We start from the raw sequence: 61,428 nt of genomic DNA, 5'->3' as shown, positions 1-61,428 counted from the left end.
GACCGTCTTTTTTCCCTGTTAGGTTGTCCGTCTATAAATCCTTTAACGCCACAATGCATTTTATACGGGAATACTAACATATGTGATAATCAGCAAAAGGGCCCACGAGTTACCGCATGTCTCACAAGACGTCTAGGATATTGGTTTTCCCTGGACAAGTCAATTAGGTATTAGGGTACCTTTAAATTGTATCTTAATCCGTGTCTCACCACATGTAATTAAAGACATTTAGGATATTTGATAATTGGGGCAAGGCATAAACATTTCAATAAAATTCCGCCCTCTTGGATTGGTGTATCTTTGGGTTGTTTTTTCGGGGAAATCGCTGAATCTTTGATAAACCATTATTGTTAAGTGTGCAATTACCACCAAATGTGATAATTTCAAAAGCTATTCAATCATTTTAAAAAGGATGAAAACTAGGTTCTTGCGATGGCAGAGCAAAATTTTTATAACAAAAGGTGTAGAAGTGCATATCATTTGATACCATCTTATAAATCTGTAGCCTGTGGACCGACTGACATCACTACCGCCTTTTATTGTCGGCGAATTGGCTGTTAATTGGAAACGCAGCCGAAAAACGTACAAGTGCCATTTCGTACTTAAGATCTAATTAATCTATTTATTAGAGAGTTTCAGCTACCCATTTCCGTTAAATTTATTTGACATTGGGAACGTCGGGAACACAGGAATCCGGCATTTGAAAAAGTAGACGAGTGATACTAACAACAAATGCCCTTTTCTAACTAGTTAGGTCGTACAGCAAACAAAATTTTGTTTGTAACTTTTTTTTCTAAATGAAGTTTTATTGGGTACAATCTTAATTAAACTACATCTGATTTCATTAAAAAAATCAAGAAAAATATTTAAGTCAAACGTTTATAATTTTATTAAACTCATCATTTATTTATTGTTTTGAACTTTCCGTATTTTGCAGACAAATCCGAATCTATCGCTGCACGGCATAGCTTCCCATTTGACATTGGTGGACAAGGCTCCGCACTGAGGATTGTTGAAAATTCCCGGCTCACCGTCGTCCCAGATTTCAAAATCCATCGCTGTTCCGTCTTGCCACTCAAACGCACCTTTTGTTGAAAAAACATTGTATGAAAGCTACCATGAAAAAAATTTATTTTATAAATTTTGTTAAGAGCGTTGATGTTGCTTAGAAACTGTGATAAATTTTAGATTTGAAATAAATACTTTTTGCAATAAGGGAAAAATGTGTTTCCGCTGTTTTTGATAGTTTTCTTATAACAATCAAATTTTATTTACCAGAAAATGTATTTGTTAGCATTTTTACAGCTTCTGGAGATACCTTTTAAAAAATGTATATGTTTTGATGAGATTACCGGGGTATTGAAGTCCAAAAACATATTTCATTATTGCAACAGCATTATCAACTGATTTTTTAAACTTAACAAATCCTACGTATTTTTAAAGGTTTGTCGATACTCCATAAAAAATGCAAATTAATTATTTTCACATAAGTTTCACAGAACAACATGGAGGCTAGACTGATCAACGACCAAAGGACCACCTCACAAACTGAATATTTAACAACAAATCTACCATTATTTCGACAATGCCATGGTTTTCAGCAGATCTCATTACATGTCGTCCGATAAAATCTGTGATTTCTTTTAAAAATGTTAAAAGTTATGAAATTTTCAGTTAAAGGGTACGAAAATGTCAAATCTTAAATGAATAAAACAGGATAGTTACATTTTGGACCTCTATTTAAAAATGGCCGAAGCAACATTTACATATTTTTCTTGGTGACATGACTCGTCGTGTTCATATGGAATGAGCCAAAAACCCTTAACTTAAACTGTATACATTTTATATATTTAACAATAAGGTAATTTTAAGAATGTATTTCTAATAACACCATAACCAGCAATATCTTACCGTGATGTTTTTTAATGAGGCCAGTCCACAGAGGAATCCCCGTGAGCTGCATGTATGGAACTAGTATATCGACATCGTGTTGAGAATGGAAGCTAACCAAGGAAGCATCTGAAAACAATGCACTCTTTCATTTTCTCTCACTTTCTACTCATTTGTAAAACTTAAGGAGGTATATTTAAGAATTTCAAAATATAGCCCATTTGGCTGGTTTCGGTTCATTGGGATTTTATATTGTAAATACATTTTTTAATAGTTTTTCTGTATAGAGACAATATTTAGTTAGGTTAGGTTAGGTTGGGTTAATATTAGGTTGGACCATACTCGGTACGATATGGCTAGATACTGTCCTCTAGGTCGCGTTGTAGACCGTCTAATACGAGAGCGCAGTGAATGTGCGGCGCCGTCAGTCGCCAATTCCTAACGTACAATATCTTTTTGATATGGTAACTTATTCGATGTATTATAAAAAAAGAAAAATCATTATGAATTTAAACCACACAATTGGGCTATTTTCGGTCGAAAGGGACCAAACCCTTAAGAATACTTCATTTTCATTATTGGTTTTTAAAAATATATATAAAAATTGCTTTAAAAATTTCCTCTCTAACTATCTTTCAAACATTCAAATTTGTACTGAGAGCCATTTGCAGAATGAACACTTGACTTCAAACTGAGGCACTTCGTCTAATATGTGATCCATGACTCACAGTGGCGGATACAGAAAAAAAATTAAAGGGGGGGGTTAAAAGACATTTTGAGCTATGGGTGTAATAAGAAATCATCAAGTCACATGCAAAGCTTAAGCGAAACTGATGACTCTTTGTCTTAGTGAGCGCGCTCAGGAAACCGTATCGAAGCGTGATATCTTATTTTTGAGCCACGTATTTTCCTCCCTAGAGGCGCTTATCTTCTCAGATATGACGTCAATTCTACGTCATTTAGAATAAATGACGTAGTAAAAGTAAATAAATAATAGTGAGTTTACCATTCTGAAAGCAGAAAGTCAGGGCTTCTGGCCAAGATTTCTTTTTGTAAAAGTCTTCTCCATTTTCAATGTAGTAACAATATGGGGTTCCCAGGTTCGTCCAATTCCTGGCGTGCGGTGGGCAGACCTTTTCAGATGGCTCAGGGATCTCCGGCGGGAAATCTACAAATTGAGCAGAATTTTAATTTTTTTATTATAGAAATATTTCCATGATACAGAAAAAATTATTTAAAGGACTATTTCGCTATCTGGGAGGAAACGTCATGCAACCCCAAAAATTACTATTTGGGCTAAACAAGTTTGTAATTTTTATGGAGAGTAATAACAGAAATAATTTAATAATCGAAATGCACTATAAAAACATTTTCAAATAAATTAAATGGAGTATTAAATCAGCCTTATGCGAAAACACTCGTTGAAATTCTTTCAAAAAACACTTTTGCCCTCTGGTAGCGTTTTGATGATGTAGTTATCGGTTGCATTTCGTGGGAGCTGACAATTCTGCCCCACCCAGAATCAGGATTGGCAAGAGCCAGCCACACTGTGTTAAACCACCCTAGCTAAAGCCGGATTTAACCACCGTATAAAATCCATGGTTAAAACCACCTTTTTTATTATTAAAAAAAATTGATAAATTAATTAGAAATATTGAAAAAACTAAAACCCAACCTTCACTCTTTGTCGCAAGTAATGAGAGCAATTAGGGTATCTTCAAATTAATTTTGCGCGTGAAAATACGCCGCCATGTTAGGGTATACACTATAAAAGCAGGTAAATAAGTCTGCTATACCTCACAATGTAAAGGTACTATCACGCGCAAAAAGTAATTTTTAAATCGGTAGCAATGAGAGCTAGATATTTGAGCATTTTTTATTAATACGTTTAACCGGTTTAAGCCAACAGTTACAACCGGTTTTAACCATACTGGCTTTTTAAATAAAAAAAAATGTTTTTTTGTCAACACTGCAGAATGGATACTAATCTGGTCCGATCTGAATAGGACTAAGGTCAGTAATTATAAATATTAGCTTGAAAGGGCAGTAGCTTTCTGTAAACAGGCACGACAAGAGAGGGGGGAAGCCGTTACAAAATACCGGGGCCCGTGCAGCCTAGGGGCCCAGGTTTGAACAATCTATGTATAACTTTCTCCTGGGTTTCTCTCTCCGAAACATTACAGCTATCTCTAGTAGTTCGGCTCTTTTTGGGGCCTTTAAAATATATTTTACTGGGCCCGTCTGTAAAGGGCCAAAATATTTTTTCTTCATGTCGGAATTCGGAAATTCCCTACCAACCTTGGCTACCAGCCTTCAAGGCTTATTTATTCCATGGCTGCAGTTGCTTCGTTTTACACTAACACAATTTTTGTCAAAGAGCTGAACAGAGTTGAAACAAAAAAATTAAAAGGATAACTATTTTGTAAACTAATATGACTATTAGACAAAATACGCGAAAAAGTAGATTAGTCCATAATTAAAAGGGATAATATAGCTAAATCCTAAACAAATTTGAAGAAATTAAAAAACTTACTAATAACTCGTACCAATAGGTCTTCGAGCAAAAAACGCGAAACTCGGGTCAAATAGATCTTCGAGTAATAAACTAAATTAAAATTAAATAAAATAGCCAGAAATTCCAACGGTAGACCGGTTTCGTTCTATTTGGAACTCATCAGTACCGTGCGGGAAATCTGGCTGGCGACTGTCAAATCTGAAGGAGAAACTAAGCCTAAACATTAAAAATTTCAAAACGCGTTGCATATAGCAACGGAAAGCCGAAAAGGGGGGGAGTGTGGTGGAGAATAGAATATACGATAAGTTAAGTTAGAAGAAACCACCATAAGTAGATTTATCCATTATGAAAAGGGATAATAAAGCTAAACCCCAAAGAAATTTGAAGAAAATTAAAAACTTACTAACGGAAAGCCGAACTATGCAACTATCCTTTAGATTTGACAGTCGCCAGCCAGATTTCCCGCACGGTACTGATGAGTTCCAAATAGAACGAAACCGGTCTACCGTTGGAATTTCTGGCTATTTTATTTAATTTTAATTTAGTTTATTACTCGAAGATCTATTTGACCCGAGTTTCGCGTTTTTTGCTCGAAGACCTATTGGTACGAGTTATTAGTAAGTTTTTTAATTTCTTCAAATTTGTTTAGGATTTAGCTATATTATCCCTTTTAATTATGGACTAATCTACTTTTTCACGTATTTTATCATCCTTCTCACAGCCCATAGGTGGTTTCTTCTAACTTGACTATTAGACACCCTAGCAAGTTTTGAACGAATAATTAATAATTTATCATTAAAGAAACTAAAACTGTGACAATCAGAGGTACAGACACGAATGTAGACTGCGTATTTAAGCGTTTTCACATTTTTGATATATTTTGGAAATGTCTTGAAATTGAAATATATCCTCCATGGATATTTGAAATATCAACATAGACACTTATATTATATCCTCCATGGATATTTGAAATATCAACATAGACACTTATATTATATTCTCCGTGAATATTTGAAATAACAAACATAGCCACTTATTAATAATTATTAAAAACAAAAGATCTGCTACTTCATGGTTTATTTTAATTAAAATCACTCGGAGCTTTCGGACCGAGGTCCTTCTTCAGCCGCGTCTTACAATTGATTTTAATTAAAATAAACCATGAAGTAGCAGATCTTTTGTTTTTAATAATTATTAATTTAGTCAACCATGGTAATAAAAGAAAATATTTATAAATAGACACTTATAATATATCCTTCATGGATATTTGAAATATATCAACATAGACACTTTTATTATATCCTCCATGGATATTTGAAATATATCAACATAGACACTTTTATTATATCCTCCATGAATGTTTGAAATATCAACATAGACACTTATATTATATCCTCCATCGATATTTGAAATATCAACATAGACACTTATAATACATATACATGTAGACATAGTGATTTATAGTTTGTCGATGTACATGTACATTGGAAAATACCCATGAAACAATTACAATACTAACCGGTGGTAACTTTGCAGAGAAAAGCTCGTTTTCCCGAACAGGAAGTGGTGTTCCAATACTGAGAATTGGTGTCCATAAAGGCGCATCTATTTTGGTCTGACTTCTGCGGTTGATCCTTACCCCAGTTTGTGAAATACACCGGCCAATTATTAGACCACCGGAATACCCTTTCCTTAAATCACAAAAACATTCAAATGTTTCAACAATTGTTAGAAATAGCTGAAGCTGGGTTGTTCTATAATGTAAACGACTTAAGTATTTAATGTCTGGTTGAAACTAATACTGGTTTACTTTTCGTTTAAAGTGTATAGTGGGTGTAGAAATCAGTTGGCTCGCGTGGCATGAAGGCTTTCCACCACCCACCAACGCAGTATAAAAGGCCTGGTCACCTTAATTAATTGAGTTAAACCTTGCTAGCTGACTTATATTAATTAATATTAAGATTTTAATTTTTATGTTAAAGAGGGGTAGTATGGTCGAAAATGATTACTTTTAAGTGGCTAGCTGCGAAATAAATGATTCTTCAAGAGGGTGCTTCTATGCAACCCTCCTAACCTCATAAATAGACCGTTGAGCTATTGAAAAGTTTAAAGTTATCTTTTGAACAATGGAGACTACACCACCACTTTAAAAAGTGTAGGAGAAACTGGTCGGGGTGTGGACGTAGCTTTAAAGTGTACAATCTTTACTTTCTCATACACTTTTTGAAGGGGTGGATAACCCAGTGGCGTAGCTAAGGTCTCCTAGGGCCCCCAGTTCGAATGAAAACATGCTTTTGATAAGTTAAGATAGCAAGGTAAAACGAAATCAAGGTCCACGAGTACCATAAAGGCGACGGGTCGGAATCAAAAAAATCAACGCTTGTTAAGAAATTGTTAAAACTATGTGGAATGTTAAAAATAAGAATTAAAAGTTTCAAAACTAAATGTTATAAAGATAAAAATAAATGGTTTTCTTTAAAAGTATTTTGTATTTTTAAACTTGTTTTTCTGTCGTCAATGATGTATTCGTACACGTTTTCGAGTTCGACAAGCCCTTGTAATGGCTGCCAGATGAGACCGGGGACCCCCGCATTGTTCGCGGATGCTCCTTTTCTATAAGACCCAAGACACGTGTTAGGTGTCATCACTTGGGGGCAGCGGAAAGCAAACGAGCGGGGTTTAAACGGTATCTTCTGGCATTCAATGAAAAAGAACCACTGTAAATCGGAGAAAAATAAAGCATTGGTTTTTCGGACGCCAAAGCGTTCACCTTTTAAAAATAAAGGTCCTCAAAAATAAAGCTATTTTTCTCGGTTTTAAATAGACTCTGTTTCACTAGTTATTTCACCAATTCGATCAAACGATAGTTTAGTGGATTGTTTCAGTCCGATTCGCTAAAATCAAACGCTCTCCTAAAATTAAAATTGTTACGGGAAGAAATAAACCGAAATTCTTCATCGCTCACGGTAAAAATACAATAGAAATGAAAAATGTACATATATTTTTTAAAAATTCTGGGTTTTTAACTAATCCACAATATCTGTGTTAAGAAATACACAATCTTATAGAATTAAAAAAAAATTGCAAATCAATAAATTTTTATAAAATATAGGAGAAGATTTGAAAAATTCATAAATATCACCAAATCCCAAATAAGCGTTTACACTTTCACAAAAAAAATTACAAAACCGTTTATATTTTAAAAATGCAATTGAGTTTTTGAAAACTCGAAAAATCCTCAAAATCCAACAAAAAATACAAGTGGATGGATTTTTAAAAAATTGCATTTTGTTATTAAAAATTCCGCAAATTCACAAGATTTATAAATTTTGTAGATTGTTATCAGAATTTACGACTCCGCGCATGTATGATTAGAAGGGTAATTACTCCCTTTATCATATAAAGTAGCAACTTAAAATATATATAAAGATTAAATTACCGGTAGCTATATTGTTAACCTTCTTTTAATTAGGATGATAAAATTAGCGAATAAGTAGATTAGTCCATTATGAAAAGGGATAAAAAAGCTAAACCCTAAACAAATTTGAAGAAATTTAAAAACTTACTAATAGCTCGTACCGATAGGTCTTCGAGCAAACAAAAACGCGAAACTCGGACCAAATAGGTCTTCGAGTGAAAAATTAAATTAAATAAAATAGCCAGAAATTCCAACGGTAGACCGGTTTCGTCCTATTTGGGAAATCTGGCTCGCGACTATAACACCGAATAAAGAAACTAAGCCTAAATATTAAAAATTTCAAAACGAGTTGCATAGTTCGGCTTTCCGTTAGTTAGTTTTTAAATTTCTTCAAATTTGTTTAGGGTTTAGCTTTATTATCCCTTTTCATAATGGACTAATCCACTTATTCACTAATTTTATCATCCTTTACTATGCAGTCCATAGGGGGTTCGTTTTAGCTTAACTTCTTTTAATTAAGTGATTTAAGAAGTATCCTTCTTTAACTACTGCTAAAAATATACGCTGAAACATGTATCTTTGCAGGCTCTCTGATTTTCGAACATAAATTCACAAGTAAAAATTGTTGTGGTTAAATAATCATATTTATCGAGTTTCTATAGCTATTGAATAAGGTTTATAAATCAGTACATATCTTTACGCAGCAGTGGCGTAGCCAGAAATACTTTAAGGGGAGGGTCGAAGTATGTGAATGTTAAGAGGGGGGTCGAGAAGGGGTGGAAATTTAGTGCAGTCAAAGGTAGGCCCAAGGGGGGGGTTTGGACACGGAAACCCCCCTTGCCTACGCCACTGTTACGCAGTGCAATTTATTCATGTTCAATCATAAGTAATGAACGATGTATATTTTAGCCTGCGATGGTACATGTTTAATTTTACAGTCCGCAAGAGATTTATTATTAACGTTTGATTAGGTTATTACAATTTTACTTATTGTAATAAGTTAATTTGACTACTTGCTTATTAAATCACTGAAGAAAGTTCCTTTAAAATCAACGATGTTTATTGCACAATGTTTAAAAACCAATAGAACCGATTATAATTTCGGCTTCTTTAGACCATTTTCGGTTTAATAACATCATTGATTTTAAAGTAACTTTATTTACTGATTTCGCTTATTTCTCGGTTGAACTTACCGAGAAGTTGTCGTGAAGACCCAACCACAAACTGTCACTGCTGGAGGCGTTTTTAAGCAGAAGTGACTTAATATAATTTTGTTCGAGACCATTGTTGATGGAAGCTAAGTGTCCGCCTTCCATTTGACAGGAGATCTCGGCGTCGTCCCAAGAACGCTTGCTGTCGCCGTCGTAGATTTTGAAACAGGAGTTGCCGAACTTCAGATATCCCGATTGAGTGGTGGGACAAGTGGGAGGCATTGGCGTGGTCGTCCCAATCTCGGTGTCTGAGAAAATATAAATTAAATCGGAAAATTATAGAACTAAATATTGAACTTAATGAGTGTGTATCGTAAAGATCGATAAAATTGAATGAGTGCTGATGCGAAAAATGATTTGTAGGGACTACAGCGCAGGGCCGTAACCAGGGGGGGGGGGCGGTCGGGCCGTGCCCACCCTGGACCGTATGGTTGTACGTACAATTTTTTTTTATTTGTTTCCATTGCGTGCCCACCCTGAAATCAAATCCTGGTTACGGTGCTGCTACAGCGCTTTCCTAAACAGCATTTGTTTAATCAGCATTTTCCAAAACAGCGTTTTTCAAATCAGCGTTTTGTCAAAATAGCGCTTTGTCATAACAGCGTTTCCCAAAACAACAAATTGTTCAAACGGCGCTCTGTCATAACAGCGTTTCTTTATACAGCGTTTCCCAAAACAACAAATTGTTCAAACGGCGCTTTGTCATAACAGCGTTTCCCAAAACAACAAATTGTTCAAACGGCGCTCTGTCATAACAGCGTTTCTTTATACAGCGTTTCCGAAAACAACAAATTGTTCAAACGGCGCTTTGTCATAACAGCGTTTCCCAAAACAACAAATTGTTCAAACGGCGCTCTGTCATAACAGCGTTTCTTTATACAGCGTTTCCGAAAACAACAAATTGTTCAAACGGCGCTTTGTCATAACAGCGTTTCCCAAAACAACAAATTGTTCAAACGGCGCTCTGTCATAACAGCGTTTCTTTATACAGCGTTTCCGAAAACAACAAATTGTTCAAACGGCGCTTTGTCATAACAGCGTTTCCCAAAACAACAAATTGTTCAAACGGCGCTCTGTCATAACAGCGTTTCTTTATACAGCGTTTCCGAAAACAACAAATTGTTCAAACGGCGCTTTGTCATAACAGCGTTTCCCAAAACAACAAATTGTTCAAACGGCGCTCTGTCATAACAGCGTTTCTTTATACAGCGTTTCCCAAAACAACAAATTGTTCAAACGGCGCTTTGTCATAACAGCGTTTCCCAAAACAACAAATTGTTCAAACGGCGCTCTGTCATAACAGCGTTTCTTTATACAGCGTTTCCGAAAACAACAAATTGTTCAAACGGCGCTTTGTCATAACAGCGTTTCCCAAAACAACAAATTGTTCAAACGGCGCTTTGTCATAACAGCGTTTCCCAAAACAACAAATTGTTCAAACGGCGCTTTGTCATAACAGCGTTTCCCAAAACAACAAATTGTTCAAACGGCGCTCTGTCATAACAGCGTTTCTTTATACAGCGTTTCCGAAAACAACAAATTGTTCAAACGGCGCTTTGTCATAACAGCGTTTCCCAAAACAACAAATTGTTCAAACGGCGCTTTGTCATAACAGCGTTTCCGAAAACAACAAATTGTTCAAACGGCGCTTTGTCATAACAGCGTTTCCGAAAACAACAAATTGTTCAAACGGCGCTTTGTCATAACAGCGTTTCCGAAAACAACAAATTGTTCAAACGGCGCTTTGTCATAACAGCGTTTCTTTATACAGCGTTTCCCAAAACAACAAATTGTTCAAACGGCGCTCTGTCATAACAGCGTTTCTTTATACAGCGTTTCCGAAAACAACAAATTGTTCAAACGGCGCTTTGTCATAACAGCGTTTCCCAAAACAACAAATTGTTCAAACGGCGCTTTGTCATAACAGCGTTTCCGAAAACAACAAATTGTTCAAACGGCGCTTTGTCATAACAGCGTTTCCGAAAACAACAAATTGTTCAAACGGCGCTTTGTCATAACAGCGTTTCCGAAAACAACAAATTGTTCAAACGGCGCTTTGTCATAACAGCGTTTCTTTATACAGCGTTTCCCAAAACAACAAATTGTTCAAACGGCGCTTTGTCATAACAGCGTTTCTTTATACAGCGTTTCCCAAAACAACAAATTGTTCAAACGGCGCTTTGTCATAACAGCGTTTCTTTATACAGTGTACGCGTTTGCAGCCCAGATTGTATAACCCATTCTAGGGAGAGGTAAAAAGAAAGTCACCTATTTTGTTGACCCTAATATATACTACACTTCAATCCTAATTAATTAATTGGTAATTTAATTTGTAATTAATTTTAAAATATGTTTTAGGTACGAAGTAATCATTTTGCTACAAAACAAATTATTTTTGAGGTGCCTTTCGAATAACTGCAAAACAAAGATAGTTATATCACTTCATAAATAGCTGAATATTCAACCATTTGGAGAAATTTAGCGTTAGAAACAAAAATCGCTACAACAAACCAAATATTTTGAGTCTGCCCTCGATTAGCCAATAAAGCCTTTGATAAGTAATAATAGATTACAAAAAAAATTACTAGCTAAAGTATTTTCTATACTCAAGAGGCTATTAAAAGTAGCTATACCTGGTTTAATTTGGCACACGTATCCCAGTTGTTCTTTGCATCTGCTTGTTTTCCATTTTCCAGGTAACACTTTGCTAACTTGCAACATGCCGCAGGTATCCTTAAATGAAGAAATCACGAAGGCAAAATGTGTAGTTGAAACTTGAAGGAGTGTAAACGTAGCTATATCGTATACAATCTACACGCCTAGAAGTTTATTATGTTGATTAAATCACGTTTAATCACGATTAGAATGTTTAGATCTGATTTAATCATTATCAAATAATTAAATCTGATTAAAATGATTATATCCTGATTGAAACGATTAAATCGTGAGTATGATTAAATCTCGGTTAGAAATTAGAACGAGAATCAAACACAATTGCGATAGAACCATCAATATTAATAATTAATATTAAATTATCGTACTTTAGTTTTGATTTTAATTATAAAATCTCGATTCGACCGATTATATTGATTAAATCGTGATTAAAATGATTAAATCTGATTAAATCTGATTAAAATGATTAAATCTTATAAAAATGATTAAATCTGATTAAAATTATTAAATCTGATTAAAATGATTAAATCTGATTAAAATGATTAAATCTGATTAAAATGATTAAATCTGATTAATATGATTAAATCTTGATAAAAAAGATTAAATCATGATTAGAATGATTAAATCTCGTTTAAATCTCGGTGAATTTTTTTAATCTGAATTACCCTGATTTAACCACGAATACCCTGATTTACCCATTTTACTATGATTAAGACGCACCCAAAATGGAAGTGACCTGCCCCTCGGCTTAACCTGTCTAATGCGTTCGATCAACTTACGAAGAAATGTTGATTCGTGGGTTCACCCGGTCCCCAGTTGGTGAAGTCGAATCTGGAGGTGTCAGTCCATCGGTAGTCGGTGTATGGTTGCTTATTTACCCCGATCCACAGGTGACCCGAGACACCCAGAAGCATCGAAGTTAATTGCACTGAAAACACATGAAATAAAAGTATTTTATTTACACATATCTGGGGTTCAGTTAATAAATATCGACCTTTAATGTGACCGAGAGTTAACATATTTAATAAAATTTTACACTGCTAGATATCCACGATTTTATCATGAAATATTGGGAAAACGTTACTTAATTATCCACGTTTAACAGCGACTCCCATTTTCCAGTACATAGAGCATAGTTTTATTTGAGTGCCACTTCACTTAACGTATAATTAAATGTTTCTTGTGTATTTTACTTTTACGAAATTTGTCATTCTTGCATATTTCAGTAAGGGCAACTCGATTTCGTTGTAAAATAATGTAACATCACATTTTGACACTAATTAACTTTGGGTATCTTATACGAGATTCTCATGTCTGCTACTGAAATAACGCAATAGAAAGATACAATGTTATACTGCTCGAAGTTATTTTTACAATAATCGAAAAAAATGCTAGTTTTGACTTAGCAGACACTTTAATACGTATTTCTTAAATTTTAATATTTTTCAAAGTTAAAAAAGATAAGTTCAACGTTATATTATAGTAAAGCCTATCATAAAAATCATTTAAAACTATAATCCAAATATTGCTCATTTAATGTTTGAGAAAGTTGAACCTTTTGAAAAATTTTCACTTAGGAAAAATGATAGAAAATCTATTTTCGTCAATAAACTAAATCGTTGATTAAAATGTAGAGCATTAATTATATTTAAGAAAATTTTCTTTCACATCATTTTATAGAAGTAACATTTGAATTGAATTGAATTTAGTTTTCTGTAAAATAAAACAGAATACATATTCCAGCAAGTGATAACACAGTTACATAGTAATAATAAGAATCAGCTATAGGCTAATACCCAAGGCACCACCCTAGACCCAAGTCATCCAGCGACTTCTACTGCCTTTAATTCATGTGGCTCTAAGTTTGGAAACCCATAATATATTTGGGTAAAATCAAGAAGGTATATATGTATCAGAACGTCGAACGATCAAATTGGCGCCTAGTGAAATGATTCAATCGGTTACAGAATAACTCCACCCAAAAAACCGCGTGCGGCGCGCGCTAAAGGTTTAAACCGTTTCTAGTTCAAGCGCGCGCTGCACGCGGATTTTAGGGCGGAGTTATTCTGAAACCGATTGCATCATGGCCAAACGATGCCTCTGGTTCAACGTTCTTATACATATATACGTTCTTGGATCGACTGACACACGGTTGCCTTTGTGGACGTTTCTGTGTTTCAAAATTGAAAACAATACTGTGGTTTTGTTAATACCTTGTTCCTCTACGCTGTGGATGGTTACTAAGTGTCCTTCCTGTCCTTTGGTTTGACACGAACGCAACGCTTCAGACCAGTTTTTTTTCTCCACTGATTCATCGGAAAATATTTTCACGCACTTGCTTCCTAAAGTAAAAAACCTCAATTTTAATAACTCTGTAAGTTGGAACTGAAATGGACCAAAATGGTTGAACCGAATAATCGATCGGTATCGATATATTTCACAATGTTATTAATAATCTTCGAATAACAAAACCATTTTCGTTACCAATTTTAACCCATCCTGACTGGCAGTTTCCAGGTGTAATGGTGGTTGGTGGTGGTGTAATGGTTGAGGGCGTAATTCCATGAGGCCGCTTGCATATGTAAGATTGCTTGTTATTGCACAAATGAAGTTTCCATTCCACTGTAAAAACAGTATTTTTAATATTGATACACATTTAATAATAACCTGAAAAATTTACACCCCATCTTTAAATTTAAACTTTTTAAAGTGTCACAGCAGTTATTGATTATCACTAGTTTCTAGACCAAGCTCAAGAAATCAGTAGCGTAGACAAGAGAGGGGTTTCTGGGTCCAGACCCCCTTGGGCCTACCTTTAACTGTACTAAATTTCCACCCCCTCTCGACCCCCCACTTAACATTCACATAGTTTGACCCCCCCTCGATGAATTTATGGCTACGCCACTGCAAGAAATGAAGTTGGGGAAACCCAATAATATAACTAACGGAACTGATTTCACGAGGTACCTAGGAAGTAAGTCACTATTATTTTGGAATACAAATATGAATAAAAAATATAAAGCCATTCGCGACTTAGTATATAACTAAGGAGACGTGTCAATTTCCAATAAGTGACTTTGTTTAAGATATGCCAAGTAAGGTAAGCTTAGATGTCAAAATAAATGCACAATAAATGTAGGCATCGTGTGATGATTTTGCTACTTCACCAAGTTTAAAGGCCCAACACTGACAATGGTAGTTATCAATTGCGGTAAAGCTAAGTGTACGTGTGTTTAGCTGGAAAAGCAAAGCCAGCTTTAACTGTTTCGTGAAAACCATTCTTAAAAATTCAAAAATTTGGTAATACGGTATTTGCAAGTGCAGTTTTTGACGCACCATTTACTTTCAGAAAGAGAAATGATTAGTATGTAATTACACTTTCTACAAAACTTCAATTTTATATCGGCTTTTGAAATACGGCCGAGAATGGTTCAAATGTATAAATACGGAAGTGGCGTATTATGAAATACAATTCATCAAATTGGTACAAAAGCATTTTTGAAATATAGACTTCGGTGCGTGCCAAAATGTGGGCGCTACCGTTTTGGAACAAGCCAAGACCGCGGACACACTTATTTCGGTTTGTAATAAGTAGGTGGTATGAGTGGTACAGTAAGAAAAGTACCATTTAATACGTTAATCATAATGTCGATTTTTTGTCTGAAATTCAAGTGACCTACGTAATTTGATTATTTTTCAACATTGAGGTATCGTTATTTCAGTATATACGATGGTTTTTTTAGAAAGCCTAGCAGATAAATAAGTATACCTATTTGAAAACTGGAATAAATTTTCGTCTCCTTATACTCAAAGGGAGAAAGCACTCAACCTACAATCACTGCTAAGTGAGTGAGAATGGCGGACGTAGTGAGGTGCACAGAGTAACCCACTCACATCGAGTGGAAGGCCCTATGGAAGCGCATGAACCATTCATCCTAAATTGTTTTTGAGAACAAACTTATGGTGTCGGCCTTAGGGACCAAATTTTTATTTATTAATCCTAACTGGCCAACTTGTGTTCGAGGTAGAGGTCGGCGTTTGGATAAGAATTAATCACTTTATCTTTTTTTTATCCACAACCGACGTTTATCCGAAAATAAAATTAGTTTTTGCATGTTAAATCCGTTTCTATCCGTGGATAAAATCTATAAATAAACAGTTAACCGCAATTTTTATGGTAAATCGATATTATGGCTGTTCATTTATCTGTTTTGTCCACCTCTTGTTCGAGGCGTGAATAAATATAGTTCGAAGAGCCATGGTGTTGTTTTTACATTTTTTGGAGTATAAACTTACTTTTTATCCAGATATTCTGCATTAACTTTAGGCCAACTCAGTACCGGATTTACTGAAGGTGTGGCACTAGGCAGAGTTTGGTGGGTGCCAAAGTGGGGGGGGGGGGGGGGCTTCTGTTGCTATAGTAGGCCTAGACAAACAATACTTTGCGTACGAAAGGTGTTCACAAGTTTCGCTGATTGCATTCCACTCTACGTGAGTGGGTTACTCTACGGTGAGGTGCAATGGCGGCAATGGCAACACCGACATTTTGGCGTGTAACTGAATCAAAAAAATGCTTTCAAAGATGTTCAAAGGATAAAATGGAGTAATGGTGACGTACTTGGTTTGGCTAAACGATCGATGGCTACACATCGCCTTTGTTTCAAAAGCAAAGATTCTGTGTCTCCTTGGACGTCGAAGTAGTCGAGCACAGTGTCGTCGGACCATTGGAAAGCGGCGTCGCTCCCGATCGCGCTTAAGCCAATCCAGAGATAGTTGAAGAAACCTCCGAAAATATCACTCAACTGGTAATAAAATACAACTGTGTGAATGCATTGGTAGAAAATTAACAATCAATCACATAAAATAGAGTAATAATAAGAATCAGATTGGCTAATTACTAACCCGTCAAACAAATTAAATTTTCAAAAACGTGAAACATTTTCCAATTTTGCTGAAAATTTGGATTTTAAGCGTTCCCATACTAGACGTAATACCCTGAAAATGTCGTAACTCTAACTCTGGTAGTTTTTGATAAAAATGCCAACTAAGAGCAAAAAAAAGACACTCTGTATACTTAGAGCACATTATAACTTTCAAATAAATACAAAAGTATTTTCAAATTTATTAAACTTTACTTTAATTTAGTGGAACTTGATAACCTTAAATCCGGCAAAAGCCAGTTTTGCACTTTTGAAAATCATAATTGTTACGTCAATGTTAATTTATGCTTGTGTGTGTTTTGCACCACTTTTTATGTTTTTTATTTCGAAATTCATTGCATTTGACTGCAAACTCTACGCAGAAGGAGCGGTTACGAGTTTTCACTATTTCAGTACTATAAGCTGGAATCGAACACGGCTCCTCTCACTGCCAGGTGACAGTGCCAACCACTTCGCCACCCCACCTGGGACGTCACAACATATCACCTAGGCTTTTCCTATAGAGAAACTTTTTCATTCAAAATTGCGGCTATAGCCAAAGCTACGTATTGCTACTACCCGATTGCTAAACAACTCTTTTTATATTTGTAATAATTTTAATATATTTTCTTTAATATTTTTATGTTATTCACTAAATAGTTTTATGATATTTTCATACTTCGTTTTAAATAATTTAATATATTTCATTTTAAATCCCTTTTTTCGAAAAGTACCAACAATTTCATTTTAAATACTTGTTTTGATATATTTTCATTAAAATTCTAAATACTTTTAAATTCGAAATATTGATATTAATATAAATTTTTTTATTTTATTTATAAGCTATAGACATCTTCAGCATATTGTTTCAGGCAATAAAAAAAAGACAGTTCATTATCATATATTTTGCACGAACATATAGTTAAATGTTGATAATATTAAATTAAAAGAATGCGTTAAATGCCATATTAAAAACGTACAAAGGAGAAACTCAAGAAAATATTTAATTCCTTGTAAACGCTATAGATAATCTAAGCCGTTTGGTGGTAAGTAGGTGGTCGAGTTCGGTTGTACAAGCGAATAGCTTTGACTGAGTTTAAGTGATTATGTAACTGATTACAGATTTATCGCTACCAAAGGCTGAGCTGCGTTTCAAATGCTTTCATAATTGATTTTTAAGCCAACAGCTTTGATTGTACTAACACGATGTTGTAACTCATTGCTGATTTATCGTTACCAAAGACTGAACTAAGTTTCAAATGCTCATAATCGGTGTACAAGCCAATGGCTTTGATTGTACTAACTCCATGTTGTAACTCATTGCTGTATTATCGTTACCAAAGACTGAACTAAGTTTCAAATGCTCATAATCGGTGTACAAGCCAATGGCTTTGATTGTACTAACTCCATGTTGTAACTAAGTGCTGATTTATCGTAACCAAAGACTGAACTAAGTTTCAAATGCTCATAATCGGTGTACAAGCCAATGGCTTTGATTGTACTAACTCCATGGTGTAACTAAGTGCTGATTTATCGTAACCAAAGACTGAACTAAGTTTCAAATGCTCAAAATCGGTGTACAAGCCAATGGCTTTGATTATACTAACTCCATGTTGTAACTCATTGCTGATTTATCGTTTCCAAAGACTGAACTAAGTTTCAAATGCTCATAATCGGTGTACAAGTCAGCCGCGTTTATTGTACTAACTCCATGATGTAACTCATTGCTGATTCATCGTTACCAAAGGCTGTACTCAGTTGAATGTATCGATAACCGGTTTACAGCTAAATGTTTAACGTACCATTTTAAAGATTCTAAGGCACCAAAGGCTGTAATCAGTTTCGTATAAATCTTGTATCTTTGCGTGTACTAAAGACTTAAGGTTTCTCAGTTCGAACTTCATATGTCTGTAATCAATGTAGAAGTCCGTGGCTTTGACTCTACTCACGTCATCACGAAACTGATTATATATTTAGTGTTTCCAAATGCTCTACTTAGTTCCATATACATTCAACAGGTGTACACATTTTCTTTAAAATATGAGCTCATCCAATATAAAATATAATATAATATAAAAAATGGTGAATTACCACTCCTTTGACAAAATTGTCTTCTTCCGGAGAATGGATAGAGACGAGATGAGCGCCTTGTTCATTGCAGTGGTCCCTGGCCTGATACCACGAATGAGTGGCGATACTCGACAGCGGAAATAAATAACAGGATCCGTTGAAATATTTCCAATTACTGTAGCGTCCGCATGTTTCCTCCACAGATTTACCTATTTCAGTTTGGAATATTTGGTCTTCATTTATATCAGATTTCGTTGAATCTGCTTTGTAACTCTAAGGCTGAGGAAATATTTTTCCAATTTTGGCTGTGCAGTTGTTTCTAAATATTACGTGATTTTGCAGGTTTTTTTTAAATATTGGACGGGTTTCCGGCTATTTGACTATTACCTCTATAATAAACAAATACTAGACATTTACATTTTATTCTATTTTGTACTGGCCATTTATTGAAGTTCATCCCTAAAAATTAACCACAATATGCACCGATTGGTACCAAAATCTAATCATGCTATTACTTACGCTATTAATTAATTTGATATTTAATTTATAATGAAATCATAATAAATTTTTGCATTTTTATACCAAAATTAGAACGTTACTCTTAGTTTTAATGTAAAATTATGGGGAAGGCTACAATCAGTTAGGTGAGGGACCTATGGAAATTTTGAGCAGGAGGCTAATTTTTGAATTTGGAGTGTTTAGCAACGTCACTGATGTGCACAAGCGCGATTGCATTAAATTACATTTTTTTTAAAGTTATAACTGGTAAGTCTCTATAAATATAAATAATTAGAAGTTAAATTTTGGCTTACTTTGAGCTGCGACGACCAAAATGGACAGAACAACGATATAAACCGAAACCTGCATCTTCTGCTGCCGTTTCTAGGCAATTACAGGGAACAAAGAGATTGCAATGCTTACTCTCATCGGATGATATAATAAATTTACGAGCCCCAATTTAGGATAAGATAATCGAAAACACCCATTTCAAAATCAAGCATCTGTTAGTTTTCTCGAGACGGTTAATCTCTTTATAATTATTTTTACTTTATCATATCACAGCACTTTAACATTGGCGAGACTAACATAATTTCCTCAAACATTTACGAGTAATTTTCGCTTATACTTTAATTATGTTGACAAATACGACTCTTGTAAATACAAGTAATATTTATGGACCGGGATTCATCAGTGAAAGAGTCAAAGGTGTATTGTGATGCTTTTTGATGATAAAGAGCAGAAAAAATGTATGCAAAATATTTTAAATTGTTAATTATCTACGTTTATAAATTCTGCTTCTGGCGTTAGTTAGTTCCATGTGCGCTCCCTCCTAGTGATTTTGATATTTTTACCTCTCCGAGGGGACTAAGGAGGGGTTTTACAGTCACCGTGTATGTCTGTCTGTGTGTCTGTGTGTCTGTCCTGCGAACGCGTTCGCATTTTCGGTGCAAAGCGTAATCACTGCGTACACAGTTTCCCGAATTCACCGCGCTCGCAGTGGCTTGGAATGAGGGAAAAGTCATTGGTTGTCGTATAATAGTTTCTTCGGCTGCGTATTGTAATTTTTCGTGTTTGTGACGGTCCGAGCGCTAAGGGTTACGTTAAACGTCTTAGCATCCAGATGGCAGGGTTCCCACCAAATGTTCACGGAGTAGGCCTTGTTATTTATTGGCGCCGGCCGGGAATCGAACCCGGGTCTGCCGCGTACAAAAGATTTACTCTAACCACTTAGACCCCGACGCTTGTTAAGCTGCGGTGTTTTTTTCTAAAACAGCTTTGGCGAAAGTGTTTTAAGCAGTTTCAAAGTTATTAACGTCAATTTTTCCTGTACCATTTTATTTTTTTTATCTGTATAAAATTTTCAAATGTGGAAATCTATCAAATTGTAGTTAAATACGATCGTCGTCAGGACTCGAACCCGGGGCACATTTTTATGACGCGGACGTTCTACCAATGAGCCATAGACGTCTACCTCTCTGAGGTTTAAATACCAGTAAAACCGGGATAAAAATAAATGTAATATTTGTTTGGGTGGAAAATTGTAAACACCTTACGTAGATGTTTATATTGTTTTTAAAGTCTAAATTTTTACGTATGAAAATTTAAACGTCAAATCTTGTTTTAGCGCAGTCAGCAGATAAGATGGTTAAAGGGTAGAACCCGTTAGTTTTTTGTAATTTATTTCGTTTTTTTCAGTCGTATATTTTTATCTATTGTGTGTTTAGCGTAATGGTTCATTTATGAAGAAAATATCGAGTTGTATACATCGTGCGCTTACACTTATGTTGGTCTGGTTTTTAACTGGGTCGTCATTACTTCGTTATTTATTTTAAACGTTTTCTCGACTGATTAAGATGTTTAATGCAGTTTATCAATTGGGTTCGTTTGTTTTTATTTATAAAGAGCCATAACTATTCCGTCTACGGTCATTTATTGATATACGAGCTGTCGTTTAGTCAAGTGGCTTCCGGTGCTTTGTGAGTGGTAAGTTTTTCGCTTCTTGTTAATACATTTTTTATTGGTGTAGATATTTGGGCATCTACGATTCCTAATGCAGTCATTGATTTCCTGGGTTTGCGAGTCATTATATGATATTGGAAATTGAATGGTATTGGTCCTTTTCATACGGTATGTGTCACAAAGTCAACTGGAAGTCTACGAGTCGTCCATTACCAGATGTCGAATATAGCTATTCTACGGTATCTTCATCAAGGGCGAGTGTTGAAATAAAATGAGCGTTAAAGATGCGGCAAGTATTTCGTAAGCGAGAAAAATACAAATACCCTCTGTAGATTTTTCTTTCATTAAAATTTGCTTCGTATTATATTTAACTGATAAACTTGTTCTGTAAATAGGGTTAAATTCAATTGTGCATTGTTTTAGTACGTCTAACTCGCTGTAGTAACTACTTAATTTATATTATTCTGAATAAATTAAACTCGGTTGTTTTTATACCGGGCGGGATTGAACCGGGATTAAGTTTTTAGTAAATAACTCTGAATTGCGGAAATATCTTTAGGGGTTGTCTCGAGAAATTAATACCACTAGGGACAATTCTTCCGAGGAGAGGTATATTTTGGCTTGCCAACTTGTTGCGGCTATTTCCACTTCAAGTCCGAGATATAAAATTTTTAAATTTCATCATAAATAAATATTACGTTCAAATAAGTATTATTAAGAATGAACTAACAATTTGTGAAAATATGAAGGCAGCAATATATTCACATCGCGTTACCTTTCCCCAGCTAATGAGGAGAGAAAATTAAGGGGTAAGCAGACTCTCTCTCTCCTTGTAGACGGAGACTATCTTCCGTTCATCACGATTGGCTATAGTGGCCTGCATATTATCAGTTCTCGTGAATTCATACTAGGCGTTTTACAAAGAATGATCATGATATTGTTACCCCTGGCACGAATAGGTGAAAGGGAAAACGTCACAGGTGGGTGCTTCAAGGAAAAGGTATTTTTTAGGTAACCAATGAGATACCGGGCTGTTTTGACTTTTTTTGGTAAGAAGCAGCTTACTTCCAGAGTATAATGTAGGTTTTTGTGGGAACCAGCTTACTTCCAGAGCATAATGAAGGTTTTTGTGGGAAGCAGCTTACTTCCAGAGCATAATGAAGGTTTTTGTGGGAAGCACCTTACTTCCAGAGCATAATGAAGGTTTTTGTGGGAAGCAGCTTACTTCCAGAGCATAATGAAGGTTTTTGTGGGAAGCAGCTTACTTCCAGAGCATAATGAAGGTTTTTGTGGGAAGCAGCTTACTTCCAGAGCATAATGAAGGTTTTTGTGGGAAGCAGCTTACTTCCAGAGCATTATGAAGGTTTTTGTGGGGAGCAGCTTACTTCCAGAGCATAATGAAGGTTTTTGTGGGAAGCAGCTTACTTCCAGAGCATAAAGAAGGTTGGGAGCCACGGAAAAATCAATTTCAATATATTCAATGATAGGAGGTATTCACGAGAAATTTAGACAAGATGGACGCCATAGCTTTAAGACAGCATCTATTGGAACAAAGGGGAAGAAACTATCCTTCCACAACAGCAATGATGACGTCACGAGAATTCTGGCTATATTCTAGGTTGTAAGACGAAATAAATTAAATAAAATTATTCGTATAGTGAAATCAATAGCGTTTTATTGCACGAAGCTTAATTTTCCTAGTAAAGCTTTTTTTGAGGTGTGGTATTTAAAAGCACTGTTAATAAATATGTTGATAACAAGTCAAAATTTGTCATACTGGACATTTACCCGCTCTTCAAAGTTGGTTTTTTTTCGCTGTTAGAACATTACTACGATGAATGGTAATTGAAGTTCAATTTTCGTCTTGGTAATCGACCGAACAAAAGAAGCTTATGTTAACTGTCTGTTTCGTGCCGATGCAACAACTAGTTAGTTTTCTCCTAATAAATCTATCGTTATACCTTTGGTTTTGATGTCATTCTGTAGCAGTCGTGTATTAAATGTATTTCATTACTTTGAAATACTCAAAATAGTGAAATTAAACCAACAACTTTGTAGTTGAACTTTATTTGGGATTATAGGCGACAATTCAACCAATAAAAACGATTTCTGAACATTGAGCCAAATGTCTATGAGCAAACTGTTTGGTACACGCTCTACGTGAATATAAGTTCCAAATGAAATAAGTTACGCAGCGCTAGTGGTTACTGAGACAAGTCTACGTGGAGACTTCCGATTCTGTGGAATAACTGCTGTTGATGGGAACGCTGGCTTTCGAGTTGTCATCGACTTCCTTGTGGTCGCTGTCCTTCGGTTTCCTACTTCCGGTGCAAATATTGAGCAGTTCCGAGAGTGGGAGCTCAAATAACAAGTACAAAACGGCAGAGATGAAACAGCTGAGAAACAAGGCTTGCACGAAAAATAATATCTGCAACAAAATAAGACAGTCGTGAGATTCATTTTAGGGAAAACTTGGGCACAGAGTCATTGCAGCCGTTTATTTAAGTGGGGTGGCGAAGTGGTTAGAACTTTCATCTAGCAGTAATAGGAGCTGGGTTTGATCCCAGCTTGTTGCACTGGGGTAAAGCTAGAAACAACTCCATATGTGTTGAGTTTTCAAGTTATCTCCCCACTAGAGAATTTGGTTTTCCCGTGCGTTTTTTGGTTTCCCTTTTCCATTAAAACGTTTTGAGGTTAACGGTATATTTAGTAAGTGTAGGGAGCTGTTGGCTAGAGTGGCATCAAAGGCTTGTCACCACCCTACTACGCATTGTAACCCGTCCATATGTTTAAAGGCATTAAAAGTCGCTAAATGATTTGGTGCTTTGGTAATTAGCCAACTGGTATGTCATGTCCGGTAGAGGCTTAGCATTTTCAAGAATTTTTAATAAAATTAAGTTTTTTATGGATTTTAAAACAGTTGATGGATAGTTTTCTTCAAATGATTTTATAATCTTAACTTGAATTTAAGCTTTATTAAATATAATTGATAAATTATAATTTTGATTGTTCCAATTTGCTCTGTATTGGAATGCTTTTCAAATATATATATATATATATGTGTATCTTTGTAATTTCTTATTCTCTAATGAAATACGGTATGTGAATTTAATATTTTTTAACGAATTGTTTATTTTAAGTCCTTGGTGTAAAGCAGCCGAATCTGGTTTGATATTGGTAATATATAGCTAGAAAACAAGATTAATTGCCTTAAATTAACTAAATAACATCTAACTGTATGTTTAGTATCACCTATATCGTTACTTAAAGCAAGTGTCAGCTCAAATTGATTTAACTCTAATTTCGACAGATGTCGCTAGCGATGAAATCCATACAAGATACTGAAGCTACATTTTGACCCAAAAGGTGGGACATAAAGGTATCCCCCGCGTCTAATGGATCGTTTGTAAATTTTTCAATAACTGAAATTATAATAATTTTTAACAGTATATTTTATATGGGATATATAATTAAGGTTAGAGTCCACTAAGTAGAGTATACGTTGTCTAATTATAAGAATTATATATCTTTCTCTGACGACGTTATTGTTTCCATAAATTCGTGTTTTTCAAAGAATCGGATACATTTCCAACTATTTTCGCCACTATTTGCCTCACTACATTTCACCAGACTATCTTTAGTCGAAAGTACTAGGAATTCGAAGACATTAGCTTCGCCAATGAAGCAGCCTACTGTTGTAATAACTTTATCGTTTAACTAACAAAATCAAGGAAGTATTGAAAACCCTATTATTTTATACCTAGAATAATAAAACACGAAGTAGGAAGTATTAGAAATGCATTATAAACTGCTGGATTTTTGTAATAGACGCTTTAAAAACGGATTATCAGATTAGAATCCAGCAGCTAGTGAAATCCTTGAGTTGGCCGATCATTGACTCATTGTTAAGTAAAAAGGCCAAATTGCGAAAAATAAAGCTCGAAAGTACACTTACACAATAGAGTTTTTTGGAAGGAACTGACGAATCAATTCCTCCGATGAGGAAGGCGATTGTCGACAAATTAGTCAGAAAGAGAATCAGAATCAACTTTCCCAGCATGGCGAATACCTTCGATGACAAGACAGAGTTCAAACGCCCTGAAATAAATTGGGTAAAAAGTTTAAATTCAAATAATTCAAAAATAACTATAAAAAAATCCTAGTTAGCCAATCACAGTAGTGATAGTTAAATTTACTGGCTTTTGTTAAGCCGGCTTCACACATGAGACGCGAAGCAAGCGACGCGACGCGAAATTAAAACAAATCCTAGTTTCGCACACGCTTCGTTTGCTCGTGCGCGAACTTGGTTTTTGAAACGACGCATTCGTGTACGCTCAAAATTCGCTTGCGACCTTTATGTGTGCAGCCGGTTTAAATCCTTTGCTGGGCCACTATCTAGCAGAAGACAGTTTCTAAAACCACTTTTTAGCAGACGACACTTTTTAAAACCACTGTTTAGCTGAAAATAGATTCTAGAGCCCCTATTTAGCAGACGATATATTCTAGAACCACTATTTAGCGGGCGACAGTTTCTAGAACCACTATTTAGCAGACGGCAGTTTCTAAAACCACTTTTTAGCAGAAGATAGATTCTGGAGCCACTATATAGCGGAAGACAGGTTCCAGAACCACTAGTAAGCAGACGACACTTTCTAGAACCGCTTTTTAGCCGACCGCTGTTTCTAAAACTAGGTTTTAGCAGAAGATATATTCTAGAACCACTATTTAGCAGACGACAGATTCTAGAACCACTATTTAGCAGGTGACAGTTTCTACAGCCCCTACTTAGCAGACGGCAGTATCTAGAACCACTACTTAACTGAAGAAAGTTTTTAGAATTAAGCGAGCTTTGATAATTGAAGGTTTGGCTTTGAATCTCGGAGATAGCGCCAAGTTTGCAGCCTGCCACGAGCTAGCCATCATGACAGGATGGAATTGGCTTATGGAAAATAAATTTGTCAGACTGAGCGTGAGCGAAGAGATGGTAAGAACTAACTATCTAACTAACCCGTGTTATATTTTTGGAGAAATTAAATTCGAATGTAAATAGGTGTTTTACCAGCGTTTCCAGTGGCGCATACAAAAGAGAGCCAGCTGAGACTGAGTGACATCAAAGGTTTTTGCAAAACGATGTAAATCAAACTTTCGATGTGAGAGAATCTGAGTCCGCTGCTCCAGGGTAAGGTGGCGAACAGAACGTAGAAACTAAGAGCCAGAGAAATCATCCAGCCAAGCACATTCACCAACTAAAAAGGGTAATTTCAGAACAATAGTTTTATTTTGTCGGGCTATTAAAAAACATTTCTATCTCCTTTAATATTTCACTTTCGAAAATGTTAGATCAAATTTGATTCCAAAATTATATACAATATTGGAGATTCACCTATTCGTCTTTAATAGATATTTGAATCAAAACATTTACAATATTGGATCCATTTACAATGAATAAAATTCAACCTTCTTTCAAATGATAAAAATTATTTGATTCAACCGAATTGAATGTTTTGATTCTAATGTTGGAAATTGCGTTAAGCCATTTCTTAACTTAAGTGGTTGACACTGAAGCGAACGTGAATCAGCCGTATCTTTTAAGAAATCTATTTTTCAAGTCATTTCACTAATACCCAAAATTATGTACATTAATTAATGGATTCATTTTACATAACTTTTTAGAAATTCATGGACATATTGCACGTGAGCTGACTGAGCACTTAGTCTTTTCAAATGATCCTAAGATTAAAAAGACTTGCGCAAATATAAACTTTAAAATCTATGTCAAAAAATTAATATTGACCTACGACGATGTCAAACATTTCACAGTGCCTTAATTAATTTAGAGAAGCAAACTGTCTTACCCTGGATAATCTGAATTGTTGTCTACGAGCGAGCAGCGTTCCTAAAGCCAGTCCACAACCATACGGAAAAAGGTGATCTTGTGGATAGTGGCCGTCTGTGAAATACGAATGCCAGCTTCTAAATTGAGATATTGAATTCAACATTTAAGTTAATAGTAAAAAATGCTTCTGTACTTAAGCTAATAGCAAAAATTCTTTCTGTACTTAATCTAATAGCAAAAATTATTTATGTAGTTAATCTAATAACAAAAATTATTTCTGTACTTAATCTAATGACCAAAATTATTTTTGTAATTTATATAATTGCAAAAACATCTTTTTATAATTAATCTAATTGCTAAAACATCTTTCGGTAAAAAATTTAATAGCCAAAAAACTTTTTATAAATAATTTAATTGCAAAAACCTCTTTCTAAAATTAACCTAATAGTAAAAACATCTTTCGGTAATTAATCTAATAGTAAAAACATTTTTCTGTGATTAATCTAATAGCCATAACATCTTTCTGAAATTTATTTAATAGCAAACATCTTTCTAAAATTAATCTAGTCGCTAAAACATTTTTCGGTAATTAATCTAATAGCAAAAATCTTTTTGTAATTAATCTAAGATAACTAATTTGGATGAAAAGAAGTGAGTTATTTATATAGAGTATTAGTTAATATTAATTACGTACGGAACATCGACTCCCTGGAGAAGCATGGTCGGAGGATGTCGTTTATGATGTTGGATCAAGGTTGTGCTCACAATGGATACCACCATCGATGAGACTAGCAAAATGTAGGCAACAATCCTTTTTCTGAAACAACACATGGCTTTAATCTACTGGTCAAAACTTAAATGTTACTTCCCAATTGTTGCTTCTGTAGCCATGCCCCGTTTAGTTTATTTATTAATCAACTTGTTCATTTTATTTTATCTACTCGTGTGTGGACGAAGACGGTATAAAATTTAAAGTAGATATTTAATTTATTATATGTGAGCCGAAAAATTGGAAATGGCTAGTAGGAACATTTTGCTGGTTCAAAATGCCAAGGCGATGAAGGGAAATTGGCGAATCAGGACTAGGCAATGTGTTCGCGTTGGATTTGGTATTGACTAGAAACGCATAGCGCTTTAATAGGACAAATGATTGGGTTATTCCGTACTTTATTCTCAGATATCTGAAGATAACCAATTAGTCAGATCAGGTCATTTTTTTATATTTACCTAAACTAACCGATCGAAACTGCTCTGTAATATTTCATCTGACCAGATTCAGTTGCCTAGTCAGTTATCAGTCTCATATGTTTAGTATCTTGTGGAAAGCAAATCAAAATAATCTGATTTTAAGTGTCAGTAGGAATTTAATCCTAGCAAAAGAATGGGGTCTTGCTTTCTCATTTGGTTCCAAAATTTGTGGTTAATTAAGTAAAATTTAGAGGTTGCTCAATGACCTTTATATTAGCTTATTAAAAAACGTGAGTTTTTCATTATTATCGATATTTTGCTTATTACGAATGGGATTTATCAAAAAATCAAATATTCAAAATAATTAAACATGTCGCTAAATTATCTGGTTTTAAACTGCTTTCTTTGATGATATTAGAGCCCATAGACTTTATTTAAATGCAAAATGATAGACGAGAAAGTGTTCAAAACCCATTTGCAATTATCAAAATACCGATAAAAATTAAAAATATTCTAATTTTATTGTGCTAATATAAAATAATTTTTAAACTTATTGCGTTACCTCTATTACTCCCCTTATCCCTTATTTATCCTGAATTATTTTTCATATACTGGAACAAAATTACATGGTGACGCCTCAACATTCTATAAATAATAAAATAAAACCACCAAATAGCTGTATGACATTTCAAATCTGCTCTCATTAAAAATTGATTCATATTACTATCGGGTTTAAACTAAAATATTGGCATTTTGACGTATTGACCCATATAAACTAATCTGATAATATCTTAGAGTAAATCCAGATAATTTCACGTCTGATCTACCATAGTTATTTCCTCGGGTCACAGGAAACGCAACTGTTGTTTGGGAAGCGGCGGGGAACACTTTTATATCGTAATTCAATCAAACATTTACTACAGCAGTACCTACAAGTGGAAAGTGACCAACTAATAAAAAATACACACCTTTTGTAGCAGTAGATATACAACATGCAAAATACGAAGAGTTGAATATCCGCGCTGACGTACCACGAAGCAGCCACGCACTATCAAATAGCAAGATAAATAAAACATGTCACTAGATTATCACAGCTACGGAAATTAACATTGAATAACCAAAAGGCAAATCTGAAATAATTCATTGCGAATTATTCCTATCAGAAATGCCTTTAAAAACATTTGATGTTTGTAATAAACACTGGGTATAGTTTTCGTTAACAAGTTCGTATATTTTACAGTAATAGATTCTTGAAAATTACACTTTCGTGCAATTAAATACACCCCTTCATTATATAAGGCTATGCTAACGTTGAAACGCGTTGGTAAGAACTATTTGATAGTGACAGAATCCAATCTAATAAAAAATCCATAAAATTATAACAATAATTTTGAAAATATTGGAATTTAATTTTAAGAAGTATTAAAGATAAATTCAGAGATAAACGAACACACATTAAAAATAAGCGAATGGCTAAATAAATCACATTTTGTTTAACTATCTGTTGCTCAGAAATCTATTTTAACTTACGGTTTTATCGGTGTCCACGAAATTGGTTCCGAAGAGAAAGATATGCCACCAGCTTTTGAGACAAACTTGTTCGTAATGTCCAGCCGTAAAATGGAACACTGGTCCGTTGCCAGCATCGGCCAAAATAAATATGTACACTGTTGCCAGCAACGTTATCAATAACAGTCTAAAATAAAATGTACATACAAATATATTTATTTAATGACTATGTTGAGCGTTGCTGGCAATCCCGCTCACGCTCGAAGAGAAAGCTCTTCCCCCTAAAAAACAAGCCCAGGATCTTATTAGTTCCCTAAATATGAAGCTTCCAACGCCTTTGAAGCATCGCCCAACATGGAGAAATTTGACCATGGTGTCCGCGGATATATATGATACAGCAGAAGGCAAGTACGGCACACCAAGACGTTGTGATGGACTTTGTGCTTCTCACATCGATATGTTAGTTGTTACTTTGTCTGATAACATCAAAGCTTATCAGAATAATTCAAATCAGATTAATCCCTTTTTCCAACCATCTGCATATAGCAGTTGACTCGATTACAGTAAACTGAACTATCGTTTTATAATAATTTTCAAATCTGTAGTGGACAGCTATTTAATTATCAATTTTTCATTTTAAGTTTAAAAGCAGATCCGTTAAGAAAAACAGATAAGGCAAACTGATTTTATCTAATCCGATAGCCTAAGTGGAGGTGAACGTTATCTCTTCTACGATATCAGTAAAGACAACAGTATGTGAATCAGATAAGGATATTCCTTAACAGGTGGAAATTTTAAGCACTAGATTTGTCCTTTATAATTAGAAACGGCTGCGTGTGTTTTCGATTACCACTGCTTGGTAACGCATTGACTCTCTCACGAAGGGAATAAACAACAAGTATTTCCAATATTGTCCGATCCCACCCAGGACTTTTGCATTTTTGGTGCTGCTTAGTGATATTATTGCAAAGGTATTTCGTAAAAAGAATCTGGCCAACAACCTTAATTCGAAATGTCCTCCGCGTTAGAACAAAAATGTGTCATCCACCATGTGTTAATGTTTCAGCCCAGGAACTCCGTGGAATTAAATTATGGGCAAGGCCCTAATTTTTCCGCCCGCATACGTTGTGAAATCAGAAATATGGACAAGTTCTATATCTGTCTGTCAATAAACGTTGATAAAAAAGCCCACATACCACGCCACTTGACATCCAATATGCTAGACATTGCGCGGCCTGATTTTTAATGAGTTGTAAGTTCTATTTGAGCTTAGTTCTTAAACGTGCGGTCTTTTCAATGGTAAACCACTCGTCTCGCTACAGTGAGTGGTTGAGGATTTACAATGGGGTGAAATCAAGCCCTTATCTGCTTCAGGATATTATAGCGTGGTGTCGGGAAGCTAGCTACCTCGCCGGACCTTTCTACGGGGATTATCGTCCCCAATGATTGGGGTCTTCCGTAACAAACACCTTATAAGGCTATATTGTCTTTGAAAAACCACATCAGCGTATGATAGATCTGGGTGAAACTCAAATAGTTCCTTCTCTTCGGTACCTAGTGATAGCAGATCCAGCCAATCATATTCTGAGAATTTCTCCAGCCCATTGTCGGGATAACGCGTGGAAAAGTACTAAAAACCAAACGCCAGTGTGCCCTATTCAAAGTAAACTCGTATAATCTGTTTTCAAGTCCACTTAGTATTTGGTTCACTAATTTTGGTTTTACGCTATCTGCAAATAAAATTGGTATTTCCTTTAATAATTATAATAATCTGCTAGGCTAATACCCAAAGCACCACTAAGTCATTTAGTGACTTTTAATGGCTTTAAATCAGGTGGACGGGTTACAATGGGTTGGAGGGTGGCAGTGGCGTAGCTAAGACCCGCGAGGCCCCCCCGCAAAACAATATTCGGAATTGTATTCGGTATCTAGTATATACTTTGATATGGAATTAGGGGGCCCCTAAAGCTCCGGCCCCCCCCGCACTGCGGGGTCTGCGGGGGCCTTATTTACGCCACTGGAGGGTGGTCACGCCGGCCAACAGCCTTCTAAACTGACTATTACTGTTAACCTCTTTAAGTTTTTATGAAAAGGGGAACTGAATAATTCGGGGCAAAACCCCTTTAACCATGAAGCAAAATGATACTTTAATATTACTTGAAGGCTCTCTTCACCAGAGGAATAACCATTTCGTTGATAATTCCCAATTTCTTGTTGAGATTTTTCGGTTGCAGATATACGAAAGCCGTGACGAACGACCTAGCCAGAAAAAGTGAACAGTCAAACCAAAGATAAATATAGAGTTTTGAGATTGTGAAATTAAGACGAATTTGGAAAGGAAACTCCTTTGATGGTAGGAATTTGCACTCACGTCATGAAGAAGAAGATATCGACGGCAACCAGCCCATTGGCGAACAACTGCTCCATTAAGCCCGATGAAAAACCCATAAAGCGCTCTTGGTCGTCTAAAATTTTAAAATAAATTGTGTTACCAAGACAGGACTAGATTGAGAAATGGATCGTGTTTAAACTACACAATAATATTTATGTTACTTTCTTAGAAAAAGTGTTCAAACATAGTTCAAAATTGGCCTTTCTATAAAGTAACATTGGCGTTCTTGTTTAGATCTCTCGGGCGTGTGACGTTTCGCTATGACAGCCATTTTGTAAAAAGTGATTGGTATCTAAAGCTACGTTCACAAGTAAGCGGTAGCAATCGATTTAAAACGATTTAGCCTACGCAACTTCTTTGAAACGTTTTGAATCAATTTGAATCGATATAAAGGAAAAGTGTGATTGGTACCAAAGATCCATATTTAACTATACTTTAACGATTCGGCTATTTTGAAATCTCTACATTAGCGTTTAATTATGATTCAAAAAGGTTTCTTTACTATATAATCTCCGTTAAAATTTTTGCAGTCTTAAAATTTAGTACTAATGGAGGATGCATATTGATTTAATTTTTTTGTGCAATATTGGTGAATGATATACGCTAGCTTATTATTATTATTATTATTCAGTAACAGCGTTTTGGATGATTTTTAGTTCAATATTTTAACAATCAGTTGTAAGAGTGTACGTACATGAAACTTTAATAAATGCTTTAACATAAATATGTACAAATATGGGAAACGTGTAACCATAAGATTATAATATAAATCTCAAGATAAGAAAGTGAAATGAAACGTGCTTCTTTGCAGACTCGGGGTTGTTTTCAACTAGGAGAAACAAACACAAGGAGAACGCAGCTAGCCTTTAAACACGCTAACGAAGGGTTGTGTACGAATTTCATTGGACGAGCGTCACGAGCCTTTACGCTGAACGTTTTAAGGGCGGGGGGGGAAGACAATTTCCGAATTTTCCCCTTCCTACGGCAGCAGGCGCAAAAGCGTCTAGCCAATGAAAAATGTACACAAGAAAATCCACGACTTTTGACGGGTTGCGTTCTCCTTGTGTGGGGTGTTGTGTTTGTTGCTCCTAAGTTTTCAATAGGAGCGAATTTCTCATAAAACCACGAAAGTATACACCCATCATAAGAAAAATAATAATCAGCTAGGTTAATAAAGAAGGTACCACAATAGGAACTATTTCAACTGTCATATTTTTACCACTTACCAATCAGTAAATCTATGGAGCTTAAGGCTGTGGGCAGCGTTGCCAATCAGAATTGGTATTACAAAGACCAAAGAGTAAAGAAAAATCGAATTGGTTTATGTTTTATTATATCTCAAAATTATATGAACGTGCAAAATAGGTGATTCCGAAAAAGATTTGAGCGCGCACTTCTTTTCTCATTTTCAACGCGAGCGAAATTGAACGTGCCACAATCAACTAATATATCAAGAGCGCGTGCCCAAAGAATTCACTCTTTTATACATGTATTAATTTATCGATATTATATTTCAGAATCACCTATTCTTGGAGCGTTTCTTACTTTAACCTAGGAGCAACAAACACAGTACCCCACACTAGGAGAACCCAACCCGTCAAAAATTGTGCATTTTCTTCTGTACATTTTTCATTGGTTAGCCGCTTTAGCGCCTGCTGCCGTCGGAAGGGGATAATTCGGAAATTTTCTTCCCACATTCCGTGAAACGTTCAGCGTAAAGGCTCGTCCAATGAAATTTGTACACAACACTGCTTTGGCGTGTTTAAAGGCTTGCTGCGTTATCCTTTTTTTTTTTGCTCCTAGCTTTAACAATCTTTAGTTTCGCGTGTGCCTCGCGATCTAGTGATTTCGTTTATAAAGATAGCCTTACTTATGGGAAAGTGTCAAAATATGATTGTTCAAACAGTTCACAAAAGGCCCTAGTTACCTAGCAACCTTTAACCTCTTTAGTCTGCGTGGCCGGGTTGTAACGCGAAAGATACTGTTGATCCTTCATACTCTTTTAACCAGAGAGGGGAAACTTGCAAACTCAACCGCGGAATTAGTTGTTTTAAGTTTCTTCCCCGAGCCACAAGCTAGGATCGAACTCGACTCCTGTCGCTGTGAGGTGAAAATGCTAACCACTCCGTCCCCCTACTTACCCCAACCCCCGTATTTTTTCTTCCAACACGCCCTTTTTAAAAATAGCAAGAACGTGCGAAGATGCATTTTTCACAAGGGTAGCAAAATGATTACGTCTATTGTATTTTACTAAGGTGAACTACACACTAAGATAAAGATATAAATAAGGTTGTTCAAAATAATCCATATAGTTACTACTGAAATTTGTATACAAGGTGTTTCAATAGGTTATGCAAAAATGTTAAGGAGTTGTAGGGGGTGAGTTGCGAATTATGCCTGTTTTTCCCCATTTTCCTACGACGAGTTAAAAGAGCGCCAGAGAGCTTCAAAGTGTGGCCTACTAGCCCCTGGAAGTAGGCTGCAACAAGCGCAGACTCAAGCAGCAGGGAAATGCGAACATTAAGGTTTGGGTTCGTGTAATAGGTAAACAAGGGCTTTTTAAACAAAACGAGGTATTCATAGTCCCTGCTGCTTGGTTTAGCCCTTGTTGCAGCCTACTTCCAGGGGCTAGTAGGCCACACTTTGAAGCTCTCTGGCGCTTTTTAAACTCATCGTAGGAAATTGGGAGAAAACAGGCATACTTCTCAACTCACCCCTACAACTCCTTAACATTTTTGCATAACCTTTTGAAACACCCTGTATTTACAAGGTCATACACATATTTATAAAAACTGAGAATAAGCTCTATAATAGATAGAAACCAATGTAAGGAAAATTATATTTTGGTAGGTTGTACTTTACATTTCAGTGATCATCATTTATCATGTAAAAACTTATTTTAACAAATTTTAAATTTTAGCAGAAGCGAAGTAAAGATTTTAAACGAAGAGATTGTAATAAACCAGGAATCCATACATCTACTTGGAATGCTTATCGCGGTAGATTTTCATCTCGATGTGGCTGGCGGTTTTTTTGACGTCACTATGTTAATTTAACAAACAACAACGTGAGAGGGGAGCGCCCGCAAAGGGGATTTTTTCTCTCGTAGGCGGGGCCAAAGCCGTCAGAGTGATCTTACCATACGCGGTACGCCATGATAATCATTCCAAGTAGAGGTATGGATTTGTGATTGAACTTAATACAAAAAATAAAGATTACTTACTAAAGCTTAAACTGAAGAACAGCAGTAAAGAGCAATGATTGCAAAAGACCCAGAGAATGGAGATGGCTTTCAGTCCGTGAATGTGAGAAGTTGTTGGGTATGAAGCGGGCAACGACATGGCACGCTCGAAATTACGATGAATGGAAAAAGCACCGATTAACTTCACCATCAAACCTAAATCAATATACCGAAATTAGCCTTTACAGTTAGCATAGAGACACGTAGCGGCCAAAGCGATAAGCTCATAAACTATCAAATGTTTGTCTGCTGAACAGACGATTAATGGAATGAAAGTGAACTTCGTCTGCTTCTTAGCAGAAGAAAATCGAGCAATTTATGAGTTTATCTCGTTGCCTGAAAAGTCTAATAGGCCTTTCTATAAAGTAACATTGGCCTTCTTGTTTAGATGTATCGGGCACGTCACTCGTGACGTAGAAGTGACGTTTCACTATGATAGCGAATATACGCTAGCATAAGCTCTATGTCGTATTCAACTTGTTAAAAAGTCCCGCGTCTTGATATTTTAGCGTAAATAGGCTCGAGCTATTTCGCACGTGCTCCCTGAAATAAACAAAAATGCACGAGCCTTTTACGCTCATATATTAAAGAGCGCGTGGAACATTTTAACAAGTTGAACAAGAGACGAATTAAAATTCGAAGAGTCGCCCTTTTAATAAAGACTTAACCTTCAAAACTGAACTGAACTCCTACGTATCTCTTGACGAAAGCGATACATTAAAACAAGATCAGCAAGCGTAATGACTTTATAGAAAGGCTTATTGAATAATTAAGAATAAAATAATGGCTGAGGGCGTTTTCAGGGATACACTTGCTGATAGATTCATAACCAACTAGACTAATACCCGTGGCACTACCTTAGACCTAAGGAGTCTAGGAACTTTCAATGCCGGTTACAATTCGTAGGAGGGTGGCGGAAAGCCCTTTATACACACGAGGGAGTCGGAGAGCTCTGGGAAAACCCCTTTGACCATTGGGTAGATAACAAACTCAACGCACGAGTGTTTCCGACTTTTCACCCAGTGCCACAAGCTGTGATCCTCTTGCTGCGAGGAGAAAGTGCTAACTGCTTCACCATCGCACCCTACCCCAGAGCGAAGGAAATCAGGAAAGCGATTTGATTAGGTCCTTTGTGTCGACCTTTAGAGTTATTTCTTTATCGAAAAACTCTACTTATTGGTGACTATTTTATTTATATTCTCTGAAACGTGTGGCGTAGGTGAGCGAACAATCTTTACCTTTCCTATCTTCTGGAGCGCAATATTTCTTTCCTCCCTGAATCAGCAAGAAATCGGCGAAGGTGCACCCGGTAATCACGAACACGAACGCTGCAATTACGCTTCTGTGATTGGGAAAAAAAGATGAAAATAAGTATGAAGATTTGTATTAGGAATATGCTGAAGATGGCGCTACACAACACTAGGCGGTTTTCCCACTTCAATAAAGCAAGTGGCGGCTCTATCATTGCCACCTGTATTACGAAAAGGCCCCTGCTATTAGAGTTGGCCATGAATTTAGTATATTCTTCGAAAAACACGACTTTACTGGAGAGCGTGGTGCCATCTATTTGTCGAATATTATAGTTAGAAAACTTATACTTTATTTAGTGGACTTTAACCTAATTTATATAACACACGTAAAAATATTGCTTACAATTTCTGTGATTTATGTTATTGACCAATTTACAAACGATCCAATCAACGCAAGTACCGCCTTTTTTATTTCGACGCTAGCGACATCTATGGAAAAAAGAGTTACTTCACGTCAAGCAGCCACTTGCTTTAATAACTGCGTGCGATTTTCCAATTAAGGCCTGCTACTGATCGTGCGTTATTAAATAGAAATGGTAAAATCCCACAGTGTATTGTGGCGCCATGTTAAGCATAGTCGGAGTATCGATCTTCCTCATTGAAATAGTGTACATTTATGAGAATTACATGGAAACGCAACGAAGTAAAATTAACTACTTTAATTTCTATTTCCCCAAAAAGTTGGTCTTATTAAATCTTATTTTTCATATAATTATCTTTCCAGTTCAAAAGTGGTAAACATACAATCCTTTTTATCTTTGGTTAGGTTAAATCAACCCATCTTTATTATTTACCAATGAAAAAAGAGCGACCACAGTTAGTGCACTTAGCGATGCCATTTTATTGAGCAATCAGCAGCTCGCTACCTCAAAATTAAAGGATGATAAAATTAGCGAATAAGTATAGATTAGTCCATTATGAAAAGGGATAATAAAGCTAAACCCTAAATAAATTTGAAGAAATTTAAAAACTTACTAATAGCTCGTACCGATAGGTCTTCGAGCAAACAAAAGGACGCGAAACTCGGACCAAATAGATCTTCGAGTGAAGAGTTAAATTAAATAAAATAAAAAAAACAGAAATTCCAACGGTAGACCAGTTTTGTCCTATTTGGGACTCGTCAGTACCGTGCGGGAAATCTGGCTTGCGACTATAAAACACAGAATAGAGAAACTAAGCCTAAAGTGAATGGGTACGTACAAACAAATGACAGAATGCAATTTGAATCTTTTCGGTTCTTTCTTCTCGCACCTGGGAACAATTGCGTTGAAATTGACTTTTTCTGCAACTAGAGAAAAATGTTTATTGAACAGGTATTAAACAACTTCGACCAATCGTAAAATCAACACGAGCTTCCTTGATGATTAGTTCAGCAATGAATCTAATGCCCTATTTGCGGTGTCACCATGACTGTGTAGAATCGGCTGATTTAAATCATATTTCTAATTTAACAAATTTTTAAATGTATAATGTTATACTATAACTATAAGTCTTAAAGTTTGTCCTTTTATTTATTTATTTTATGTCCTAGCTGTTCCTAAAAACTCGAGAACGGTTAGATCTAGAGCGTTGAAATTTTAACTCAATGTTCAGGGCCTGATTTCCAACTAAACGCGCCTAATTCCAAATACCTGATATGGTTATTAATCTAATTCAATTTTATTTTTATTTTTATTTTTATTTTTATTTTACGCGACTTTGAACTTTCGCCTCTTTGTTTCCCTTGCCTTTTTTTTGGGATCTTTTTTTTGAAAAAGTCGCGTGGTCACGCCGTTCTTTGTTTTAAAACGTCGCCCAGTTTGTTTTCTTCTCTTGAGTTCCTTGCGCCTGTCCCGACCTTTAAACTCTTTTAACGGGTTAGTGTGCAATTCGTAGAAGGGAAGTTAGTGTGAAAGAAAGGGAATTCGTAGAAGGGGAGGTTAAGTTGGGATTTTAAGTCGTTCAGGACTTTTTGCTACGCGTGTTACTTGTGTTACGGTTTTGCTACGGGTGTTGTGTTTTTGCTACCGTTTTTGCTAGGCGTGTTGTGTTTTTGCTACCGTTTTTGCTAGGCGTGTTGCGTTTTTGCTACCGTTTTTGCTACGCCTGTTGCGTTTTTGCTACCGTTTTTGCTACCATTTTTGCTACGCCTGTTGCGTTTTTGCTACCGTTTTTGCTACCATTTTTGCTACGCCTGTTGCGTTTTTGCTACCATTTTTGCTACGCCTGTTGCGTTTTTGCTACCGTTTTTGCTAGACGTGTTGGTTTTTGCTACCGTTTTTGCTAGACGTGTTGCGTTTTTGCTACCGTTTTTGCTACATCGTTTACTTTTCTTACGTACAAATGAGATCTAATTCATTAAAACTAAGACCCCGGTCGAAGCCGGGTATTTAAGCTAGTACATGTATAAATATTTAACTAAAAATTAATTGAAATAAAAATACTATAATAATTATAATGAAGATGATATTAACTCCAATTATGCTGAAGATGCACGTGTAAGTTGGAACGTGGCACTGAGCGTGCGAAAAGAGTCGATATTAAGAAGGAGTGAGAACGCTCAATAATGTTGTGTGGCGCCATCTTCAGCATAGTCGGATTAAAAATCCTCTTCATTAAATTAAAATAATTTATTGACGATAAAAAAATGGTAAGCAGGTTTACCCACTCAGACTACGCTAAACGAAAGAACGAAAATAACTCGTAATATTGTTTACCAGAGTTAGCAAAATCCTCAATTTCGGTCTGGTTGCAGGTGGAGGGCACGCACACGCCATATCGAAAACCACGCAAGTAAAATTGCCAGCCGCGATGCTTCAGCTCCTCGATAAACTGAAACAGAGAATATCATTATCAGTTCATTGCCACTTGACAACTGAAAGTTCAATTACATATAATATATAATATATAATATATAATATATGATTTATAATATATAATATATAATATAATATATATAATATAAAATATATAATATAAAATATATAATATATAATATAAAATATATAATATATAATATACAATGTATAATATACAATATATAATATATAACATATAATATATAATACATAATGCCATATAACGCATGACGCGTAACATAATATATAATAAATAATATATAACGTACAATATATAATACATAACGCCATATAACGCATATCCTATAACGCGTAACGTAGAACTTGTAAAGTAGAACGCGTAACGTAGAACGCGTAACGTGTAACCAAAAGTGCATTATATTGTTACATAAGTGTGACACTTCCTATTCTTCACAAGCAAAAGTTTTACGGAGAGCTATTTACAAAACAGACTGCATTACGGGCTTCGTCACCCTTTAGCGTCCGCTTGCTAACGCGATACACGTACCCTTTGACAGCGCCTCGCTAGGGGGAGATTTTTTCTTGTGATGACGTCACTCCGTTAATAGCTTTCAGTAAAATATTCCCCAAAGTGACCAACTTATGGAACAATATTATAGACTTATGGTGTAACGCGTAACGTATAACGTATAATGTATACTATATAAAATATAAAACTATAAAGTAATAACAAAAGTAAATATTGAGATAAAGTCTAATACTATCGCCTCGACCTGCGACATCTTATTTGAGGGTTAAAAAATTATCGGCTTTGGTGATGCCTTCCCCCTCGCCACTTTTCAGGAACATTAAGTGTATCGATGTACTCCGCCGCGGTAAAAATAGTTCGCTTTAAAATACGCGGATATTAAACTTTCGCTTGCGATAATTTGATAATTTATTTTCCAAAATAAAGTTTATAAAGTAGATGTATGATTGAACCTAAAATACGACATTTTAAAAACAATAATACGACTTTTTAAAATAGATACACATGTAACTTAAATCAGTGCTTTTAGTAAGCCTGCCTAATATGACGTGATATCGCGCTAGCCACAAATTTATGTCATGTGGAGTATATTTTAAGAAAACGAATATTGAAACGGATTAAAACTTAAAAAGTTAAGAATTTTAAATGACATAAAAATTAGACTTTTTTCGTGGTTTTTAATTAGTAATTGACATTCAATTCTAAGCCAGAAAAGGAACATATTAATTGGTTTCATAAAAAATGACTAGCCAAGGGTTAAGTATTGAAGCATTGTTGGAGAATTATGAAGATGATTTTTTCGAACTGGATGTAACCTATAAAGCTATTTGCGAGTCGTTGTTGATGGATGGAAGTCTTTAGCAAATACTAGATAAACTATGCTTAAAATACAACAGAGGATGGAAACATAACACCTAAAATTTCGGTTTGGATTTTGGGTTTGTTTACTGATGAAGCCTTTGCTCTCATTTCAAATTCATCCCTCAAATAAAAATTACACTGTGTAGATTGAACTTTCGGGGCGTTTAAAACTGCAATCGGCGGCAAAGGTTGCTTAATTAAGTGGCATTTTTTTTACTGTATTAAACTAATCACCTAATTAAAATCTTTAAACGAGGTCCAAACAAAACCGAGCGTGAAGTAAAATACTAGTCTAGCGTTTCTGTAACAGAAGCGGACGATTCGAGACGTCGAAAGCGAGGACCGAAACAATGTATCCCAAAATTCCCCGGAATGCACTACTTTTCGCGGGAAAATATGTGGAATAAAGTGCTTTTCTATTGGTGGAAAAACACGTGATCGATAGCTCTTTAAAAAGGATGTCAAGCATGGTGGAAGGTAAAATCTGAAGGCACTATTAGACTTTATCTCAATATTTACTTTTGGTAATAATGAATAAAATGTTTCAAAAATTATTCTAAATGAAATAGTGAGCCAGGCTGCCAGCATAATGTAAATTTATCCAATGATTCATACATTTCGAAATACACCGAGTTTAGATGACAACTTAGTGGCGGTTTTCAGAGAGTATGTAGGCTTTACCACTACCCTTCTACGCCAGCTGAATTAATGGCATTAACAGTCGCTAGAAGACTTGCGCCTAAGGTGGTGCCAGGGGTATTAGCCTAGCTAATTTTAATTATTATTGGTGAACCACTCAATTTGGCATTTCAGCCACCAGGTTTAGCAGAAGCAGGGGTAACTGACGCTAGTTACGTTAGAAACAAGTTGTACCCGCGAATTAGCAGATAAAGGAATTTAATTTAGGAAATCAAAATTATACCATAGTAATAATTATAAATTTTTTACACACAATTGCTGTTTCAGGTTCAAATCGAAAATACGCGAACTTTAATCTTAAAATTAGTTTTATCTCAACAAACAATGTACATAATTACTTGAAATTTCGACTGGAAATTTTCAAATCCAGGTAACGTTTCAGGTTTAACGTAGCCTTCATTATGTGTCGGTAATGGCGGCCGAAAATCGACGATGCAGTATTGTCCATCAATTGGGAACGCCAGGTCTTCGGACGTGTACGAAGGCGAGCGGCTGATGTCTAAACATTGGTCGTAGCCCCCGTAAGCGGACCACGATCCGAACACTCGGCCTCCAGCCCACACGGGAGTTGCGTCTATCACTGAAAAGAAAAATTCATTCACGTTGACAAAGAACTATTTTAATTGAACCCGGAATCAAGCGGTAGTCATGTAATCACAGGCGTTCTATTTTAATTGATTAACAAGGTAATTATCATCGTGTGTGGACTATGGAGTTATCCGTGATTCCCTCGACACTTCGAAGAGTCTCCGGTGTTGACCTAAACAAGTTGGCAAGCCAAAATATACCTATCCTCGGAGGAGTTTCTAATTTTCAGCAAAGCGTAACGTGTGTCCGTGGTTATGTTATAAAACACTCACCTGTCGTGCAGGAGGCCCCGGGTTCGAATCCCGTCCAATGCTAACGCAAATTAAAAACTAAATTATACTACACCCAATGACAAAAAGGGGGCTCTTTTGGAAAAAAGTTTTTCCCTAATTCCAAGTAACGGCGAACGCGGTGATTACACTTTGCGAAGAAAATGCGTACGCTTTCGCAGTCCAGACAGACACGGTGATTATAAAACCCCTCCCTCGGAGAGGTGAAATTGGTTACGCTATTCAATCCACCGCCGTAGCCCGCCATCTTTAAAAATGGTCACCATCTATAAATCGCTATAACTCGAGAACTGCTTCACCGATTGGATCGAGACTAATTTTGTCCATTAAAAATTTTAGGGGCTCGACCCGATTTTGAGCTGGGCTATGATAGGATTAGTTTCGGCCAAAAACATTAAAAATCGAACTCTCTTTTAAGCGAGAGTTACACGATAAATTTCAAACTAAAATGGGGTTCCACAAGTTGACAAAGATTGATAATCACTGAATTAACGCGTACGAAGACAAAGGTTATAATAAGAAGACGTTTACAGGCTAATTATAGTCTTTTCCTAGAAACTTTTCTGAGTAAATACGCGCTGTAGATGCTGCAATATTAAGAGATGAAAATTTGATAGCTGAAATCACACGTATGTTTTTTTTCCGAATTCCTGTTTTATTGAGATTTTTCTAACATAAGCCATTAAAAAATTATTTATAAGAAAAGATTTAATATTCAATATGGCTTTCTTTAATTGTCTTTTATTAGCTTTTAGGAGCATCACAAATTAAGTTTTAAGCCATTTTAAAATGATTTCTGTGTAAATGTTTCAAATTAATCGAACCAATACTCAAAGTTCTATTCAATATTTTTCGGAAAATATATTAAAACATAACTCCACTATTATATATTTCACGCGTTTAACATTGGTTTTTTTCTTTCGTGTTTACGCTTTTATGACGAAGCGGAAACTCTTAGCAGGGGCATGGAAACACATTTGACAAACAAAGTCTGAACATTTTTATGTGGCTAAACCAGGTGTTTCAAATGGTTATGCAAAAATTTTAACCAAGCAGCAGGGAAATTCGAACAACTAGGTTTTGGTTCGTGTGATAGGTAAAAAAGGACTTTGTAAACAAATCGAGGTAAACAGCGTAAAAAAGTAAACTTAAACAGTATTTAAAGTCCCTGCTGCTTGGTTTTGCGCTTGTTGCAGCCTACTTCCAGGGGCTAGTAGGCCACACTTTGAAGCTCTCGGTCGCTCTTTTCACTTATCGTAGGAAAATGGGAAAAAATCATACTTCTGAACTCACCCTCTACAACTCCTTTAAATGTTTGCATAACCTTTTGAATCACCCTTTATATTATCTTTGATTTAAAAAAATCCCGTTTTATAAATTGAAATATATTATTATTTTTTTTCGTAAATTTGTTTTATTTTTTATAGTACGATAATCTATGGCCTTGTACCACTCATAATTATGAGTCAGTATAATATTGCGAAAGAAAAAATTAATTGAAATCTACTTCACACGGAATTAACAATTAAGAGGCTGTAAATATAAAATCATCGTATTTCTTGCGCTATTGAAAATTGTAACCATGGAAACAAAATATCGTTATCACGAAGCACTAGCTAAAATTAAGTTTGTCAAAGGCATCCACGGCTTTCGTCATAGAGCTGCATGTTACGTAATAGGCGAAACTATCAAGTAAATTTAGTCTTAAACAATTCGCTAAAATGGGAAAACAAAATCACGCGACTACCATATCACAGCCAACTTCGATTCGGTAACTCGTGTTCCTAGTTGGGCGTGCAACGGTAAAGAAAAAATTATTCCTTCCAGATATTAGACAGCTAATTAACTTCCTCATTTCTATTACAAAATGTTCTAAATAAAAATAATAATTAGATAATTTAGATGAATCGATCAAAATTTAAACCGCCATTAGAAAAATAAAATAAATAATAATTCTTATATGTAGTATAGATGGCGTTGCCATTCTCCACAAAGTCACGTGACCACCATCTTTTCAGCCCCCCTGGACTTTATAGTTTCGCCTATTTACCTGTTGTCCCGCGAACATGGCGTCAATAAAGAAAATACTTTTACGGTATAAGTGATTATCGTATATACGTACACATTAAAGGTAGTCAATAATATTAGTTTCACCGGGGAAACCGTTCTCAGGATATTTTTAAATATTGTTAATATAAGAAAATAGTAACATTAACGTGAACCTAACCTAACCTAACCATACCTAACCTTACCTAACCTAACCTTAGCTAACCAAACATATCCACAACAATCAACGCAATTCCCACTTACTATATCGGCCAAAAAAATCCGGACAAAAATAAAACAGCAATAAGAAATACAAATTTAGCGACAAGAATTCGGACAAGTGATGCTACTGATTCGGACGAATGAAACAAACAAGTGGTCCAATTCGAACAATTGAAACATTTGTTATTTCGGCGGTTCGGACGAATGAAATTCGAACATTTGTTCCACCGTTCGACGAAGTCATAAAGTATTTTCTTGTGGCGCGAAAGTCGACATTAAAAGGGAAAGTTTCCTCAAAACGAAAAATTCAACAGTTTTACTCGCCGCCTAAAATTATCGATTACCAATCCGGAAAACGGTAAATTAATCACGTGACCGTTGAAAGTAATTACATCTCTCTTCAAAATGATACTCTACATAATATACCAGTATGTAAATGGGCATTACGCGGAAAGATTCGTGTCCCATTTTACAATCGGAATCGACCTAGAAATTGTGAAATACTTTCTCCGGAAACCGGTCTTTTAGGATAATGGCAATAAACATTTGGTTGCGCAATGTACAAAATATTCTTATTAGAAAAAAAGAGACGGCGAAGTTTACCGATACTCATACCGTCATTAAGGATGATTTTGTAACAATTTACGTAACTCCTAATTTCATATTTGCTGTCGAACATTGATTACCTTTAGCCCGATACAAATACACCATTTAAAAGGTAATCTAGCAAATATCAACGGGGGAAATTCGAGTTGTGGTTTAAATGTTGGGAACTATTTCGAAAGTTTAAAGTAGGATGCGGACCATTGTAGTTGGTGATTGTGTCGCCTCCCTGAATGTCACGGGAATTATTTCACGATTGCGTAGCTCCTCTGCTATTAGTTTAAATCGTTAGTAATGGACCACCTTCGGGTATAGTAGAATACAATATAATAATACCTTTCACTCTTAAGTGCAATTTTCATCTACTTTTTAATAGTAGTTCTTAATATTCTACACTATAATTAGCGCTATTTTTCAAAATTTTGGAATTTTAAAATTATATTTAGGTTAATATTTGTCAATTTACGCAACTTATATATTAAATAAATACGCTTTAGATAAGGTATCTCCTAAAATAAAAGTTTCAAACTTTAATTTTGTTAACAGTAAGCACCGGAGTGATTGTGCAGTGATTTTCAACATGTCTAAAATCATATTTCTTTTAAAGAACAGGCTGCAGCAGATTTATCAAAATACGTTTTGATATGAACAAAATGTGCTGAGGAAATTACGTATAAACAATATCTTTCTAAGACTATTTCATTGGAATAAATATGGTTTATAAATAAGTTAATATCTCAATGGAATGGAAATTTTAGATTGTATATCCTGAATCGAAGTAATACACGCGGTAAATTTTTAACTGCGATGAAGTGTGTACATTCTCAGTTTCGCTAGAAATAAATCTTCGTGGAAAATTGCATCAAGACTGCGAAGGTACATTTCTCAATTTTAAGTCTTAAATGTATCGTTTCCTAGCTGATTTTTGATAAAATATATTTTTTACGAATATGGGATTATGACGATAAAATGTTCCTTAAGAAATTTCCCGTTATTTTGGATATCTTGTTCAACAGTAAAAGCCATTTGAGTGTTTACTTTTTTCTTCAAAATAATGGAATGCCATTTCAATTTCTTTTTTAATAAATGTGAAACACTTTCGCAGCAGACATAAAAAAAAGGGTGATCGTGCGACCTCATTTTCTGCGCAGCGTACGTCTCACGGTGAGTTCGTTAACCCTGAAAATCACCGCGAGACTCTTCCCTAATGCCCACATTTGTATTCACTACACCATCTACGTCTTTACGATTTTTCACTGCCAGACGAACAGGAGTTTCTCGTGTTATTAAACAATTTACAAGGCCAAAACTTCAATGAATGGAATTTTAAAAAGTTACGTGTTAAATAATTAAGTTTTACTTGAAATGTCAAAGCATTTTCATTAAAATTGGTCAGGCCACTAGCTAATCGTAGGTTTAATAAACTTTTAAAGAAGATTTCGAATATTTTTTAATTTCTTTTACACACGCACACAGAACCATAAATAGCTTTCTTTTTGAAATCTTATTTATTGGAATAAGAATATAAAATTTTAACGGCCGTAGTAGTTCGATGATTTTAACAAGAGAAAATAAGAAAATATCAATAAAAGTTTAAAATTTATATATTATATTTCATATGGCGAATTGTTTTTTTAATTAATTTTAGGTATTTTCCAAATATACTTATTTAAAATAATATAATTGCATAAAAAAGTTTTAATTTGACATTATTTAAATTAATTACGATAACCATTTTTAATAAATTATTAATTAAATTTAAAAGTTGCTGTTATGAAGTAGTTTATTATTTAGTATCAGTGGCGGCTACAGAAAAAAAACTGAAGGTGGGGGGGTGCTAAATGTCAACTTGAGCTATGGGTGTAGTAACAAATCATCAAGGCACATGCAAAGCTTAAGCGTTAAGGGGGGGCCGCACCCCCATATGTATCCGCCACGGTTTAGTATTAGATATCTTAATGACCTTTTAACATTAAATGCGCGACAGTTGGGTCACGTGGCATATAGCATTGTAACTCGGTCATTACGTTATTGGATATTAAGTATTTTTGCGTATTTATTAATAGTTAAGCAAAATTGAAATACATAATTTTGCACTAATTTTTAAGTTGTATCAGCACGTTTAATTTTTGGGTAAAGTATATTTTTCAAGAAACTAGAAATATTACTGACTGGTACAAAGCAAGACCAGTTCGATATATAATGTACAATATAAAATATGAAATATATAAATTATAATAGTATATATAATATATAATATTATAATATAATAATATATATATATAATATAATAATATAATTTTATAATATATAATATAATTTTATAATATATAATATAATTTTTTAATATATAATAATATAATTTTATAATATATAAAATATAATATATAATATATATTATATAATCTAAAATGTATAATGTTTGGTAATATATAATATATAATGTATAAAATAGAAGATAAAATATATATTATGTAATATATAATATATAAATTATACAATAATTAGAGGTGTGCGAATAGTCGTAACTGCAATTCTAGTACTCGAGCTGGGCTGAAAATTACGAATGATAATTTTTAAAGTTGTCAATGAAATTATTGGTTTAAAATAATTTTAATATAAATTTTATTTTTTGTACAACGTTATCATTTAATAGTTTGCTAAAAATAGAAGGTTTTTCATTTAAACGACTAAATGATACTTTTATGACACGGAACCATTAATTCCAAATAGGATGAGTCGTAAACCACTAATAATATTATATTATATTACCTTAATATATAGTACATAATAATTTTAATATTTTTGTATCAAACTTTTATACTTTATTATCTTAGAAAAATATTTTATTATCTTAAGCATAATTTTATAAATGCGTTCTATCCTTACGCTACTTGTATAATAAAATTATTAAATAAAAGCACGAATTATTGCGTAAGTTAAGTTTTTTCTTTTATTATATCTTAACAAAATAATATATATACATATATATATTTATATAGGTAAATTAATATATAAATAAGTAATATCAATAACACTCACTCTGAATTGCCCATAATTTCAAATCTTTCAAATCGTCCAACAAAATCTGAAGAGAGTGTTGGCATCTGGGACTCAACTTGGCGAATTCCTCGCTGGAATTGACCATCGGCCAAACGTCGTCGACCATTCCCGCGACGAAGGATTGCCACTTGCTGCCCATGCGCTCCCATTTCTGCAAGGCGACTTCCGAGTGGTTCTCGAGGCGGTAATTGTGGTAATAACCAAAAATAGCGTCGACACCAGCGGACAAAATAACTACTTGAAAAAATAGCAAGATAAACCATCCCGAATTCGTCGTTGAAGAAGCCATCGCGCACTCGTCGTCTCTCTGTGTCTCGAAGTAGGTGAATTCCTGTTTCGGACCGCTGAACCGCGTGGACGGGGAAAGCCAAGACGGACTAGACTACGACTCACGATTGAGGCCAATGCCGACCGTGATCATACACGCGCACTATGTAGGCTAAAAGGGATTTCCCTCCAGTATTTATATATATGTATTTTGCGCTTAGCCATAGCGTGATTCGTGGCCCGCGGCCATACCTAGAAAACGAAAACGATTCGGCGGGTTTCGCTTTTGTCTCATTAAGGAAGTGACACCCGTTTCGATTTCGGAGAATTTTCTAAAGTTCAAGAACGCGATGCAATTTGATAATATTTTTTTTTGCAAATGAACGTGAATTATTGACCCTTATTCCTTTTTGAGCTAGGTCTATTATGTTGGTACAGTTTTTCTTTCTTGTGAAATTTCATTTACTGTTTTGTAAAACTAAATTACGGTTATTCAGGTTAGGGATTACGAAAGGGTTCGCTTCTTATTCCTCACAGAAATAAGAGGGCCATACTTTTAATATACTATATTACATTAATATAAAACTCTATTAAATATTGATATTTTTTAAAGTAATTTAATATATTTATAGGAAATTAATAAAATTATAGAAAATTAATATAATTTATAGAAAACTAATATATTTTATAAAAACTAATATATTTTATAGAAAATTAATATATTTATAAAAGCTCCTATTTAAATAAAAGTTTCATAAAGCCATGAAGTAACAGCTTTAAAAAATAACAATTATATAATATATTTATAGGAAATTAATTAATACACAGTATTTATAGGAAATTAATATAATATTATATTGAAAATTAATTCGATATTATATTGAAAATTAATTTGATATTATATTGAAAATTAATTTGATATTATATTGAAAATTAATTTGATATTATATTAAACATTATTTGATATTATATTGAAAATTAATTTGATATTATATTGAAAATTAATTTGATATTATATTGAAAGTTAATTTGATATTATATTGAAAATTAATTTGATATTATATTGATAATTAATTTGATATTATATTGAAAATTAATTTGATATTATATTGAAAATTAATTTGATATTATATTGAAAGTTAATTTGATATTATATTGAAAATAATTTGATATTATATTGATAATTAATTTGAAATTATATTGATAATTAATTTGAAATTATATTGATAATTAATTTGAAATTAGATTATATTGAAAATTAATTTAATATTATATTATATTGAAAATTAATTTGAAATTATATTGAAAATTACTATCATGTATTATTGAAAATTAATATAATATGTTATTGAAAATTTATATAATATATAATTGAAAATTAATATTAAATATAATTGAAAATTAATATAATATATAATAGAAAATTAATCTATATATATATATATAAAATCTGATGTTTGTATATACAGTAGACCCCGCTTTTTGTGATCACTTTGGGAACAGGTAAAAATGATAAGAATAGGCGGGTGATAACAGTATACGGGATTGAAAAAAAAGCTAAATTTTTTATATTTGTATATATATTGGTTTGTTACCTTCTATGCACGTCCTATATATAAAATCTGGTGATTGTTTATATATATATATATTGGTTTGTTACCTTCTATGCACGCCCAAGATAATTGTCCGATTCGCACGAAATTTGTCCTGTGGCATTGTGGCCCCTGCCGTCAGGTTATAGGGGCGTCTTGAGATTGCTAACCTTCGTAGTTTTTGACCACGGGACCAATAACCGGTGACCGCAAGACCGAAACCCCTGACCTCACGCTGTCAAGATACGCGGGTATTAAGATACACGGGAGTTTATATCTCTGGCTCTAATTGCCTCACTTAGCTGCTGCATGACACGACCTTCGACCCTTTTCGCTTTCGTTCGTTCTCTTTTCTCAGCCCACCCCCCCCTCCCCTCTCTATCTGTGTCACGCAGACACCTTTGCCCGGGCCGTAAACGTCTGCAATTTCCATTCAATCTTAGCTTCGCAATGACAATTAATAAAGCGCAAGGACAGTCACTTAAAACTGCGGGAATTAATTTAGAAAACCCAGGCATTATGTGGCGTGCTCAAGAGTTGGAGCTGCAAATAACCTGTACATACTTACTCCAAACGGATAAACTAAAAATATTGTGTACAAAAAAGCTTTATCATAATTACATCTTAAACTAATCAAAGAAATGAAATATATGTTAATATTACAAGATATGATATTTTGCACTATTAAACGTTTGCAATTTAAAGAAAATTCCTATTTACTTTAAAAATAATTTAATTTGCATATTTAATGTAAAGTGCATTTTGTTCCCGTTTCCAAACCCCAATTTACTCAACTAGCTGAAAGCACGGCCGGAGGCCGTCTTCTCAGCTAGTATACTATATAATTGAAAATTAATATATTATATTATTGAAAATTAATATATTATATTATTGAAAATTAATATATTATATTATTGAAAATTAATATATTATATTATTGAAAATTAATATATTATATTATTGAAAATTAATATATTATATTATTGAAAATTAATATATTATATTATTGAAAATTAATATATTATATTATTGAAAATTAATATATTATATTATTGAAAATTAATATATTATATTATTGAAAATTAATATATTATATTATTGAAAATTAATATATTATATTATTGAAAATTAATATATTATATTATTGAAAATTAATATATTATATTATTGAAAATTAATATATTATATTATTGAAAATTAATATATTATATTATTGAAAATTAATATATTATATTATTGAAAATTAATATATTATATTATTGAAAATTAATATATTATATTATTGAAAATTAATATATTATATTATTGAAAATTAATATATTATATTATTGAAAATTAATATATTATATTATTGAAAATTAATATATTATATTATTGAAAATTAATATATTATATTATTGAAAATTAATATATTATATTATTGAAAATTAATATATTATATTATTGAAAATTAATATATTATATTATTGAAAATTAATATATTATATTATTGAAAATTAATATATTATATTATTGAAAATTAATATATTATATTATTGAAAATTAATATATTATATTATTGAAAATTAATATATTATATTATTGAAAATTAATATATTATATTATTGAAAATTAATATATTATATTATTGAAAATTAATATATTATATTATTGAAAATTAATATATTATATTATTGAAAATTAATATATTATATTATTGAAAATTAATATATTATATTATTGAAAATTAATAATATATTATGGAAAATTAATATAATATATTATGGAAAATTAACATAATATATTATTGAAAATTAATATAATATATTATGTAAAATTAATATAATATATTATTGAAAATTAATATAATCATAAGAAAATTATCGTTTCTTTAACACTTGGCATTTTGTGAATATTATTTTAACAATAAGTCATTTCAATTTTTCGTATTAATATACCAAAGCTTGGAACTAGGATAACTTGAAGCTAACACTAAGTTTCCTTTATTTACCTTTACACGAAATTTATTTGAAACTTAACACGCTCTTTTACGGGCTGTAATCTCCTCAATCGGTGTTATAATAGAAATCCGCCATTTTTGAAAATGGCCGTCCGATCCTTTAATTTTCCCGCGCAACATTTAATTCGGTTCATATTGGTATTATTCAAAACATTTGTTATAAGCTATTAAATTTTAATTTAGCACGAATGCAATTAATTAATTAATTTGTGTGAAGGCAAATGAAAATAAATAAGGAAGAGTGACTATTACGCTCTAGGAATTTGGCCAATGACCTTTAAATTTGACCCACACACCTAAGTGTGGCCGCCTTTTTCCACGCTCCTTGTATAATCTTAATTTTTAACAATGATGTCTCTGATGCCGATCAAATGTTGATACTATTTACTTGATGAAGAAGAATTGAAAGCGGTCTTTTGAAATTGACGTCATTTCCGTTAGATAGCCGGAAGCATTGCAATAGAAACTCTATTTTCCTTTTATTTCGCTCATTAATTTTTATTTTCGCACTGGTGTATTTTTTTGAAAGGTCCCCAGCTTTTCAAAGTTATCAAGTCGAATTCAATTACTCAGTTTAAATATCGTGGGTATAATTTTTTTTAAATATTAGGTGAATTTATGAATTTTTGTCTATTGAAAATGAATATTTAAAAAAATTATTTAATATTATTTCCTTTCTATAGTACCTCCCATAGTGGTATATGGATAGCTCTGAAACAGTGACGAATCGAAATCCTTTTCCCATGCTTGCTACTAAGAAATATTTACGATTATCTAATTAGCGAATTTTATTAAATAATCAACAATTTAAGTGGCCTTAGTTACAATCTTTTGTACACAGCAGTTGGGATTTCAATGTAGAGCGCCAAACAGCACCACGAAACTGGACTTTGAAAAGGTTGCCTTGGACTTTACAGACGACCAAATTCAATAACTCCTCTTTCTTCTTGCTGTTGAGAAGAAGAAAATATTTCCCAAATCTCTGTTGCCCTCGGTCAATACCTCGGTGGGTTGGTGCTAATTGCGCTGCAGCCCAGGGCTTTAGCCGCCTCAAAATATTGCAGAGGGACCTTGCCAGACGTCATCGGCCTCTGATTACTCTTTCAGGCTCTATAGCACAAAGCCTCCAGTTGTGATTTCCCGTAATGGCCCAATGGTTTATAGTGTAGAGTAACGCCGGCCCGGGTATCGATTATACAACGTTTCCGTGACATAATCAAATAAATAAAACTGGAGACAACGTTCAGTTTATGTAGATAAACTTTGGTGAATGAACACTAGCGGAACAGCCTAATAGTTTGATTTAGGGTACAACTTGTTCTATTTTAGTTCCAGAACCAAGGATATATAATCCTTCTACTTTATTTCTTCCCCATTAACCACTCCTCTGCCATTTTAAACCACTTAATAACATTTGAAAACTTTAATTACATGAAAGAAAAAGGGGTTTCATCCGGTGAATGAGAATTTCATTCTCATTCACCGGAAGGACACAAAGCTGTTGCTTGGCTCCCGCCGTTCACAAGCTGCTTTCCCCCATTGCTTTCCTCCCTTAATCACCAGAATTTCTAATCACCAGATTCTCTGTCTCGTTCACCAGCTGCTTTCCCCCACCCCCATTCACTGGATACTTTATCTCTCGTTCACCAGCTCCTTTCCCCCATCCCCATTAACTGGATACTTTATCTCTCGTTCATGAGCTCCTTTCCCCCATTGCTATCCCCATTCACTGGCTCCTTTCCCCCTTCCAACCCTCCGCATTCTCCAAAATCAGTTTTCCTCGTGCAGATATCTGGAGATTAGATGTTACCCGTTTGCTTTTCCCCAATCACCAGAAATTCTTTTCGCTTCCAAACCCTTTTAATTTCTAGGATATAAGCAATAATAACAAGTTATTTAAATTAAATTACAGTACCCAAAATTGGACCGCCAGTTTATTATTCTTTTTAGGGGAATCTCTATGGGAGTTTAACATTACAATAAAGCTAAAAGGTCCAGTTTGGGGTACATTTGGTCCGAAATGGGGTACATAGGGCCGAAAATGGTGACTTTGGTCGTTTTCAGGGTACATTTGGTCCATTTTGGTCCATTTTTGGGTACATCAGAATTGCAGTTGGAAAAACGAAGAGCCGTAATTTTTTCCACCCTTCCCTAAACCTCTTAAATTTATCGCTATAATTAGGAAACTCTATAATTTCTTTATCACTTCCGAACCCCCTTAATTTCTAGAATATAATTAATAAGTTATTTAAATTTAATTTTTTATTTTAGAACTTTTGTTTACATGATTGCGTAAAACAGGTTCTAATATTAGACCGACAATATAAATAACGCGTTTAAATCGTAATTTATCTATATAATTGTAATTAATTCGACATTTAAAGGGTTGAAACGAACTACCTTCAGCAACTTGTATAAATAATTTAATTAAAAGTTCTAACTCACGTATTTGTAGTGTCTAACAGCAGTACCATTTATCACAAGAGGGACAGTCACAATCGTCGTCTTCTTCTTCAGGTACAGGTGAAATGTATTTGTCAGCGACCGTAGTTGCTTTTGGCAGTAGTGTTATAAATGAGAGAACGCTCTATGAGGCACTAATGAGGTATCTGGGCGCCGGGCACCGTACCTCACAGAAATAACATGGGGCACTATTTGACGGTGTCTAGAAAAAAAAGTACCGGTTCAACATCGACGCGTTTGAGACACCTAATGAGGCACCGGGACACCGGCACCGTGCCTCATAGAAATAACATGGGGCACCATTTGACGGTGACCGGCACCGTGCCTCATAGAAATAACATGGGGCACTATTTGACGGTGTCTAGAAAAAAGGACCGGCTCAACATCGACGCGTTCGCCGACCGTAAATCCTCATAGAATTAACATGAAGTATTATTTAACGGTATCTCACGACCACCATGCCGCATAGAATTAACATGGGAAATTATATTGACGGTATTTGATGCGTACACCGGTCGTAATTGTACTGCGAGAGAGCTGTGAGTACCGTATCTCATAGAAAATACATGGAGACGAGGATTTGAATATTGACCGTGAATTGTTCAATCGCGTATTGCGTGGATATACCCTTAATTTACAAAGCCTGCTTAATCTGCTGTTTCGAACGTGGTGGTATAATCCTAATTGTTTAAGGCGTGGTACAAAGTGCAACAAAGTTTACTATAAAAGCCAGAATTTTCCTTTAAAATATCATTCGGAATTAGGATCCCTGAGTCTCTTACACCTTAGAATTCGAATTCTCAGAAAATGTAAGTATAAACCTTTCCACATTAAATTACTTTAAGTGATTTCTAACGATTTCGATACCCCTTTTAGGAACGTTGGTAAGGTTTTCCCTATTTCTACTACGAAGGGGGTATCGGTAACCCCAGACTGTCATATTCACGTCGGTACTTTGGATGGTTGTGTTGGAATTGAGTTGACGGAAAGTCAGTTCAAGCAACTACGGAGAGCGAGCGGTCAAATTACTACGTTCTTGGAATACGATTCGATCCCAAATTCTACGTGGTTCTTTGAAGGATCAGAAACGAGACGAGTCGAGCTATGCATTTTCCAAACGCGGAAGGTAGTGGACGTGAGAGAAATAATCCTTGGAACTGGGACCAACTACGGAAAGCACATCTTAACCAAACAGGGCTTTACTGTCACGCAATACCCCTGGAAGACGTTTGACGCGATGGATAGAATTAGTTATTCCGAAATCACTTTAAAACTTGACACGTTTTTAAGCGAGGACTTTCGCGATACTATATTGACTTTCATAATGTGCAACGCTAAAAAAATGTTGTATAAAACTGAAGACTTTTGAATTTGTCAATAAAAAACTTGAGTATTAAAAACTGGGCTCTTTATTTTGTAGCTCATTTAGAGACATGGAACCAGTAATGAAACATCCGTTCACCGGGCTCGTCGCTGGGCCCACGCAATGTGGAAAGTCCCACTTCCTTGCTAAATTAATTAAACATAATGAGTCGTGCATTGCTCCTCCACCTCAAAGAATAGTTTGGTGTTATACTGAGTACCAAGAGAAATTATTTAATTCGGTATTGGAGCATAATCCTACCGTAGAGTTTCACGAGGGTTTATTAGACCCAAACAATTTAAATCCGACGATTAGAAATTTTGTAATTCTCGATGATCTCTTATGTGAAATAGCGAATAACAAAGACGTCACAAATTTATTTATACGAGGTTCGCATCATCGTAACACGTCCGTACTGATTTTAATGCAAAATTTGTTTTATCACGGGAAAGAAGTTAGAACTCTCAATTTGAATTCACAGTACCTCGTCATTTTCCGTTCGGCTAGAGACGTTTCCAGCGTGCTAAATATCGCTAAACAAATTTCACCGGCTAATACCAAATTCGTTGTTGACGCGTTTCGTCAAGCCGTGGTGAAACCATACGGTTATTTATTCATCGACTTGAAACCAAATACCGCAGATGAATATCGGCTGCGAACGGGGATCATACCGGGAGAAGAAGCCGCGATTTTCATCCCGAAATAAAATCAAAATGACTATAGCAACGTCAAAACGTGTGTGTAAAAACTTGGATTTTTTAAAATATTTGAGCACGTGTAATGTGAAACAGAGGAAAGCTATCATTAAACTAGCGAATCGCGACGCCATCTTAGCGCTGGTCGAATGTTGTATAAATGTACTACGCGGGAACATTCAGTTAACAGATGGACAAAAGAGTCGATTGAAGAAACATCGTAAAGCCTTACATCATCTTTGCGCAAAAATTCCTCTCGCTAAAAGAAAACAGATTCTAGTTCAGAAGGGTGGATTTCTCCCGTTTTTGTTAGCTCCACTTCTTTCAATCGTTAGCTCAGTCGCCGGCGCTGCGATAAGCCGCGCCATTAATAAATAAATGGCCCGAAAAATGATTTTAGTGTCTGAAGACGCTTTACGTCGAATGAAGAATGCTACTCCCGAAGATGTTCCCAGTGAAATACCATCCTTGGATAAAGAAATGAAAACGATCCTCGACGATCCCAATATGACCGAATCCGAAAAATTAACGTTATATAATCAAACTTTGCAGCGACACATAATATCTAATCGCCAACCAGTTGAAAAACAACAGACTGTTAAAAACAAAACGTGGTACGAAGAAATTGCGACGTCTATTCCGTCAAGTATGCTTACCGACGCGATATCGTTGTACAATTGGACATTACGTTTTATTTCGTGGAACGAACTCGGTGAAATGACATTTGGAGGACGAGTCGTTTCTGGATCAAACGTAATCGATTTAATTTACGACGCGGTTAGAAAACCAAGTCAAATTCCGACCCTACGGGATTCAAGAACTTCTACGAAGTATTGCAAAACAATAATGTACCAAAAAAATATATCAAGAATCCTACTAGAATAAGTTCTTTAAAATCGTTATCTTTTAACACGTCACCACCTAGACAAAATCAGTGGGTGACGATTTGAATGTATTTACCAATAAAACATTTAACCACCAGTTACTGTTATTTAGTTCAATCCCATATCTCATAATGGATGGTTGCACGGAAGTTGTAGCTGAAAGTATCGTATCCACATTAACTATATCATTTTCGAAAAATCCAAAACTATTAACCGTCGTTTTAATTATATTAATTTTTGTAACAGTCGAATTATTCGATTTCTTAATATTGTACTACACGACACCCACACATGGAAATTACACTAATTACGGATAAGCTAGAGAAGATCTATTCCGACGTAGCGGACTCTGGCGGGTACGTTGGCGTTCGCGGACTATATCGTTCCGCTCGAGAAAAGGGTATCAAAGTTACGTTGAAAAATGTGAGGGAATTTTTACAAAACCAAGATACCTATACTCTACATAAAAATGCAAAGTGGCGATACAAACGAAATAAAACGATAGTGTACGGCATTGACGATCAATGGCAAGCCGACCTCATTGACCTCCAGAAACTTTTCAGGCTAAACAATGGGTATCGCTATATTCTCGCGTGTATTGATATTTTTAGTAAGTACGCTTACGTCGAACCGGTGAAAAATAAGAAAGGAGAGACTATAGTGAACGCTCTAAAAAAGATATTAGATGGTGAAAGGAAACCAAAGCGAATGCAGAGTGACCACGGGAATGAGTTTGTTTGTAAAGCCGTTCTATCCGAATTAAATTCCCGCGAAATAGAATTTTTCGCGACGAACTCTGAAGTGAAAGCCAGCATCGTTGAGCGGTTTATTCGATCGTTTAAATCGAGAATGTATCGATATTTTACAAGGAAAAATACTTATAAGTACGTTGACGTGCTTCAAGAATTAGTTAGCGCCTATAATAACAGTTATCACCGAGCAATTAAATGTAAACCCGTCAATGTAAATCCCGAAAATTCGAAAATAACTTGGAAAAATTTGTACGGAGATATAGACTTTAGTCCTCCGATAAAGTACGACTTCGAAATTGGAGACATTGTCAGAATAAGCAAAAACAAGGGACTATTCGAAAAAGGATATCTCCCGAATTATTCGGAAGAATTATTTCGAGTGATTAAGCAGATACCGAGACAACCGCCGGTATATAAACTGGAGGCGCTAGATTCGGAGCCCATTTTAGGAATTTTTTACAAAGAAGAAGTACAAAAGGTGGGGAAAGATCTTGACACTTGCGCGTTCAAAATTGAAAAAGTGCTCAGGAGGCGACGGAAATCTGATCATTCAGTCGAGTTACTCGTACGCTGGAAGGGGTACGGACCGCAATTTGATAGTTGGGTTCAAGAAGTAGACTTAGAATGAGTTTCTATATCACTCTACCATCCGATTCTTCGCTGAATTACTTTCCGGGTAATACTCTGAGCAAATTCAGAGCTTACCTTCCGGAGAATGTTCAGCTGAATGGACCTTACGAAGTAGGTTTAGCGGAAATAAGTTATCCTAGAACGTGGAATAATATCAAAGAAGAACGGGTAGTGCGAGTTGGTTCGGATGATATCAAACTGGAAGATTTTAGGTATATACCTAGAGCAAATTTCTCTTCTATCGAAGATTTACTTGAAATGTTAAAATTTGAGAATAAAAGGGTCGAGTTCAAATACCATAAACATCTGAAACGAGTTGAGGTTCATATAACTAAGAGTTTTTACTGTATCATCCCTCCCGATATAGCGATGATGTTGGGATTTTCTCTTAAACAAGAAGGTGAATTTGAAATTAGAAAATCTTCGTTAGCCCCTTATACCGTAGATATGGACGTAGGATTACATTCATTGTTTGTCTATTCTGACATCGTTGAAAATACGATCCCGGGGGGTTCAGGAACGTCCCTCTTTTAAGAATTATTAACGTGAAAGGAAAAGACGGGGAAACTGTGAATACTGAATTTTCTCGTCCACATTACCTACCCGCCGCTTCTTCCAACATACAAACTATCGAGATTAATCTTATGGACGACTTGGGGAACCCCGTGCAATTTGAACGTGGAAAGGTGCACGTTACTCTACATTTTAGACCGCGGAGGGCCTGGCTCGCTCTATAATAGCGAGTGTCGGGAACAAGTAGTCCTCAGTTTAATGAAAAGTAACGAATGACGAACATCATGAGACGGCCGCAATACATTTCCTCCGTAAGCGATTACGAGAGGTACTATTTAAATCAGGCTGGATACGGATCAATCCCCGTGTATCGCGGCGTGGGTGTCCAGAGAGGCTATGGATTGGGTAACATACTCGCATCGGCATTTCGTCGTGCCATGCCACTTTTGAAGCGCGGAGCCCAGTTTCTAGGAAGAAAATTTCTCGATACTGGAGCGAAAGTCGTGTCTGACGTCGCTAGCGGTATCCCAATTAAATCATCGCTAGCGAAGAGATCTAAGAGCGCTGGTAAAGAGACATTGTTATCAGCCGCGGAAGCCGTTACGCAAATGACGGGATCTGGAATTAAAAAGAGGCGTAGAGCATCGCGCAAAGTCACTCGAGCTAAAACCAAGAAGAAGAAAGCATCGTGCCGATCTTACTCCGATATATTTTCATAAAGTCTTAGAATGGCGTTGATACATCCGAACTCTAGTGGTTGCGTGAATTCCGAATTGGACCTTTTCGAAGTCCCGTTAACGCAAACGGGGATTATCGGTGGCGAATGGGTCGAATACCACCCCATTTCCAGCATTAGCAACAATTCAGCGTTAACGTTTTGCATTAGTGGGAATTCCGAAGCGTACATCGACCTATCACAAACTCTCCTTCACGTTCAGGTGGATGTGAAATTGGAAAACGGATCTTACCCTAAAGCCGCCGTTGTTACTCCGGCGGGTGTGGTTACGGCCCCGGCGGATAATGTAGCCCCCATCAATTTGTTTTTGCACAGTCTATTTCCCGAAGTCCACTTATTTTTAAACGAAAAATCAGTTACTCCTTCCGCTCAGAATTACCCGTACAAAAGTATGATTCAAACTATGTTAACATTTGGAGACTCTGCTAAAACGAGTCATCTTACCAGCGGCCTATTCTATCGCGACACGGCGTACGAGTTCAACGATTTCGTGAACAATAAAGGTTTCTTACAAAGAGCCAGCTTCGCTCAAAAGGGAACTATAGATATGATCGGCGCTCTTCATTTAGATATTTGGCAACAGCCGCGCTTCCTTTTGAACTTGGTGGATTTAAAATTTGTTTTTGGGAAATCAAATACCGAATTTTGTTTACACTCTGACGTAAAATGTAAATTGGACATTAAATCAGCTTCGTTGTATTTGAGGAAAGTCAAGTTAATTCCCGAAATCCCACTATCACACGCCAAAGTGTTACAAATGTCGAGAGCGAAGTACCCAATTTCCCGCACGGAAGTGATGTCGTTTTCGATTCCGAGAGGCAACATGAGCGTCGTGCAAGATCATTTATTTACAGGACAAATTCCGAATAAAGTCGTAATCGGGATGGTTGAGCAAAACGCGTTTCTGGGTGAACTTAAATCGTCGCCATATAATTTCCAGCATTTCAATTTAAACCACATTGGTTTGTTCGTTGACGGCAGTAGCGTACCACATAAAGCCCTAACACCTAACTTCACGGAGAGTAGCTACATCCAAGCGTACACCAATTTATTTCTTCAAACGGGTCAGTGGAACATTGACGAGAGAAACCAAATAAGTCGCGAAGATTACGCCGGTGGAAATTGCCTTTTCGTCTACGATTTGACCGCCGATTTAATGAACAATGCCTCTCATTTTCATCTTGTTAAAAACGGAAATTTGAG

At 35.0% G+C, this 61,428-nt stretch overlaps 3 protein-coding genes across 3 annotated transcripts; all 3 read right to left on the bottom strand.

Moving 5' to 3' along the window:
• Positions 1 to 865: 865 nt before the first annotated feature.
• Positions 866 to 19,611, bottom strand: LOC149963446 (macrophage mannose receptor 1-like). The gene is made up of 12 exons (XM_090180488.1): positions 19,509 to 19,611; positions 18,718 to 18,905; positions 16,326 to 16,509; positions 14,192 to 14,329; positions 13,921 to 14,049; positions 12,487 to 12,635; positions 11,668 to 11,767; positions 9,017 to 9,282; positions 5,925 to 6,096; positions 2,897 to 3,058; positions 1,912 to 2,019; positions 866 to 1,085 (listed from the first exon to the last, which is right to left on the bottom strand). Exons 1-12 carry the CDS (start codon positions 19,561 to 19,563, stop codon positions 904 to 906), a joined length of 1,833 nt encoding a protein of 610 aa, XP_090036614.1. The 5' UTR covers positions 19,564 to 19,611; the 3' UTR covers positions 866 to 903.
• Positions 19,612 to 23,297: 3,686 nt separating this feature from the next.
• LOC149963445 (nose resistant to fluoxetine protein 6-like) lies at positions 23,298 to 35,422 on the bottom strand. Its single transcript, XM_090166879.1, has 10 exons — positions 35,305 to 35,422; positions 32,061 to 32,154; positions 31,847 to 31,948; positions 29,711 to 29,876; positions 29,149 to 29,228; positions 27,687 to 27,809; positions 27,012 to 27,129; positions 26,216 to 26,402; positions 25,112 to 25,254; positions 23,298 to 23,584 (listed from the first exon to the last, which is right to left on the bottom strand). Exons 1-10 carry the CDS (start codon positions 35,420 to 35,422, stop codon positions 23,375 to 23,377), a joined length of 1,341 nt encoding a protein of 446 aa, XP_090023005.1. The 3' UTR covers positions 23,298 to 23,374.
• Positions 35,423 to 39,284: 3,862 nt separating this feature from the next.
• LOC149963444 (uncharacterized) lies at positions 39,285 to 48,620 on the bottom strand. The gene is made up of 3 exons (XM_090166872.1): positions 48,311 to 48,620; positions 41,858 to 42,099; positions 39,285 to 39,443 (listed from the first exon to the last, which is right to left on the bottom strand). The coding sequence occupies exons 1-3, from the start codon at positions 48,618 to 48,620 to the stop codon at positions 39,285 to 39,287; spliced, it is 711 nt and encodes a 236-aa protein (XP_090022998.1).
• Between the last annotated feature and the right edge of the window lie 12,808 nt (positions 48,621 to 61,428).

This window comes from Leiobunum rupestre, chromosome 1 (genome assembly GCF_980474605.1).
Source record: "Leiobunum rupestre chromosome 1, qqLeiRupe1.1.hap1, whole genome shotgun sequence".
Lineage (NCBI taxonomy): Eukaryota > Metazoa > Arthropoda > Arachnida > Opiliones > Sclerosomatidae > Leiobunum > Leiobunum rupestre.
The sequence above is the reverse complement of the archived record's forward strand: the minus strand, read 5'-3'. Positions and strand labels throughout refer to the sequence as shown.

What these genes read in the sequence shown, in the direction of transcription:
- LOC149963446 (XM_090180488.1), bottom strand. Translation starts at nt 19,563, where the DNA reads ATGCAGGTTTCGGTTTATATCGTTGTTCTGTCCATTTTGGTCGTCGCA. An exon ending in CCACGAATCAACATTTCTTC is followed by an intron (nt 11,768 to 12,486) that starts GTAAGTTGATCG and finishes TCTTCATTTAAG; the next exon opens with GATACCTGCGGCATGTTGCA. An exon ending in CGTGTGCCAAATTAAACCAG is followed by an intron (nt 9,283 to 11,667) that starts GTATAGCTACTT and finishes ATATTTTCTCAG; the next exon opens with ACACCGAGATTGGGACGACC.
- LOC149963444 (XM_090166872.1), bottom strand. Translation starts at nt 48,620, where the DNA reads ATGGCTTCTTCAACGACGAATTCGGGATGGTTTATCTTGCTATTTTTT. An exon ending in GAAATTATGGGCAATTCAGA is followed by an intron (nt 42,100 to 48,310) that starts GTGAGTGTTATT and finishes TTTTCTTTTCAG; the next exon opens with TGATAGACGCAACTCCCGTG. An exon ending in ATTTCCAGTCGAAATTTCAA is followed by an intron (nt 39,444 to 41,857) that starts GTAATTATGTAC and finishes TCTCTGTTTCAG; the next exon opens with TTTATCGAGGAGCTGAAGCA.
- LOC149963445 (XM_090166879.1), bottom strand. Translation starts at nt 35,422, where the DNA reads ATGTCGTTGCCCGCTTCATACCCAACAACTTCTCACATTCACGGACTG. An exon ending in GATATCTTCTTCTTCATGAC is followed by an intron (nt 31,949 to 32,060) that starts GTGAGTGCAAAT and finishes TTTTCTGGCTAG; the next exon opens with GTCGTTCGTCACGGCTTTCG. An exon ending in CTGGTGAAGAGAGCCTTCAA is followed by an intron (nt 29,877 to 31,846) that starts GTAATATTAAAG and finishes ATTTTATTTTAG; the next exon opens with ACTGTTATTGATAACGTTGC.